This window comes from Acipenser ruthenus, chromosome 38, assembly GCF_902713425.1.
Source record: "Acipenser ruthenus chromosome 38, fAciRut3.2 maternal haplotype, whole genome shotgun sequence".
NCBI lineage: Eukaryota > Metazoa > Chordata > Actinopteri > Acipenseriformes > Acipenseridae > Acipenser > Acipenser ruthenus.
Window position 1 is genome coordinate 10,226,225 of NC_081226.1, and position 72,089 is coordinate 10,298,313.

The following is a 72,089-nucleotide window of genomic DNA, read 5'->3' on the forward strand; positions in this document are numbered from 1 at the left end:
CTGTGCAACACTATTATGCTTCCCCACCTCACTTCATTACAATCAGCCTTGAGGAGACTTTTCAGGAAGCATTTTGCTGGAATAGTTAGTAAGCACGGCAGATAATGCTCTTATTTGAAACAACGGAGAATCACACAGAACACACACACAACAGGATATTAAACAAGTACAATGAAATATCAGAATAATGTATATCATTAAAGATTACTACATAGCATTTTCTTCTATAGTATTTTGGTGTATTACTCCTATAGTAAAGCTCTGGGTTCTGTGGAGACAGTGGTTCTCAGACTGGGGGTTGGGAACCCTGGGGGTTCACAGGAAGGTTTCAAGCGACCACATCACAAGCAGACCTACCATCCGCAATGGCTGCAGTGCATTGCAGCAGCTCTTTATAGAGAGCAGACATGGCATTGCAAACTCTGTCACATACAAGACTTCGATTTCCTTTATTATTCACACATTGCTTACATAATATCATTCAGATTTAGATACTTCTATAAATTTATTTGTAAATGTTTTTTTTTTTTTTCAGACTAAAATAACTTTAAAAGGGGGTCCCGACTAGAGATAGTTTTAGAACCACTGCTGTACACCCTTTTAGGGGTGTTGTTGATCTTTGAAACAGATAAAGGAGAGCTTTTCATAACAGCACAGATCATTCCACTCAGCCCTCCCATCCTCCCTCAGCACCATCTCCCCACAGTGCTCATAGTAAGGATTGTTGGGCTCCCCAGGGGCCCAGTTAGTGTAGTTTAGGAGCCCCTTCTTATCCTTACCAGCAACCCAGTACCAGTTATCATACACAACGGTTCTGTGCAGGCCGGTCCAGAATCGCGACGCAGTGCTGTTCCTGACGAGCTCCGACACTCTGTTCTGTGCAGCCAGGCTTGTGAGGCTCACTAGGTCAGTGTAGTGATTCTTGCAGTACTGCCAAGCCTCCGGCCAGACCATACTGTCAGAGATCAGGTGGAGATCCACAGGGACTGGAGTGCCTGCTAATAATAATAATAATAATAATAATAATCATCATCATCATTTCATTAACTGTGATCTGGTTTTGTACGTGTGCTATTCATGTGCCGGTCATGAGTGTTGGGTTGGTGTTTACAGTAATATTTAAATTGTACTTCTACAGCTGCCATCAGCCTGCATTTCTTTATGACAGCAGTGTGGTTCAGATTATCAGGGCAATATTATCACTGATGTGATTTCTCACCTCTATTGCAGCTGGTAATATGATTTATCAAATAATCAGCTGGCTTCACAGACCCCAACCAGCACTAATCTTGCAGTACCTAATGTTACCTCAGGTCAGGTAGTCCAAGCATAGTGCTAATCAGGGTCTGTGAAAGCAGATGATAATTTATATATATTCCCAGTAGAGGAGGAGTTACTCTACTCAGGCAAGCTGTTTCACTGCACCCTATGGCACGGTGCCCACCTGTTCCTGCAGTGTGACATTGTCAGGCAGTAGATTTTGCTTAGAAAGACAGATTCTTTGTACTGTACAATATAATGTAGCTGTATAGAATAGGATTCCAAGCCTAAAGACAACATTCTGTCTTCTAGAATTGTTGCTGAATAGTTGCACACAGCTCTCCCACAGCTTATACAGGTCTAGTGGATCACATGACAAAGGAGGTGGGCTGTCAATCACACTGAACACACTGCACTCTACAAACTGCACAGACCTTGAGAGACTGGAGTGGAAGGGAGGCTCGAGGGTTCTGCATCTGTAAAAAGATAAAGAGAAAAAAGAAAGTTTATAACAAAGTTCAGATTCCTGCTGTGGGTTATGAATCACACTGAACTGATTACACCCCATACCTTGAGAGACCGGAGCGAATTGATAATGAATAAATAATAATAAATAAAATAATTCAGTAATTTATTACAGTCACATTTCTGCTGTGGACTTTCAATCAAACTGAAGTGATTACACTCCATACCTTCAGAGAGCCGTGTTGAAGGAGGGTCTGAGGGGGTTGCATCTGTAGAAACAAATGAATCAATAATGAATAAATTATAATAAATAAAATAATTCAGTAATTTATTACAGTCACATTTCAGCTGTGGGCTTTCAATCAAACTGAAGTGATTACACGCCATACCTTCAGAGAGCTGTGTTGAAGGAGGGTCTGAGGGGGTTAGATCTGTAGAAACAGATGAATCAATAATGAATAAATTATAATAAATAAAATAATTCAGTAATTTATTACAGTCACATTTCTGCTGTGGGCTTTCAATCAAACTGAATTGATTACACTCCATACCTTCAGAGAGCGTTGTTGAAGGAGGGTCTGAGGGGATTGCATCTGTAGAAGCAAATGAATCAATAATGAATAAATTATAATAAATAAAATAAATTCATCTGAATGCAGGATCTAACTCCATACCTTCAGAGAGCCGTGTTGAAGGAGGGTCTGAGGGGGTTGCATCTGTAGAAACAAATGAATCAATAATGAATAAATTACAATAAATACAATAATTAAGTAATTTATTACAGTCACATTTCTGCTGTAGGGTTTTAATCAATCTGAAGTGATTACACTCCATACCTTCAGAGAGCCGTGTTGAAGGAGGGTCTGAGGGGGTTGTCAAGATAAAAGATGTCTAATTTATTTTTCTAAGTGTAATTTAACTGTGTGTATGCTGTTGTCAGGGCAATGCTCACAATGACATCCTGAAGGGATCAATGTTTTTAAATCAATACAATAAATACCCAATCAGAATGTATTTTACAGCACATGTCTCTCCTGTGTGTAACAATGAGGGGTAGCTGCTCCCTGCTCACACACTCTTAATGATGGGGCTGGTTTCTGGTTCTTCAGATCTCTAGGCTACACCCTGCCCTGCTCTGGGGGTCAGACAGCTACTGTAGGATCAGATGGACTGGGCCTCTGAGTCCCTGCTCACAGACTGGGGTACAAACACTGAGCTGAACAAGAACACAGACTGAGCCGGGATCCTTACCATCATAGCAGAAGAAAGGGAACTGAGAGATGCAGCCACAGTCATTCCATTCACCGCTCTTCATGATCTCCACACAGTTCTCATTGCCTCCCCAATTGTCTGGTTGCTCATTGCTCCAGTAGTGAAATGTGTAGTTATCCCCCTGGTGTGACCACTTCCAGGGCTCATTAAACAGGCCTATCCAGAAGGGCTTGCCCTGCGCTTTCTTCACAAGGTCTGCATTTTCACTGGTGTTCTTTATACTGACGAGGTCGGTGTGGTGTTCTCTACAGTACTGCTGAGCTTCAGTCCAGTTTTTCAGTTCTTCAATCAGGGTGTATCTCTCAGTGATGGTGCTGGTCTCTGTAAACACAAATAGAAGATGAGAGGCTAGGATCTGTGGTGGCTCTGAACCCAAAACACACCCTCAAAATTAGTCATTTAATATAAGCTGTCTCTTGTCCACAGTCAAGAACATTTTGTGTTAATTTAAAATCAAGGGCAAAATTATTTTAATTCTTTATTACTATGATTTATTTGGCAGACTCCTTTATCCAAAGTGACTTAAAGGTATTACAGGGCAATACAGGAGAGCGGGTGATAGTTCTGGGCAGAGGAAGGGTCAAGAGAAGGTTTAGAATGGGGGTGACACGAGCAGTTTTGAAGGCTGAGGGAAAGGAGTCAGAGAGCAGGGAGGTGTTGATGAGAGAGACGAGATAAAAAGAAGAAGAGCGGAGCAATGGATTGGAAGAAGCGAGTAGGAAGAGGAGACAGCGCCCGTAATCCAAGAGTTAAGAGCAAAGGTCAAAGGTGTGAAAGTTGAGAGGGGGGGCAGCAGTGTGGGACTCAGACCACATCATCTTTTCACTTCTACCCTCTCTCCAATCCACTACCCCCGTTCTCCTTGCACCGCAATCTCTGCTCCCTTTCCTCAACCACCTTTACTTCCTCCGCTCTCTCCCTATCTACCCCCTATTGACTCCCAGCTTTCAGTAGACTCTGCCAATATGACACTTTTTTCTTCTTCCAATGCAACTCTTGACTCCTTCTGTCCTGTCGTCTCCCGCCCTGCTCGCTCCTCTCCTCCCCTCCCCAGCCCTGGCTAGCCTCTACACTCTGCTCATCCTGTAAACGAGCTGCACACTGCTGAACGGCGATGGAAGAGATCCAAGCTACCCTCTGATTTAGACCACTACCGCTCTCAGAAGCTATTCTCCAGTCCATCTTCTCCTTTCCCCTCCCCACCTGAACAAAAGTTACATCTTTACCGTTGTAGCACATGAAAGCGTTCTTCTCAAAGCAGACTCTGTCCTCCCACCGTCCCACTGAATTGATTGAAGCACAGAAGAGCTTTGCTGTCCAGTTATAGATGACATCTTCACTGTTAGACCACTGCCAGTTCTGTGTGCCATCACGATACAGCCCGATCCAGGCCTCAGTAATGAGAGAAGCTCCTGCAATATTTAAGAGCTGCTGTGTTTCTTCCTGGCTGCGCACAGTGGCCAGGTCTGTGTGCTTCTCTCTACAGTACGACTGAGCTTCAGACCAGCTCTTCAGAGTATTCACAAACACGTGTTTTCTAATCTGATTGTCAGCGGGCACACAAAACCCTAATAAAAAAAAAAAAACATTTTTGAAAATACGGCTAGCTAGCGGAGTGAAAGATTAAACTGACTGAGACAGGATAACATCTTATAAAGCTTATTCGCAGAAACGTTCTGTCCCAACAGAGGAAGTAAAGACTTTTAAAACAAAATACAATTTATTTGTATTTAATTATATTCCAAAAACACATTGACATGTGACAGTGTAGCTGATAGTCAGACAGGTCAAACACAAGAGGAATAAGAACCTCTCTAGATAAATAATGTGTAACACAGACAGAGAGACGGCCTCAATATACCCCAGATTCTGATAATAACTCTGGACACACAGGCAGCCTCTGTAGGTTCATCCCACATTAAGGTATCTTGAAAAGCTGTAGAATAACCTTTGCTAAACTACACTTAGGAATGAAACCAGATTCTGATACTCCTAATAGCTAAAAAAAATAAGTGTGACAACAGGCAGCCTCCGTATACCTCCCACATTACTGATCAGTACCTTGTGCTGAGCTGAGCAGATACAACAGCAACAAGGTCTGCTCTGTAGAAGTGGAGCAGTGCAGTGAACACACACCCAGGAATCACACGTTAGTTTAGATTGAACGTGATTGAGGGACACTGCAGCTTTAAGAACCGCATGATCTTCTCTGAGAGGGAATGTGGACAATATCAAAGCAAACAGAGAGAAAAGCAGAAATAAAGGAAACTCACCTGCAAGCAGAAGGATGAGCAGCCCTCTCTCCCCCATCACAGCAGACTCTGCATTAGAAACAGAAGACTTTCTGTGAATCACCTCAATGCAGGTTAAGCTTCGAGTGGCTCCGGACTGGCTTTTCTGTACAATAGCTTGTGTGTTATAACAAGCAACACGTGCACTTAATCATTACAAACAGGACAGTTCAGACATCTCACTTTCCCCATGTGTTCACATGACTGTGACGTTGTGCTCTAGCTGTTATTTATTTGTGAATTCTTTGCCCCTGTAGTACTTTTAAACATCCTTATAGGTGATGCAAAATAAGAGGTATTTAACTGATGCCTCACTTTTAATCACATTCATTAGAACCTTCAATAGGATGTGTTTGTAAAATTGGAAGTGGTCAGATAAGGTAAAGGATAGGTGTATTTTCACATTTTAAAATTTAGCAAAAGGAAAATATTCAGTAACAATGCAAACAACCCACGTCCTAAAACACAGAAAACACTGTGGGTCACCGAAATGAGAAGCTCTTAATTGCGAGCTTGCATCGTCATGCCTGAGCACGATGCTGCAGTGTAGAAAATAGAAACAGCACATTACAGAACTACACTCACTTCTCAGAATGCAAGGATAAGAGTTCAAATATGCGTAGCCTATATGCAAATGTAAAGCATCCTGGCATTGCAGTATTATATAGTACCTACACGCTGCTGACAGGGGTTTATAAAACTGTAATGACAGACGTGTCCACTAGATGTCAGTGTTTGAATAAAGCATGTGGGTTTAACAAGGTCACAGTCTTGAATTAGAGGTAATGGTGTGCGATTGTTCAGTTGGAATTCGTTCATTAACTGATTACCCAGCGCTATAAATAGGTCTGTTTGGGGACTGTAAGGAGAGGTGAACTGGCAGTGGAAATCTGCGTGCTACAAATAGTCACAGTACTTGTGTTTGTCAGGAAACACGCTTACCTGTCCTGACCAGAGTTTGGGTTCGGTCTGTCTTTGGGTTTCTGTTCAAAAGTTTATTAAATAAACGCAGCTGTGTTCGTGGAACGACAAACAAGTCTCTGAAGTGGTTACTGCGCATGCGCACACGACCCGTACACTACAATAGCTGTAAATACACCTCAACACGATTGCATGCTTAAAATAAAAAAAGGATTTGAATGACGTGAAACATGAAAACGTCATATTAATAAATATAAAAATTAAATCAGTAAATTACTATAATTTGAAAAAAAAAAAAAAAAAAAAGGTTCCCTAAAAATGCATCAGTTAGGGTTTATATTAATGACTGAAGTAGAGAAATGCGATGTTTGGGTTTTTAATCTTAACACTGCATCCCCTCCCACCTCCTTACAAGCAGTGAAAGGGACAAGGCAACACAAGCAACCACAGACAGCCATCATTAAGATGGACAGCTCTGCAGAGGAGAGACCCATCTGCACTGCATAAGGATGGATATTTACAGAACGCATGTGTGTGCTATCTGCCAACATAGTCAGCAGTGTAGAGTAGTGGTTAGGGCTCTGGAGGGTTGTGGGTTCAATCCCAGGTGGTGGACACTGCTGCTGTGCCCTTGAGCAAGGTACTTTACCTAGATTGCTCCAGTATAGACCCAACTGTATAAAACAGTAATTGTATGTAAAAAAATATGTGATTAATGTATAATGTGATATTTGTAATAACAGTTGTAAGTTGCCCTCGACAAGGACATTTCGGGTTTCAGTGTTTTGGCTGTCAAGGGGTTTGGCTAGCCAGTAATCGAGATTCTAATTTCTATTATTATTATTATTTATTTCTTAGCTGACGCTCTTACCCACGGCGACTTATAATTGTTACAAGTAGAAAAGGCACGACAGCGTCTGTCACTTTTCTAAGCCCCGCCCCTTTTATGACCATAAGCCCCGCCCCTTTAACGCCTTTTGATTGATTTATGACCCTAAACCCCGCCCCTATTGATTGATTTATGGCCATACTGTCCTTACACCCCCCACCACAGAGTGTTTGTATGATAACATTCTCATTGTGTTGTTGCGTCCCTGGTACAGAGACAAAATAAACAAGTCTAAACAAGTTTAAACTACTTTAATTAAATACATAAATGTAATTACAATTGGGTAGTTTTATATTTATGAGGCTGTTTCTAATGATGAAGTTTGGGGGTAGTGATTGCTGTGTGCGTATGTGTGTGTGTGTGTTTGGCCTGTTAATATAAAGTTTATGAAGGAGGGGATAGTGATAGTGTTAACAGGGGTGTTTTGTAACCTATAAGAACGGAATTACACTGTAAATAAATGTACAATAAAAATGGCTAAAACAGATACAGCACAGATTATAACAGAAGTAAAAATAATGACTGAAATGTAATTTCTTGTGTAACTTATTTTTAAACAAAAAAAAGCTGTCATGCATCTAAAATTACTATTTAAAGAAATACACTGTAGTCAACTAATATTTTCATGAATTAAAAAAATAAATAAGTGGTGTTACTTTTAACAGTAAGCTTTCTGTTTTATAACAGCTATGTTACTGTTTATTTAAGTGCTCTTACTGTAGTTACGTTTTTCCTACAAACATCAAAATATGTTCCATTAGTTTGAATTTGAACTGGATGGTGTGCAGAATAGCGATGAGAAACATGATAATGCTATAAATAATGTTAAATAAGAGTTATATTGTGTACTGGCTGTGAAAGTTTTTCAGAGCTTCTCTGAATTTACTATTCATAGTCATAGTGAACTATTTCTGTTCTGTACTGGTGATACTTTATTAATACATTTGATAAACTCCTCAGCCTTAAATGAAATGGTAATAGAAAAATGAACGTGAAGGCTAACGTTCATGGAACTGTCCCTGTTAAATCTGTTTTGACCAAGTAAGTTAGATGCAGTTCTGTACTTGGCCCCGATGTGCTCCTGCATACAAGCTTACTGCATAGAGTTTGCAAGCATCATCTATTACATGCACATAAAACAACGTGTATTTTAATAATGAAAAAAGTGATTAAGGGGAACAGTGATACTCGTGGGTGGCCAAATGTAATCCTACCCTAGCGGTGTTACCTGAATCCTGCATACTCTGTAACAACCTCTTCTAAAATATCACCATTACATAGAACCATGTGTAAGGACACAGTTACCTACCACGGCCTGAAAATCCCACAGAAATGTAGTTTTCACTTTCAAACATGCTTTTTTACTATATTTATTTTGAAAATAATTAGAAACCGATGCTAGTATATTAAAATGAGCTACAGACAGGAGTCTGCGGTATGGCTGTTCCTCCAGCATTTATACAGTTTAACAGAAAAGACGATTCTTAGTCCTAAACACGTCGTGTATGGTCTTAAAATAACCACATTAAGACAAAGAACGTAGTGGTAACAAATACCTTTAAATCGTTTTTTAGAGTATGTTACACATTTCCAGGTCATAGCCACTGCAATATTAAATTCAACCAGCAGATGGCAGTAGGCGGCATGCTTAATACAGCAGCATTGATACATTTTTTTTTAACAGAAAAAATATTATTCTTATACTTAACCACGTCGTGTATGGTTTTAAAATAACCACATTAAGTCAAATACAATTGTGGTAACATCTATCAATGTCTAAAATACATTTTAAATCGTTTTTTAGAGTATGTTACACATAACCAGGTCGTAGCCACTGCAATATTAAATTCAACCAGCAGATGGCAGTAGGCGGCATGCTTAATACAGCAGCATTGATTAAAAAAAAATGTTAACAGAAAAAATATTATTCTTATACATAACCACGTCGTGTATGGTTTTAAAATAACCACATTAAGACAAAGAATGTATTAGTAACATCTATCAACGTCTAAAATAACAGTTTTTTTATTTTTTAAATACTGTTAACTGAAGGAGGCATTAAACCCCTTACAGTGATTGATTCTTTCAAAGAGATGTCTACCACATTTGCATACAGTACCACAGAACGATAAATTAGACATGGCCTTGTTACACAGCGTCTTTTTTTACAGCCTGCGGATGTAGGAGAGTTGAAACTATCAATAAGACTTTTATTCATATCAAAACATTAGTTATCGCTTTCAAACACGCTTTTTATAAAATATTTATTTTGAAAATAATTAGAAACCGATGCTAGTATTTTAAAAACGAGCTACATACAGGAGTCTGCTGCATGCTTAATCCTGCAGCATTGATACAGTTTTTTTAACAGAAAAAATATTATTCTTTTACCTAATCACGTCTTGTATGGTCTTAAAACAAGCACAATAAGACAAAGAACGTAGTGGTAACATCTATCAATGTCTAAAATACCTTTTAAATCGTATTTTAGAGTTCTCTGTAATGTTAATAGAAACCAGTATGCAAATCCGGGGCATTATGGGTAGGCTCCTAAAATACCCTAAATCCTTTACAATGCAGCCTGTGCTAACCTTTATTGTATTCAAATACAACTTTAAATCGTTTTTTAGAACACGTTGTAATATTAAAATCAACCATTAGATGGATACATGTTTATTATGGACTTGACACAGCTACCTACCATGGTCTGGAAATCCAACCGAATTGTAGGGCCCGGCGCATTTGAGATGTGCTATTATGGGTTAATTTTCAGTGTCATATGTGTATAATATACTGATTATGAGATTATTTTCTATGTTTATGGACTCGCTGTATGGTAATAACTCCTGGTTATTGTTATGGAGAGTCTCAAACATAGTCAAAAAACAATGCATTACAATATAACTTTCTTTCTTTCTTTCTTTCTTTTCTTTGTAATAGTCTTTAAAACATGGGTACAACAGCTGCCATTTTTAGGGAAGGCTATTTTTGACAGATGTCCGGTAAAAAGGGAAGGGTCATAAATCACTCAAAACCGTTGAAAAAAGGGGGTGAGGCTTTAGAGCCATAAATCACTCAAAGTGTGGGAAAGGGGGAGGGGCTTAAGGGTCATAAATCACTCAGGGGTGGGGCTTAAGGTCAGAAATCAACCAATAGGGGTGGGGTTTAGGGTCATAAATCAATCAGAAGATGTGAAAGGGGTGGGGCTTGTGGGCAAAAATCAATCAAAAGGGGCGGGGCTTAGAAAAGTGACAGACGCTGTCGTGCTTTTACTACTGTTACAAGATATCACTTTATCTATACAATTAACAGTTCTCATTAGTACTTGTTGTATTGTAGTGACTATATCTCCAACTGTATACAGAATATGTTTTCAGTGATTAAAAATATCTGACGTTATTATTACAACAGCAGAAACCACTGTTAATTAGAATTAGAGTGACGTTTTTACTCTAAATAACAGTAACACAACAAACCCCACTGCAAACACACAGCTGTGACACAGACAACTAATATTGCAGTGAAACAATCTGAAGTATTATCTTCATAGTGAATAAACACAGCAGCTGAAGTTATTTAAAAACACAAACAGAAGGCAAGAATACTTCACTAAATAAACTTACTGTTATTAACACTTTATTTGGTTTCTGCCAAGATTTTTAAATACACTTCAAGTAAAAATAATGTACCTCAATAAAATAACTTTTCATAAAAGATAAACTTGAACAAATATTACAGTGCTTATTTGGTACCAATTGCAGTTACAATTTATTTTCGGGTATTATTGTACCAATAAATGAAAATAAAAAGTGGATTCCTTTTCTAAACTTTTCTAGAATTAGGTTCTTATCATATTGAATGTATAGCACCTTGTACAATACCGTCATAGCATCAAAGGGTATGCATACCTTTGAATTAGCATTTTTGGAGTTTTGCAAAAATAAATAATTGTAGACATCTATTTCTTTTAACTTTTTTTTCCCTCATCCACAAAAGCAAAACTTTTACTGCAAAAGATTGTTCCTAAAGTTCTTTATTTTCCAAAAATTTCTAGAAATTATAAATTTCCATTGGGGTATGTCAACTTTTGACTACAACTGTGTGTGTGTGTGTGTATATATATATAAAACACAATCGAGAAACACTAAAAGAAACTGTAATGAAAAGATAATAATTGGAGGTCACTCAGGCAAAACGTGGTTATGTGACCTAGACGTCATTCTCTGCCCAGCCTTGCCCAGTCTTAGCAGAACGTGAGAATTGATTCCTTTCCTTTCCACCGAAGCAAACCACAACCGCGTCCTAGTCTCGTGCAGCGTTCAATCCCGTTTGCTAGAAATAGCTCATTTATATAATTGTATAATAAATTGGCAACAATTAAACAATTGGGTAGAAGGAGTAAAAGGATTCCCCTGGGTCCTGCTATCCTGCTGCTGTTGCACCTGTAACATACACTTCCTGTATTTGCATCAAGACCCAGCAATGAAGTGCTTACCCAGGCTGGCGGGGTGCAGTGTTGAAAGCATCTCATTTGTTTGAGGGGGTATTAAAGCAATGTGAATGTTTACTTAGCTACACCGAGCAGGGGTTGCAGCAGGAGTTATGCAAAGTAGGGCGGTTCACCTGCGTTCAAACTAAAGCCTTTTGTGCTTTTAATTGAACAGAGTTGTATAGATGTCTTTTTAAAATAATACCTGCTCATATAATCACTTGCTGTTCAATGTATTTCCTAAACAAAGTGTGTATCGATGAGAGAATAATAAATACATGAACATCAAATTCCATTTAACCCCAAAATCAAGCTTTGAAAAGGTCTTAAAGTTAAACTTTGAGAATAAGACAGCGTGAGATATATACAGCAGCATTATCACAATCAGCAATAACAGTAGAAATACAAAATAAGAATAATAAACCAAAACATCTTAGTAGCAATACTAATAATAATTGAAAATATAATAATAATCATCATCATCATATATGTTATCAATGTTTACATATTAAAACTAAATCAAGGATAAATTGAAAATATTCCAGAATATCTCTTATGTATTTCATATACAGCAATGTCAGAAAAAATGCATTGGAATTTAATTAAATAGTGTATAAACAAGTACATCTAGATCGTGTTTTAGGAAAGTCTTACCTTACACTCAAAGCAGTGCCAAAGTGTTCTCCTCCCCGGCTGGAAACGCGCTGACAAGATGACGCTCAGTTTAGACATGATATGATATACTGAGTATGATGGGTGGAGACAAACAGCACAGCCAATGACTTCATACTTTACACAGTGACTGTCACTCCCATTTTAAAAAACAATATGTATATGATATTATATATAGAGGTATGTGCCGTGTGTTTCAATATTCATAGTTTATTATATTACACAGTGTCACAACATGGTTTAGACAGTTTTTATATATAGTATTGCTGGTTTGGGTGCTTGGGGGTGTCACTGTTCCCCTTGCTAGTTGCCATGGTGACTGTCAGACAGGAATCACACTGACTGCTGTACCAGTCCTGGCAGGCTCGATGACCTCTTCAGGGACTCTGAGATATTTAGTGACGGGGTTGGAGGATTGGGCTCTCTTTGGACCCCATTTCAATATTGATTATTCTGGAGGTACCAACACGCACAGCCGATGACCTGCCACTGGAACCCTGTTGCCATGGAGACATTCAAATCTCTCTAGTTTGTATCTACAATAACAACAGGTGTGCGCTGCAGCCCTCGCAAACAAATCAGATGTTTTAACTACTGCAACGTGAGCAGCTCAGTTAAAGACCTAAAAAAACAAACCAGTGCAAAGTATATTTCAGGCTTGCTTATACAAACACAGCATGATTGGTGCAGTTCATATATTTTCTTTATTTTGAATCACCTCTGAAGATACAACTCCATCCAGCTCCCCTCTACACCATGCTGGTCTGCAGGTATGAGAGTCACTCAGGGCTCTCTGTGCCTCTCCCCCATGCTGGGCTGCAGGTATGAGAGTCACTCAGGTCTCTCTGTGCCTCTCCCCCATGCTGGTCTGCAGGTATGAGAGTCACTCAGGGCTCTCTGTGCCTCTCCCCCATGCTGGTCTGCAGGTATGAGAGTCACTCAGTGCTCTCTGTGCCTCTCCCCCATGCTGGTCTGCAGGTATGAGAGTCACTCGGGGCTCTCTGTGCCTCTCCCCCATGCTGGTCTGCAGGTATGAGAGTCACTCAGGCTCTCTGTGCCTCTCCCCCATGCTGGTCTGCAGGTATGAGAGTCACTCAGGGCTCTCTGTGCCTCTCCCCCATGCTGGTCTGCAGGTATGAGAGTCACTCAGGGCTCTCTATGCCTCTCCCCCATGCTGGTCTGCAGGTATGAGAGTCACTCAGGGCTCTCTGTGCCTCTCCCCCATGCTGGTCTGCAGGTATGAGAGTCACTCAGGGCTCTCTGTGCCTCTCCCCCATGCTGGTCTGCAGGTTTGAGAGTCACTCAGGGCTCTCTGTGCCTCTCCCCCATGCTGGTCTGCAGGTATGAGAGTCACTCGGTTCTCTGTGCCTCTCCCCCATGCTGGTCTGCAGGTATGAGAGTCACTCAGTGCTCTCTGTGCCTCTCCCCCATGCTGGTCTGCAGGTATGAGAGTCACTCAGGGCTCTCTGTGCCTCTCCCCCATGCTGGTCTGCAGGTATGAGAGTCACTCAGGGCTCTCTGCGCCTCTCCCCCATGCTGGTCTGCAGGTATGAGAGTCACTCAGGGCTCTCTGTGTCACTGGAGACTGTGTGGTGCAGAGGTTAAAGAAAAGGGCTTGTAACCAGAAGGTCCCCTGTTCAAATCCCACTTAATAATAATAATAATAATTTTATTCCTGGCTGTCTTTCTGCAGTATTTTACAATCGGTGACATTTTGTATCTACAATAACAACAGGTGTGCGCTGCAGCCCTCGCAAACAAATCAGATGTTTTAACTACTGCAACGTGAGGAGCTCAGTTAAAGACCTAAAAAAACAAACCAGTGCAAAGTATATTTCAGGCTTGCTTATACAAACACAGCATGATTGGTGCAGTTCATATATTTTCTTTATTTTGAATCACCTCTGAAGATACAACTCCATCCAGCTCCCCTCTACACCATGCTGGTCTGCAGGTATGAGAGTCACTCAGGGCTCTCTGTGCCTCTCCCCCATGCTGGTCTGCAGGTATGAGAGTCACTCAGGGCTCTCTATGCCTCTCCCCCATGCTGTTCTGCAGGTATGAGAGTCACTCAGGGCTCTCTGTGCCTCTCCCCCATGCTGGTCTGCAGGTATGAGAGTCACTCAGGGCTCTCTGTGCCTCTCCCCCATGCTGGTCTGCAGGTATGAGAGTCACTCAGTGCTCTCTGTGCCTCTCCCCCATGCTGGTCTGCAGGTATGAGAGTCACTCAGGGCTCTCTGTGCCTCTCCCCCATGCTGGTCTGCAGGTGTGAGAGTCACTCAGGGCTCTCTATGCCTCTCCCCCATGCTGGTCTGCAGGTATGAGAGTCACTCAGGGCTCTCTGTGCCTCTCCCCCATGCTGGTCAGGAGGTATGAGAGTCACTCAGGGCTCTCTGTGCCTCTCCCCCATGCTGGTCTGCAGGTATGAGAGTCACTCAGATCTCTCTGTGCCTCTCCCCCATGCTGGTCTGCAGGTATGAGAGTCACTCAGTGCTCTCTGCGCCTCTCCCCCATGCTGGTCTGCAGGTATGAGAGTCACTCAGTGCTCTCTGTGCCTCTCCCCCATGCTGGTCTGCAGGTATGAGAGTCACTCAGGGCTCTCTGTGCCTCTCCCCCATGCTGGTCAGGAGGTATGAGAGTCACTCAGGGCTCTCTGCGCCTCTCCCCCATGCTGGGCTGCAGGTATGAGAGTCACTCAGTGCTCTCTGTGTCACTGGAGACTGTGTGGTGCAGAGGTTAAAGAAAAGGGCTTGTAACCAGAAGGTCCCCGGTTCAAATCCCACTTAATTATAATAATAATAATAATTTTATTCCTGTCTGTCTTTCTGCAGTATTTTACAATCGGTGACATCTTGCCCAGTACGGGTTCGAAATAAAATTCATCCCAATCAGTAGTCTTGAAATATGTGAGTTTAATGAAGTTTAAACAAGTCATTTATACCAAATAAACGAGTGCATTGCAACCAACTAAACGAACATTGACAACATGTGTGTAATGCGAGTTCTTGTAAACGAGACTTGCCAGTTGCCTACAATGAAACCGTATGCGCACTGACTAACCATTTAATAATACACAACAGTGTCAAACAATGCATAGACCTCAGCTCATGACAGTGCTCTATTTAGCTACACGTATATTTTAAAGCGTGCTGTATTCATGTTTCAGTGCTTGTGCTCAGCCTCTCTGAGTAGTTATAGCATTGCTGCCTGCTGGCTCTCAATGCTGGAGCCTGCGTGTCGTGACGTAGCACCCGGGCTGACTGCAGCCACAGGATAGGGGGGAGGGGCTGGGGAAGTGGATTTTTTTTTGGCAGTGCAAACTGAAGGAAAAGAAGTTATGTGACAACTAACCTAATCATGACGTTTTTTAAAATGATACCAATGTAGCCAACAAGGGGGAAAAAAGTTGTAGTTTCTTTGACATTAATGGCGGTCTTTAGGACCTTTGTTACTGGCTTTTGTAAAAAAAGGGAGACAAAATCGAACCAGGTAAATGTATAATACTTGTCATTGCTCTGTAATTGAAATGTGTTCTCATTGTTGCCAGACGCAAAAATAGGAATGGCAAACATTGTTGCAGCAGCAAAGGTCATTCAAAATGATCTATTGTTATTTATTTCTTAGCAAATGCCCTTATCCAGGGCAGCTTACAATTGTTACAAAATATCACATTATTTTTTACATACAATTACATTATATTTTATACATTATTTTTATATACAATTACTTATTTATACAGCTAGGTTTTTACTGGAGCAATCTAGGTAAAGTACCTTGCTCAAGAGTACAGCAGCAGTGTCCCCCACCTGGGATTGAACCCACGACCCGCCGGTCAAGAGTCCAAAGCCCTAACCACTACGCCACACGCTGCCCTATTTTGAATGCTGATCTGTTCTGAATGCTGATCTAGACAACATTCAGAACTGGGCAGACACATGGCAAATTACATTTAAAATAGAAATAAAAATGTGCATTATACATAACGTATGGGAGATACTGAAATTGAAGAAGGAATCTATGAAAAAGACCTAGGAGTTTTTGTTGACTCAGAAATGTCTACATCTAGACAATGAGGGGGAACTAAAAAAAGGCCAACAAAATGCTCAGATATATTGTGAAAAGTGTAGAATTTAAATACCAGGGGACTTTTTCAAATTGAAAAAAGAAACAAGGACCAGGGGTCACAAATGGAGATTAGATAAAGGGGCATTCAGAACAGAACCTTGTAACCTTTCTTATATTCTTGTAATATGAAATATCGCTGGATCCGCTCATCTCTTCCCATGGCTTCTTGTATAATTTATATGCTTTTGATGCCCAGATCTTCCTCTCCTATCCCCACTCTGACTTCGACATTTCCTCCTGGATGTGCTCGCATCATCACAAAAACATCCTCTCCAAATCAGACCTCCTTTCCTTCCCCCCTCTTCCTCCCCCATCGCTGATCTCTCTATCTCTATTCCTCTTGAATCCCCCACCCTCTCTCCCTCCTCATCCACCAAGAACCTCGGTGTCACCCTCAACCCCTCCCGATCCAACTCTCAGCACATCTCTACTCTGGCACACTCCTGTCACAGAATTCACCCCTTCCTCACGATTACTGCACACAGCTCCTAGTTCAGGCCCTGGTACTGTCCCGCCTTGATTACCGCAACTCCCTCATGGCTGGCCTCCCTGCCTCTGCCATCTGTCCACTCCTGCTCATCCAAAAGTCTGCTGCTCGTCTTGTCTTTTCCCTTCCTCGTTTCTCCCACGCTACACCGCTGCTCTGCTCTCTGCACTGGCTCCCTATCGCTGCTCGCATCCAATTCAAATCTCGCCTATCACTGCCTTGACCTTTCTGCTCCCTCCTATCTCCAGACTATCATTTCTCCCTACACCCCCCCCCCCTCCGCTCCTCCACCACTGGGCAGATTATCTGTACCCCACTCCGCTCCCCCTCTTCCAGAGCCCATATTTAGAGAAATTTCTCACCCTGTTGGCTGTCCAGTTTGTTTGCATTCCCCAGAGGCAGGTAGTTTAGTCTGCAGGCACACAAGCTTCCTCCCTCCTTGAAGCTTTCTGGTCTCTCTTTGTGTCACTCTAGTGTGCACTAAACAGGCACGCTGCTGAGACTACCTGCAGCAGCAGGGGGGTATGAACGACCGCTCTGCTGCAGCTCAGGGAAGCAACACAGGAGTGCAAACAAGGGACAGAAAAGAGTTTCTTTTCTTTTCCAAGTGGAGTGTTTGTGATACTAGTGCTGATGACATCACACAGGCCTGACTACAGACACACTTTCTTAAATACAGAAAAAACTACTTAAATATTTAAAACATTTTCATTTTTAAAAGAAAAAAAGCTTAAAAAGTAGTTATAATGAGAATATCAAGTTATCCCATTCCCCCCGCTGTGCTTCTCCCCTTATCAATGTATTCTGTATTAAAGGACTGCTAACCAAGGGTTAAAATCCATTTTCTTAAAGCTTACTAACCCCAGCAATATTATCACTGGCCCCTTTGTTTTGCTTGTGTTTTATACTTCAATTTGGAAAGTAGATATTTCATAGTCAACGTTATAGATACTAATGATTTAAACCAAGCTGCTGCTGCGTCCTCAATCAGACCAAGTGACCTACAGCAAAGGTACCAGGATGCAGCAGTTTATCTACACGCTGCATTTTAAACAGCTAAGGATCCTGAACTAAAAAAACAAGTGAAGCAGCTTCTGAAAAGACTCCTCAAGGCTGACTGTGAGGAAGTGAGGTGGGGAAGCATGTTAGCGTTGCACTGGGCACTGAAGCCCTTAGGAGAAGCACTGAAGACTGTGCAACACTATTATGCTTCCCCACCTCACTTCATTACAATCAGCCTTGAGGAGACTTTTCAGGAAGCATTTTGCTGGAATAGTTAGTAAGCACGGCAGATAATGCTCTTATTTGAAACAACGGAGAATCACACAGAACACACACACAACAGGATATTAAACAAGTACAATGAAATATCAGAATAATGTATATCATTAAAGATTGCTACATAGCATTTTCTTCTATAGTATTTTGGTGTATTACTCCTATAGTAAAGCTCTGGGTTCTGTGGAGACAGTGGTTCTCAGACTGGGGGTTGGGAACCCTGGGGGTTCACAGGAAGGTTTCAAGCGACCACATCACAAGCAGACCTACCATCCGCAATGGCTGCAGTGCATTGCAGCAGCTCTTTATAGAGAGCAGACATGGCATTGCAAACTCTGTCACATACAAGACTTCGATTTCCTTTATTATTCACACATTGCTTACATAATATCATTCAGATTTAGATACTTCTATAAATTTATTTGTAAATGTTTTTTTTTTTTTTCAGACTAAAATAACTTTAAAAGGGGGTCCCGACTAGAGATAGTTTTAGAACCACTGCTGTACACCCTTTTAGGGGTGTTGTTGATCTTTGAAACAGATAAAGGAGAGCTTTTCATAACAGCACAGATCATTCCACTCAGCCCTCCCATCCTCCCTCAGCACCATCTCCCCACAGTGCTCATAGTAAGGATTGTTGGGCTCCCCAGGGGCCCAGTTAGTGTAGTTTAGGAGCCCCTTCTTATCCTTACCAGCAACCCAGTACCAGTTATCATACACAACGGTTCTGTGCAGGCCGGTCCAGAATCGCGACGCAGTGCTGTTCCTGACGAGCTCCGACACTCTGTTCTGTGCAGCCAGGCTTGTGAGGCTCACTAGGTCAGTGTAGTGATTCTTGCAGTACTGCCAAGCCTCCGGCCAGACCATACTGTCAGAGATCAGGTGGAGATCCACAGGGACTGGAGTGCCTGCTAATAATAATAATAATAATAATAATAATAATAATAATAATAATAATAATAATAATAATCATCATCATCATTTCATTAACTGTGATCTGGTTTTGTACGTGTGCTATTCATGTGCCGGTCATGAGTGTTGGGTTGGTGTTTACAGTAATATTTAAATTGTGCTTCTACAGCTGCCATCAGCCTGCATTTCTTTATGACAGCAGTGTGGTTCAGATTATCAGGGCAATATTATCACTGATGTGATTTCTCACCTCTATTGCAGCTGGTAATATGATTTATCAAATAATCAGCTGGCTTCACAGACCCCAACCAGCACTAATCTTGCAGTACCTAATGTTACCTCAGGTCAGGTAGTCCAAGCATAGTGCTAATCAGGGTCTGTGAAAGCAGATGATAATTTATATATATTCCCAGTAGAGGAGGAGTTACTCTGCTCAGGCAAGCTGTTTCACTGCACCCTATGGCACGGTGCCCACCTGTTCCTGCAGTGTGACATTGTCAGGCAGTAGATTTTGCTTAGAAAGACAGATTCTTTGTACTGTACAATATAATGTAGCTGTATAGAATAGGATTCCAAGCCTAAAGACAACATTCTGTCTTCTAGAATTGTTGCTGAATAGTTGCACACAGCTCTCCCACAGCTTATACAGGTCTAGTGGATCACATGACGCAGGAGGTGGGCTGTCAATCACACTGAACACACTGCACTCTACAAACTGCACAGACCTTGAGAGACTGGAGTGGAAGGGAGGCTCGAGGGTTCTGCATCTGTAAAAAGATAAAGAGAAAAAAGAAAGTTTATAACAAAGTTCAGATTCCTGCTGTGGGTTATGAATCACACTGAACTGATTACACCCCATACCTTGAGAGACCGGAGCGAATTGATAATGAATAAATAATAATAAATAAAATAATTCAGTAATTTATTACAGTCACATTTCTGCTGTGGACTTTCAATCAAACTGAAGTGATTACACTCCATACCTTCAGAGAGCCGTGTTGAAGGAGGGTCTGAGGGGGTTGCATCTGTAGAAACAAATGAATCAATAATGAATAAATTATAATAAATAAAATAATTCAGTAATTTATTACAGTCACATTTCAGCTGTGGGCTTTCAATCAAACTGAAGTGATTACACGCCATACCTTCAGAGAGCTGTGTTGAAGGAGGGTCTGAGGGGGTTAGATCTGTAGAAACAGATGAATCAATAATGAATAAATTATAATAAATAAAATAATTCAGTAATTTATTACAGTCACATTTCTGCTGTGGGCTTTCAATCAAACTGAATTGATTACACTCCATACCTTCAGAGAGCGTTGTTGAAGGAGGGTCTGAGGGGATTGCATCTGTAGAAGCAAATGAATCAATAATGAATAAATTATGATAAATAAAATAAATTCAACTGAATGCAGGATCTAACTCCATACCTTCAGAGAGCTGTGTTGAAGGAGGGTCTGAGGGGGTTGCATCTGTAGAAACAAATGAATCAATAATGAATCAATAATAATAAATAAAATAATTCAGTAATTTATTGCAGTCACATTTCTCCTGTAGGGTTTTAATCAATCTGAAGTGATTACACTCCATACCTTCAGAGAGCCGTGTTGAAGGAGGGTCTGTCAAGATAAAAGATGTCTAATTTATTTTTCTAAGTGTAATTTAACTGTGTGTATGCTGTTGTCAGGGCAATGCTCACAATGACATCCTGAAGGAATCAATACAATAAATACCCAATCAGAATGTATTTTACAGCACGTGTCTCTCCTGTGTGTAACAATGAGGGGAAGCTGTTCCCTCCTCACACACTCTTAATGATGGGGCTGGTTTCTGGTTCTTCAGATCTCTAGGCTACACCCTGCCCTGCTCTGGGGGTCAGACAGCTACTGTAGGATCAGATGGACTGGGCCTCTGAGTCCCTGCTACTGCAGGATCAGATGGACTGGGCCTCTGAGTCCCTGCTCACAGACTGGGATACAAACACTGAGCTGAACAAGAACACAGACTGAGCCGGGATCCACATTTCTCATTGATTCTGAGCAGGGATCCACATTTCTCATTGATTCTGAGCAGGGATCCACATTTCTCATTGATTCTGAGCAGGGATCCACATTTCTCATTGATTCTGAGCAGGGATCCACATTTCTCATTGATTCTGAGCAGGGATCCACATTTCTCATTGATTCTGAGCAGGGATCCACATTTCTCATTGATTCTGAGCAGGGATCCACATTTCTCATTGATTCTGAAACGGGATCCACATTTCTCATTGATTCTGAGCAGGGATCCACATTTCTCATTGATTCTGAGCAGGGATCCACATTTCTCATTGATTCTGAGCAGGGATCCACATTTCTCATTGATTCTGTGCAGGGATCCACATTTCTCATTGATTCTGAAACGGGATCCACATTTCTCATTGATTCTGAGCCGGGATCCACATTTCTCATTGATTCTGTGCCGGGATCCTTACTATCATAGCAGAAGAAGGGGCGCTTTGAGCTGCAATCCACATCACTCCATTCAGCTCTGGAGAGACACTGACCATCCCTTACAAGTATCTCAACACATTTATCTCCAACTGTCCAGTTCCCCATTGACCCAATTGTCAACCACCCCCAGCCACACAAAGTGGGGTGAAACACTGAACTAAATGAGAACACAGACTGAGCCGGGATCCTTACCATCACAGCAGAAGGAAGGGCGCAGAGTGCTGCAGGCAGTATCACACCATCCACCAGTCTTACCCATCACCACACAGTTCTCATTGCCTCCCCAATTGTCTGGTTGCCCAGTGTTCCAGTAGTGAAATGTGTAGTTATCCCCCTGGTGTGACCACTTCCAGGGCTCATTGAACAGGCCTATCCAGAAGGGCGTGCCCTGCGCTTTCTTCACTAGGTCTGCATTTTCACTGGCGTCCTTTATACTGACGAGGTCGGTGTGGTGTTCTCTACAGTACTGCTGAGCTTCAGTCCAGGTTTTCAGAACTTCAATCAGGGTGTATCTCTCAGTGATGATGCTGGTCTCTGTGAACACAAACAGCAGATCAAAATCAATGTCAGTGGTGGAGGTACAATGGCTCTCCTGTTGTACAGTGATTGAACCCGAGTCACATCCAGCTCAGCTATCAAGGTCATGAAAAGCAACATCTCTAACAGTGCCTGGGAGTCTCTTCAGTTTATTAATGTCTGAAAAGTTTTACAGCAGGATGGGGGTCTGCTTTAATGATTTAAAAGTAATATCCCCCTATTTAAAAATTGAATATCAATATATTCTTTAAGAGCAAAATCAATATGACAAAAGCAATATCATGAACACCTTTCCCATGTGCTTTCATGAACACCTTCCCCATGTGCTTTCATGAACACCTTTCCCATGTGCTTTCATGAACACCTTCCCCATGTGCTTTCATGAACACCTTTCTCATGTGCTTTCATGAACACCTTCCCCATGTGCTTTCATGAACACCTTTCCCCATGTGCTTTCATGAACACCTTTCCCCATGTGCTTTCATGTCTTTTCTGGACTGGCTGGTATTTGTCCGTTTCAAACGAAGCCTCTGTTCCAATGACAGTTTCAACATTCTAAAGCTCTGAGGGCGTTGACCGAATGATAATGAGCACCCCCCCCCCCCCTAAGGCTGGTTCCGGGTGAAGTTGCATTTTTTGCAACCCCATGACACCAACTCTGGTACCCCTGCCCCTTTTCTTCAAAAATGGTTTCCAAGCCATTAGTGATGTACCATGTTCTTCAAATTGCTCCTCGAAGGAACCCAGTCTTGCTGCCTTAATAAGATGATAATTATAAAATGGAAACTTCATATATATATATATATATATATATATATATATATATATATTAGATACACTTACTAGATATACACATCATCTTACCCCTACACTGCTTAGTCCAAGTGGCTGTTAATACAGGCTGTACTGTACAGCATTACACTACGAACTGATCTGTCACAGACCTGGGCAGTATCCAGGGGACCTGGCTTCAACCCCCAGTCCAGTCAGCTGTTTCATTAACAAAGGAATTGAATCTCAACTCACCATTGTAGCAGATGAAAGCTTTCTTCTCACTGCAGACTGAATCCTCCCACTCTCCATCAGAATTGACTGAAGCACAGAAGAGGTATGGATCCCAGTTAGAGTAGATGATGTCATCTCCATTGGACCACTGCCAGTTCTCTTTGTCATGATACAGCCCAATCCAGAAATTATTCTCTCTAGTTTTAGGTATAATACCTATAAGCTTATTAACCCCGTACTTGTCTTGTATGGTGGGCAGGTCTCTGCCTTGGTTTCTGCAGTAGCTCTGAGCATCCTGCCATGTCTTCTTAGTTCCTACATAGAAACACTGACCAGAGGAGCCGCCTGGGGAGAGGGGACAGCACAATAAAGATCAGTGAAAACGTGTTCTTCAGTGACAAGATTTGCACTGTAAATGTAAGCAGAAATGAAACAGATTATTGGTCTTGTAAGAAAGTAGGCTGCTACTATAACTGTGTGGTAAAATAAATATACTAAAAATATGCTTGTGGTTTGTACTATAACAAAAGTAACATTCTGACATGAGTAACAAAAGTCATGGCAACAGCAGGTAGCCTTAGAAATCCATGTGCGAAAAACTCAATTCTCTGCTCAATCCATGTTAATGTTCTTTTAGAATTTCTTGTTATTATACAGTTTTGCACAGTACATCACAGTACAATACCTTACAAACCTTATAAATATACCTGGTGTTTTGTTTACCCCTTCACCCAGACTGTGTGATTGAATGCCCCAAGAGGAAACTGTTAGATTTGTCACTACTATAGGGCAGCAGTGTGGAGTACTGGTTAGGGCGCTGGACTCTTGACTGAAGGGTTGTGGGTTCAATCCCAGATGGGGGACACTGCTGCTGTACCCTTGAGCAAGGTACTTTACCTAGATTGCTCCAGTAAAAACCCAACTGTATAAAATGGGGAATTGTATGTAAATAAATAATGTGTAAAAAAAATAATGTGAAATCTTGTAACAATTGTAAGTCGCCCTGGATAAGGGCATCTGCTAAGAAATAAATATTAATAAATAAATAGTACCAAATGAAGTGATCTAATTGTGTTCTTTCAATCTGAAGGTTTATCTCTTGCGATTTCTAAAGCTCTACAGGAAACTGCCCCCACACTCTAGACAGCAGAACTGCTCCATTGGGCTGTAAAACAGCTGGTCCTGTACAAAATCTTTGCTCTATAAACTGTAACGCACATTCTGTGATTTTAATAAACATTAAAACCTTTTTGTTTTCCAGTGATCACACGGTTACATTCCTGAAGTTTTAAATACAGCAGGCTTGGTTTTGTAAACTTACAAGACAGTTGTGGAATCCAATCTTCAACACAAATTTCAATTACAGGGAGTGAATGGGTCCACTCTCCTGCACAGATAAGCTGTCACCCCCCTCCACACACACATAAACTGGGGTGAAACACTGAACTAAATGAGAACACAGACTGAGCCAGGATCCTTACCCACACAGCAGAAGGAAGGGTGCGGAGTGCTGCAGGCAGTATCATACCATCCACCAGTCTTACCCATCACCACACAGTTCTCATTGCCTCCTCGGTTGTCTGGTTGCCCAGTGTTCCAGTAGTGAAATGTGTAGCTATCCCCCTGGTGTGACCACTTCCAGGGCTCATTGAACAGGCCTATCCAGAAGGTATTGCCCTGCGCTTTCTTCACTAGGTCTTCATTTTCACTGGCGTCCTTTATACTGACGAGGTCGGTGTGGTATTCTCTACAGTACTGCTGAGCTTCAGTCCAGGTTTTCAGAACTTCAATCAGGGTGTATCTCTCAGTGATGTTGCTGGTCTCTGTAAACACAAACAGCAGAGGAGAGGCTGGGAGCTGTGGAGATGTGGTGGCTCTGAACCCAAAACAAACTGTGCGTTCTCCTCAATCAGACATTTATCATAAGCTGTGTCTTGTCTACACTGAAGACATTTTTTGTGTTGATTTAAAATCAAGGGGCAAAATTCTTTGAATGTCATTAATCTTATTTATTTGTATGTATTTATTTGGCAGGCACCTTTATCCGAGGCGACTTACAGGTGTTACAGGGCAGTAAGGGTTACAATGCAAGCTTCATATTTAGTACAGTATATGAGCACGGTAGAGCGTTTATTATTTGTAGTGGTATAATTGTTAAATGCAGTTTTATTTGTGATGTTTTCTATATGCTTTGTAGATGTGTTTTGTGGTTTATTTTGCACTATTTTGTTTTTCCTGTAATTATTGATTCAGAATTTGATTTATATTGACGGATGGAATGCTGACAGCCAATTATTTTAGGAACGAGGCGTCATGTTAACTGGGCAGAGAAATCAACAACACCTGCATTTAATGATAGCTGGGGTTTAACACTGGAACTGCCAGTGGTTTGAAACACGCTTAACAAATGAATATCTCAAAAGCATTGGTTTAAAACACTGGTTCAAAAGTCAGGACAAACAGAGATAAGAGAGAGGGCTCCAGTACAAACAGAGAAGCTTACAAGCATATAGTAATGATATTATTTGATTTAACAAGGAAGCTGCCACATCTTTTTTGGGTGCTGAAGCTGACTACCCCCAGGTTAAACTGCATACTCCAGCTGGGTTTGACGGATGTGCCAACTGTTGCATTGACAAAGGATTGAATTAGCGCGACAGTGCTTGTGAGTGGATTTCTTTGGACACACTACTCTGGCTGAATACGGGACTCACTGAAGTGGTTGCCGAATCCGAACAGACTGAGAGAAGGGGGAAGTTCCAGTTACGTATCTACCCGGCTAAGTATTTAGAACCAATTGCTGCTGTTTTATTTCTTTTGATCAAAAGGTTTCATCATTTTAGATTCCAATACATTTCTCCTGATTGCCTGCTTTTAGTAAATTATTTGATCATTTTAAAGGACTGGGTTTTCAGAGGGGCCTCTTGTTATTGTACATGTCAGTAATGTATTGTTTAACGGTTTATTTTAACTGGGGTTAACATTATTAGGTGCTGCTGATTATAAACTCGATTGTGTGGTAGGTGTCTTGGGGTGAGTGCTTTGTGCAGCTGCTTGTAGGAGAGGAGGGTTGTGTCATGCATGAGCGCACTCTATAGTCAGAGTATGCACATTCAACTGGGAATTTAAAATACATAGGCTAAAAGTATAGTCAAGGATTGGCGCCACCTACTGTAAAAGGGAACGGGCGATGTCTTGGGTTGGCTGTTTAGGGTCAGTACTGACCTGGTGCATTAAGATTTCCCCCTGGGTCATCAACATTCTTAAGATTTGTAAGCACCATCATTTTTTGATTAGTTTTATTGCCTCTTTTATTTTATTGCTTTTATTCTGTATCAATAAAGACTGTCATTAATTGACCACAGTGTGTTTTGCCTTCTTTTGGGGTGATGTAAGTACAACCTCCTCAACCAATCCTTCCAAATCCAAAGAACCTGGGTGTGGTCAGGTTAAACTGATTGCTCACTTAGTTGTTCCAGCTTGAATGGGACTGGTGTAGTCGGACTATAATTGTATTATTTATATTTTTAAAAGAATCCCTTTTCCTGCCCCGCCTTCTGATTAACTCACCCCGTCACATGCTGCATCTAGTTTACAGTAAGTGCAATAGTATGAATAAGATACAATATGAACTAGGATGCAACAAGATAGGATAACAACAAGTTATATCTACAATGACATAATAGCATTGCAAGGATAGTGCATTAAGTGAGGGTCCAGAACATGGTGCTTAGGTCACGCAAGTCCAGTGCATGGTAGGAAAGGGTAGGTAAAGAGATCTACAAGTGCAGTCTAAACAGGTGGGTCCTGAGGAGGTGGCAGAAGGTGGTGAGAGACGGAGGAGTCCTGAAGTTCTGTGGTAGCTGATTCCATGACAGAGGGGCTACAGAAGAGAAGGAGCTGGCATGGGAGGATGAAGAGTGGAGGAAATGCAGGACCAGTTGGCCAGGAGGAGCAGAGAAGGCGAGAGGGGGTGTAGGGAGACAAGGGATTGGTGGTAGGAGGGGGCAGTGTGGTGAAGAGAGCAGTTGGCAAGAACAAGGGTCTTGTGGACGAGCAGCGGAATTTTGAATGAGGTGGATAGCACGGAGAATTATAATGGAGGAGAGGGAGGCAAACTAATAGTAAACTAATAATGAAAGTGCAATGTAGCAACAGTTACATCTTTACCTTGGTAGCAAATGAAAGCTCTCTGAAGGTGGCAGGGTAAATCAATCCACTTTCCCTCTGAATTGACTGAAGCACAGAATACGTCTGCCCTCCAGTTGGAGTAGATGACATCATCGCCGTTAGACCACTGCCAGTTCTGTGTGTCATCACGATACATCCCGATCCAGGCATAAGCAACGAGAGAAGTTCCTGCAATATTTAAGAGCTGCTTTGCTTCTTCCTGGCTGTGCACAGTGGCCAGCTCTATGTGATTCATTCTACAGTAGCTCTGAGCTGTAGACCAGCTCTTCACAGTTTTCACAAACATGTGTTTAATGATCTGGTTGGATGTGGGCACACAAAACCCTAGGAAAACAAACAAAAAACAATTATTAAAATACTACTAGTTAGTGGAGTGAAAGTGAAATAGACTTAAACAGGATAACATCCTATACCAACTCATTCTCAGAAATGTTCTGTTCCGGCACAGGAAGTAAAGACTTTTACAACAAAATACATTTTGTTTTTATTGAGATATATTACAGAAACATATTGACATATATTTTAACATAAATACACACATATATAAATACACATATATATATATATGCCTGTACTTCTCAGCATTGAGGAGACCATTAATTCTGACCAAATCCCCAACTCCATTTGCAGAAATGCAGCCCCAAACTTGCAAGGAACCTCCACCATGCTTCACTGTTGCCTGCAGACACTCATTCGTGTACCGCTCTCCAGCCCTTCGGCGAACAAACTGCCTTCTGCTACAGCCAAATATTTCAAATTTTGACTCATCAGTCGAAAGCACCTGCTGCCATTTTTCTGCACCCCAGTTCCTGTGTTTTCGTGCATAGTTGAGTCGCTTGGCCTTGTTTCCACGTCAGAGGTATGGCTTTTTGGCCACAAGTCTTCCATGAAGGCCACTTCTGACCAGACTTCTCCGGACAGTAGATGGGTGTACCAGGGTCCCACTGTTTTCTGCCAATTCTGAACTGATGGCACTGCTGGACATCTTCCGATTGCGAAGGGAAGTAAGCATGATGTGTCTTTCATCTGCTGCAGTAAGTGTTCTTGGCCGACCACTGCGTCTACGGTCCTCAATGTTGCCCGTTTCTTTGTGCTTCTTCAAAAGAGCTTGGACAACACATCTGGAAACCCCTGTCTGCCTTGAAATTTCTGCCTGGGAGAGACCTTGCTGATGCACCTTGTGTCTTGTTGCTGTGCTCAGTCTTGCCATGGTGTATGACTTTTGACAGTAAACTGTCTTCAGCAACCTCACCTTGTTAGCTGAGTTTGGCTGTTCCTCACCCAGTTTTATTCCTCCTACACAGCTGTTTCTGTTTCAGTTAATGATTGTGTTTCAACCTACATATTGAATTGATGATCATTAGCACGTGTTTGGTATAATTGTTTAATCATACACCTGACTATATGCCTACAAAATCCCTGACTTTGTGCAAGTGTACCTAGAAGAATTGATGCTGTTTTGAAGGCAAAGGGTGGTCACACCAAATATGGATTTGATTTAGATTTTTCTTCTGTTCACTCACTTTGCATTTAGTTAATTGATAAATATAATCTATTAACATGTCTATTTTTGAAAGCATTCTTACTTTACAGCATTTTTTCACACCTGCCTAAAACTTTTGCACAGTACTGTATATATATATATATATACATACAGTGGCTCTCAAAAGTATTCACCCCCCTTGGACTTTTCCACATTTTATTGTGTTACAACATGGAATCAAAATGGATTTAATTAGGTGTTTTTGCCACTGATCAACACAAAAAAATCCATAATGTCAAAGTGAAAAATAAAATCTAAAAATGGTTCTAAATTAATTACAAATATAAAACAGAAAATAATTGATTGCATAAGTATTCACCCCCTTTGCTATGACACACCTAAATAAGCTCTGGTGCAACCAATTGTCTTTAGAAGTCACATAATTAGTTGAATGGAGTCCACCTGTGTACAATTAAGGTGTTTCACATGATTTCAGGTTAAATACATCTGTCTCTGGGAGGTCCCACAGTTGGTTAGTACATTTCCTAACAAAAACTACATCATGAAGATGAAGGAACATTCAAAGCAAATCCGGAATAAGGTTCTTCAAAAGCACCAATCAGGGGTAGAATATAAGAACATTTCCAAGGCATTTAATATTCCCTGGAGCACAGTAAAGTCCATTATTAAGAAATTGAGAGAATATGGCACAACTGTGAATCTGTCTAGAACAGGCTGTCCTCAAAAACTATCCGGGAGAGAAGGGCACTAGTCAGGGAGGCCACAAAGAGGCCTATGGCAACTCTAAAGGAGTTACAGTCTTCCACAGCTGAGCTGGGAGACACTGTGCATACAGCAACAATAGCCCGGGTGCTTCACAAAACTGACCTTTATGGGAGAGTGGCAAAAAGAAAGCCATTGTTGAAAAAAACTTGGCTACAGTTTGCAAGAAGGCATGTATGAGACTCTGAGACCAAGTAAAGAAGATTCTATGGTCTGATGAGACCAAAATAGAGCTTTTTGGCCTCAACGCTAAGCACTATGTTTTTGGCGCAAGCCTAACACCGCACAACATTCTGAGAACACCATCCCTACCGTGAAGCATGGTGGTGGCAGCATCATGCTATGGGGATGCTTCTCTGTGTCAGGTCCTGGAAAGCTCATGAAGATACAGGGCAAAATGGATGCAGCAAAGTACAGAGAAATCGTGGAGGAAAACCTGCTGAAGTCTGCAAGAGACCTGGGACTTGGGAGAAGATTCATCTTCCAGCAGGACAATGACCCCAAACATACAGCCAAAGCCACACTGGAGTGGCTTAAAAACAAAAATGTCAATGTCCTGGAGTGGTCCAGTCAAAGCCCGGACCTCAAGCCAATTGAGAATATGTGGAAAGAGTTGAAAATTGCTGTTCACCAAAGGTCCCCATCCAACCTGACAGAGCTTGAGCAATTTTGCAAAGAAGAATGGGCAAAAATTGCAGTGTCCAGATGTGCAAAGCTGGTAGAGACTTATCCAAATAGACTCATGGCTGTAATTGCTGCCAAAGGTGCCTCTACCAAATATTGACTCAAGGGGGTGAATACTTTTGAGAGCCACTATATATATGGGATTTATGTCCGGTGTTACCCTATGACAGGGTAGCTGATAGTCAGACACAGGAGGAACTAGATAAATAATGTGTAACATACAGACAGAGAGATTTCCTCAATATACCCCCAGATTCTGATAATAACTCTGGACAGACAGGTAGCCTCCGTAGGGACCATTACCTTGTGCTGAGCTGAGCAGATACAACAGCAACAAGGTCTGCTCTGTAGAAGTGGAGCAGTGCAGTGAACACACACCCAGGAATCACACGTTAGTTTAGATTGAACGTGATTGAGGGACACTGCAGCTTTAAGAACCGCATGATCTTCTCTGAGAGGGAATGTGGACAATATCAAAGCAAACAGTGAGAAAAGCAGAAATAAAGGAAACTCACCTGCAAGCAGAAGGATGAGCAGCCCTCTCTCCCCCATCACAGCAGACTCTGCATTAGAAACAGAAGACTTTCTGTGAATCACCTCAATGCAGGTTAAGCTTCGAGTGGCTCCGGACTGGCTTTTCTGTACAATAGCTTGTGTGTTATAACAAGCAACACGTGCACTTAATCATTACAAACAGGACAGTTCAGACATCTCACCTTCCCCATGTGTTCACATGACTGTGACGTTGTGCTCTAGCTGTTATATATTGGAATCCTTTACCCCTACAGTAATTTTAAATATACAGATAGGCTATTCACAATACAAATGGAAAGGGTAGGGGTTAATAAATCAGTCCATCCATACGCAGTGTGTGCTGGAAAGCCTTGTCAGAACATGGGTCAGGTAAGGGCTCAGCACTCCCCTCTAACAATCATAGCAATATACAGGGTAATACTTATACGAACACATACCATATTTTCTAATATCTGCTTAAAACAGACACATTTAATAAGTTTAGCCTATTAATTGTATTTCGTCAATGTGATTAGTTGTTATATCTGAACTCGCGTAAAACGTGTGTGTATGTATTAATACTACTTATATAAATGTGTCTAAACGACACTAAATATGAATGTCATTCTGTATTTGACTAAAGGTGAAGAGCAAATACTATTTAGCTGACTAAACTATACATAAGACTGCAATTCTGCCTCCGGTTTATATTAATTTGCAGCATCACGTACAGAGAGTTTCAACACGATGGGTAGACCTGTTGGAAAAAAGAGAGCCCAACTTTCAAGCAATATTCAGCTATTTATCAAACGGGAAATACCCAGATACACCTAAAGGGAACAGTGCGGGAAGGATCATTTTCGGAGACAGTGCCAGCGTGTTTTCATTACAGCTGGCAGACTGAAGTACAACGAAAAATCAACAAAGATGAGCCACAAAATAGACACGCTGTGTCAGTATGTACAGGAGATAGACTTTAGTATGTTAATAACAAGCGGTATTTGTTCTAATATTGGTTATATAAATTCATTTTAAAAAGTTTTGTTTGACAAGGTAACCTATTCAAAACATGCCGCAAAACAATGTGTAATCCCTCGAGAATGATTGTTGTTTTGGAGCAAAATAACTTAAACCAGGATGCCTAAAAGGACATCAGTGAGCCAACAATTCAAATTAACTGTATTCGTGTGTGTGTCGGTGTGTGTGTGTGTCGGTGTATGTGCGTGTGTGTGTGTCGGTGTGTGTGTGTGTGTGTCGGTGTGTGTGCGTGTGTGTGTGTCGGTGTGTGTGTGTGTGTCTCGGTGTGTGTGCGTGTGTGTGTCGGTGTGTGTGTGTCGGTGTGTTTGTGCGTGCCTGTGTATCGGTGTGTGTGTGTGTGTGTGTCGGTGTGTGTGCGTGTGTGAGTGTGTGTGTGTCGGTGTGTGTGTGTGTGTCTCGGTGTGTGTGCGTGTGTGTGTCGGTGTGTGTGTGTCGGTGTGTGTGCGTGCCTGTGTATGTGTGTGTGTCGGTGTGTGTGTGTGTGCATGTGTGTGTGTGTGTGTATGTGTGTGTGTGTGTGTGTGTGCGCGGGCGTTTCCATGCAATAGACAATATATTAAAGATACGGAGTCCTTTTCAGCTGATTCTCTGTCACTCGGAATAGATGCTTCAATCAAACACTGTGGTAACCCTTTTATCAGAGTAATTAAATAATGAGGTGATTGAGTCGCGCTCCCTGTGTTTGCATGAAGACCCTGTAATGAACCCGTGTGTTGCACAGCACCTGATTTGTTTGAAAGGAGAGAGATTTGAATTTTTCCTCTGCAAGTCTGAGCAGGGTTAGCAGCATGGCTATGCAAAGAAGGGCAGATCTGCTTTCAAAGAGTGATTGTGCTTCTACACATTTAATTTAATTCCAAGTGTATCTCTTTCAACAACAGCAAAGCGAGACTCGTACAGTTCAGTAACTCTAACAAGTTAACAAAACTCTAACAAGTTAAAAAATAAAAATAAAAATCGATTTACTAAATAAAAACCTACTGATTTCCTTTTTCTATGTATGCCATCCTTGCTCTTTATTTAAACAGATTTCTATTTTCTTAGAATGTCTTCACTCAGCGGAAAGGTACCCGTCGAATCAATACAAGTTCAAAGTAAATCTAGGTTTTAAGGTTTTTTCTTGTTCTGAAATCAATGGCAGTTTCTAATAGCGGTCGTGCCCTCTCGATGATGGCTCTACAGTGTGTTAGTGGACCTTGTCTTTCGTTAGCGACCTCGCCTTCGGCTCGGGACGCGTAATTCCCGTCGCGGTCAGCTATCGCACGGTAGAGCCGTCATCGACGGACACGATCGCTTAAATAGAACATTGTTTGTAAAGCTGGAAAGTGCCTCAAAGTCTCTTTAAAAGTGAATGTGTGCGCAGCGGCGCGCTCACTCATTCAGTCTGATAGCTAGACTCTACTGCTAGGGCTGAGACCGGGCTCCGCTTCAGGTACTGTACGCCGTCTGTGCAAAAAACAAAACAGAAAACCTGACGAGTATTTTATCGGTTTTGAAAGGAAACCAACAAATCAACATTCCGATACAAAACGATGCATGTGAGTCAATACACACACTTTGCCTCGAGAAAAGACGACTTGCTCCTCTGCAAGCACCGGTTTTCTTTCCACTACAGAACGGTAAAGCAACATTGCGCCAGTAGACAGTGCTATTAGTGTGTGTTAATATGAATGCCTCCCTGACCAACCGCACGTCTAGTTACACAAGATTGTACCAATCTGATTAATAATATCAGCAGGATTGCACAGCCACTACCGGGTTTAATATTTTTCTATGTTTTTTACTGTGTTCTTTCACATACTGACAGTAATATTGCACCGATTCTGACATTAAAACTCAATGAATCATAGTGAGACGAATCCTTCTGTTTAAAATCATAGATGTGTTTATTCATGTATTAAATTAATCCTCTTTTCAATTATTATTATTTTTATTATTATTATTATTATTATTATTATTATTATTATTATTATTATTATTATTATTATTATTATTGTGCTATTGTGTCTGCATACAGCTAGAGGGCGTTAATGTGCTACAGATGCTATACCTCCTTGATCTGTGACGTTCCAGTCTGGCAGAGTTATGGGTTGTTGCTAGGTAACTAATTCAAACAAATATATTAGCCTGTCACTGCATACAGATATGATTGAAAATGATCACAGGCACGCCGTCTCTTTGCTGTAGTAATTGATTTATTGGAGCGGCTCTATAATACAGGACAAGCTGTTTGCATCTCGGTGGACCAACCTCGGAAACTTTGATACAAATACAGGTCTTAGAAAACACATGCTGAGTTCAAAGTAACTCAATTGCAGTCATGCAGCCGGTACTGTGATAATCAAGCACTTTACAGATCAGTCACTCATTTCATGAACGCGGACAATTTTAAAACACTTTTGCATCAACAGACATTCATATATAGATGCTTTAATCAAACACTGTGGTAAGCCTTTTATCAGAGTAATTAAATAATGAGGTGATTGAGTTGCGCTCCCTGTGTTTGCATGAAGACCCTGTAATGAACTCGTGTGTTGCGCAGCATCTGATTTGTTTGAAAGGAGAGCTGAGAGATTTGAATTGGTCCTTTACCAGTCTGAGCAGGGTCAGCAGCATGGCTATGCAAAGAAGGGCAGATCTGCTTTCAAACTTAAGAGTGATTGTGCTTCTACACATTTAATTTAATTCCATGTGTTTTAGCACCACACCTGTGCATTTCTTTCTATACTGAACATCCATCTGAGAATAACACATGTGTATCGCTGCTTTAGTTTGTTCCTATATTGTGTATATATCTAAATGCCTATGCGTTTATTGCAGGCGTACATGATGGCTTTTCTGTACAATAGCTTGTGTGTTATAACAAGCAACACGTGCACTTAATCATTACAAACAGGACAGTTCAGACATCTCACCTTCCCCATGTGTTCACATGACTGTGACGTTGTGCTCTAGCTGTTATATATTGGAATTATTTACTCCTACAGTAATTTTAAATATACATATAGGCTATTCACAATACAAATGGAAAGGGTAGGGGTTAATAAATCAGTCCATCCATACGCAGTGTGTGCTGGAAAGCCTTGTCAGAACATGGGTCAGGTAAGGGCTCAGCACTCCCCTCTAACAATCATAGCAATATACAGGGTAATACTTATACGAACACATACCATATTTTCTAATATCTGCTTAAAACAGACACATTTAATAAGTTTAGCCTATTAATTGTATTTTGTCAATGTGATTAGTTGTTATATCTGAACTCGCGTAAAACGTGTGTGTATGTATTAATACTGCTTATATAAATGTGTCTAAACGACACTAAATATGAATGTCATTCTGTATTTGACTAAAGGTGTAGAGCAAATACTATTTAGCTGACTAAACTATACATAAAAGCCTACAATTCTGCCTCCGGTTTATATTAATTTGCAGCATCACGTACAGAGAGTTTCAACACGATGGGTAGACCTGTTTGAGAGCCAAACTTTCAAGCAATATTCAGCTATTTATCAAACGGGAAATACCCAGATACACCTAAAGGGAACAGTGCGGGAAGGATCATTTTTGGAGACAGTGCCAGCGTGTTTTCATTACAGCTGGCAGACTGAAGTACAACGAAAAATCAACAAAGATGAGCCACAAAATAGACATGCTGTACCAGTATGTACAGGAGATAGACTTTAGTATGTTAATAACAAGCGGTATTTGTTCTAATATTGGTTATATAAATTCATTTTAAAAAGTTTTGTTTGACAAGGTAACCTATTCAAAACATGCCGCAAAACAATGTGTAATCCCTCGAGAATGATTGTTGTTTTGGAGCAAAAGAACTTAAACCAGGATGCCTAAAAGGACATCAGTGAGCCAAAAATTCAAATTAACTGTATTCGTGTGTGTGTGTGCGTGCATGTGTGCGTGCATGCGTGTTTGTGTGTGTCGGTGTGTGTGTGTGCGTGTGTGTGTGTGCGTGCGTGTTTGTGTGTGTCGGTGTGTGTGTGTGTGTGTGTGTGTGTGCGTGTGGGTGTGTCGGTGTGTGTGTGCGTGTGCGTGTGCGAGTGTGTGTGTCGGTGTGTGCGTGTGTGTGCCTGTGTTTGTGTGTGTCTGTCGGTGTGAGTGTGTGTGCGTCCGTGTCTGTGCGTGCGTGCGTGCGTGCGTGCGTGCGTGTTTGGATGTACTATTGTTTTTTCTTTCTTTAATGTGTATATAGTTAATTTTATTAATTGTTGTTGTTGGGTTTGAATTTGAACTCTCCGTATGTGCAGTTACAGTTTCTATTAGTGAATTGTTATATTGGTTAATTCAGTTAGCGTTAGCTTAGAAACGTTTGGGGATAAATATGACTTAACTGCAAACATCTACGTGAATGCTTTGAACTTAATGTAGTGTAAAGTGTTGTGCGCATGAGAGTGCTTTGAAAGTAATACATGCAATGAAGAAAATGTACAGCGTGTGCGTGAGAGTGCGTGACAGCACGTAGCGTGGTGCTTGGAACGTAGAGGTAGAGTGTAATCAACGTGACCCGAGTGATTTGAAAGTGGCTAGTAGAGTGTTTTGAACGTACACTAAAAACACTCTCCAGAGTATTGTTTGTGCGTAAGTGCTCTGCGCGTACTACACCTGTACTGTCACAATCAAGCACTTTACTGACCAGTCACTAACTAGACAACAACTACACTTAAAAAAAACAAACAAAAACACGTTTCTATTAAAGATACGGAGTCCTTTAAAGGTGATTCGTTGTCACTCGGAATACATGCTTTTGTCAAACACTGTGCTAACCCTTTTATCAGAGTAATTAAATAATGAGGTGATTGAGTTGCGCTCTCTGTGTTTGCATGAAGACCCTGTAATGAACTCGTGTGTTGCGCAGCACCTGATTTGTTTGAAAGGAGAGCTGAGAGATTTGAATTTTTCCTTTACCAGTCTGAGCAGGGTGAGCATCATGGCTATGCAAAGAAGGGCAGATCTACTTTCAAACTAAAGAGTGTTTGTGCTTCTACACATTTAATTTAATTCCATGTGTTTTAGCACCACACCTGTGCATTTCTTTCTATACTGAACGTTTATCTGAGAATAACACATGTGTATCGCTGCTTTAGTTTGCTCCCATATTGTGTATATATCTAAATGCCTATGCGTTTATTGCAGGCGTACATGACGTCATCTATTAGTGGTGTGAATGCAAGAGTTCTTTATGTGAAATAATTTCATGGATATCAGACTGGATTTAATATATATAAACAGACTTTAAAGTACCCGTTAAAGCTTTGTGAATAGAACTGGATAAGATCACACATCTGTGATGTAAAACATTACATTGGAATTCAATCAAATAGATTGACAAATCAACCTAAAACAGTACTTAAACCTGCACCTGTATGTATATTTATAGAGGGGTTTCTTATAGATAGTTGCATTTGTACAAATAGAAAATAGATTAGAGTGTATAAACAAATACATCTAGATCGTGTTTTAGGAAAGTCTTACCTTACACTCAAAGCAGTGTCAAAGTGTTCTCCTCCCCGGCTGGAAACGCGCTGACAAGATGACGCTCAGTTTAGACATGATATGATATACTGAGTATGATGGGTGGAGACAAACAGCACAGCCAATGACTTCATACTTTACACAGTGACTGTCACTCCCATTTAAAAAAGCAATAGTTACATGCTATGATATAGAGAGGTATGTGCCCTGTGTTTCAATATTCATGGATTATTATATTACACAGTGACACCAATTATGATTTAGACATTTTTTATTTAAAGTATTGCTGGTTTGGGGCGCTTGGGGGCGTCACTGTTCCCCTTGCTAGTTGCCATGGTGACTGTGAAGACAGGAATCACACTGAATCTGTGCCCTAGGGCAGTAGTTCTCAGTCCTGGTCCTCGGGGACCCCTGTGTCTTTTCATTCCAACTGAGCTCTCAGTTACTTAACTAAACCCTTAATTCAACTAACAAGCAGCTTAATTAGGCCTTTTTAATTGTTCTCGGCTTAACAAGTTGTAGATTTCAAGTAACTTTTAACATTTTATAGTTGATCTGAAATCTCCAACTGTTTAAGAACAGAACACAATTAAAAAGGCCTAATTAAGCACATTGTTAGTTCAGGTAAGGGTTTAGTTAAGTAATTGAGAGATCAGTTGGAATAAAAATCAGAAGACTCAGGAGATGTGTGTTCAGCTGTGATTTTGAGGGGGCGGAATGAGGTGCCGCTGGGCTGGAATGGGTGCTCATGTTTTTGCCGTATCTCTGATTAAGGAGTAATTTCGTGGGACCGAACCGATCTGGACAATCTGATTGGGTGAAACCGTTCCACCTTCCTGCTGTATGTTGTTACTCTAACATTATTCAATTCGTTACATCTACAGGGTGATGCAAGACCTTTGACACACCTGTGCTGCTGATTCTCTGCATTCTAATGTTAGATAAATGACATCTGTACCTGCAATACTGTAAAGTCTCAAGACTTATCCTGATACTGTATAACAAGCTGGGATAGAGCTAACAGACAACACAAGCTAAACAGTCATGCAGCCGGTACTGTGACAATCAAGCGCTTTACAGATCAGTCACTCATTACATGAACACTGAACGTTTTAAAACACGTTTGCATTCAATATTGAATATACAGAGTCAGTTTCAGGTAAATCACCATCACTCGGAATAGATGCTTTAATCAAACACTGTGCTAACCCTTTTATCAGAGTAATTAAATAATGAGGTGATTGAGTTGCGCTCCCTGTGTTTGCATGAAGACCCTGTAATGAACTCGTGTGTTGCGCAGCATCTGATTTGTTTGAAAGGAGAGCTGAGAGATTTGAATTTTTCCTTTGCAAGTCTGAGCAGGGTCAGCAGCATGGCTATGCAAAGAAGGGCAGATCTGCTTTCAAAGAGTGCTTGTGCTTCTACACATTTAATTTAATTCCAGCTTGTGCACTTTTATTAATTCTCTGAAAAACAAAAACAGGAGCAAAACTAAACAAAACCCTCTTAAATAGGGCAGCAGTGTGGAGTAGTGGTTAGGGCTCTGGACTCTTGACCGGAGGGTTGTGGGTTCAATCCCCAGTGGGGGACACTGCTGTTGTACCCTTGAGCAAGGTACTTTACCTAGATTGCTCCAGTAAAAACCCAACTGTATTAATGGGTAATTGTATGTAAAAATAATGTGATATCTGTATAATGTAAAATAATTTATAATGTGATATCTTGTAACAATTGTAAGTCGCCTTGGAAAAGGGCGTCTGCTAAGAAATAAATAATAATAATAATAATACTTCATAAACACACCCACGTTTTGTCTATCACATTTTATTCTTTACTCACAGTTACTGTTCAGGATTAGCAATCACCTTTACTGGACCAGCTCGTCTTCCTTTAAAAGGTGTAATCAATCAATCAATTACCTGTTCGCCACATTCCACACTTTCAATTAAACAATTAAACATGACCAAACTAATTTACATTGTGTGCTGTGCAAAAGGTGGCCATCTTGACCCCACGCTGTTCCTCCACACCTGAGACAAGATGACTGCCAGCCTCAAAAACAAACACTCTCTCTCTCTCTCTCTCTCTCTCTCACACACACAATCTCACTCTCACATACAAACAACTGCACTCACACGCACTCTCTCTCACTCTCTCTCTTACACACACACACGCACACTCTCTCCACATACACTCTCACTCACACACACACACATACACTCGCACACTCTGCCATTGTGAATAGGACTGTATAGGAACTGCATATGCAGCACTCCAGATAAGCTGCTGGCAGGGCAGATCCCTGCCTGTATATAATGTGTGTGTTTTGGTGGTGGTTGGAAGGGATGCGGTAAATACATGTGAGAGTGTGGCTGCTCTCAAACAAGGTATTTGGTGCAAAGTGGGACCAGCCACATGAAATAAAAAGAGAGCTTGAAGCTCCATCAGGAGGACCACCAGGGAGCTGAGAAGAGAGAAGGGCTGCCTGTGAAGAAAGAAAACCAGGGAAGGCTTTTGCCAAGTCTGGTTACATTTTTTTTTTAAGTGGTTTTGTTGGGAAAATGGATTAGCCGTCCCAACCCTTTAGTTACAGTTTTTCACAACCATTTACACACATTTCCTGAAATTATACTCCATTTACTCAAAACTATAAACACCAAACAAAAAACCCACACCGTACTGGCCAAACCTCAGAAATCTCAGACAAAATGAGACACTCTATTCTAAAACATGTTATCTTCCATCTAAATGTAACTTTGCCTTCAAATGGCACACAAAAGCCATCAAATAAATAGATTCTACTGAATACTCATTACACAGAAGTGAGATCAATGAAAAGCACAATTATAAAATATGCTTTCTCAGTATTACTTCTATAAATCTGCACTTTGCAACAGCATGCTACTGTAATCTGTGGCAGGACTCCAAAGCTATGTCCCCACAAGCCTCCCTATAGCCTGGAGAAGGTTTTCAAGCTCATAGGGACTGCGGTCGTAGACCTTCCACCGCCATGCTGAGAACTCCTCTATTGGGTTAAGGAATGGCGAGTAGGGTGGAATAAACAGATTAGAGAATGTTGGGTTGTCATGGAACCAGTTGCAGACCAGAGCAGTGCGGTGGAAACTGACATTGTCCCAAATGACAACGTAACAGGGCTGCTCTGGCCGCACTGGCTGCCTTTACTCCTGTTGGAACAGAGCATCCCGTAGACCATCAAGGAATGTGAGCAGATGGCCTGTGTTATGGGCCAAGGGGGGCATGGTGGTGGAGGACACCATGGGGGCTGATGACTGCACAAAGAGTGATGTTGCCTCCACGCTGGCCAGGGACATCCACAATGGCACGGTGGCCAATACTGTTCCTTCCTCTTCTTCTCCACTTGGTCAGGCTAAACCCTGCCTCGTCTACAAAGACGTGTTCTTGTGCGGTCTCACTGGCATCAAGCGCGAAAATTCTCAAAAAAAACCCAATGTGATATCAGAAATAAATCACTGCAGTCAATACAGTATTGTAAAGCACAGCAAAACATAGCAGCAAAAGTAGGTCATCATGTAACCTACTCTACACAGTGCTGAAATACAATGCTCTAAATGATTGTGTGAAAACGTACTTGCACACATTGGAAGTGCAGTTCTTTCACTCTTTCAGAGTTCCTCTCGAATGGAACACGGTACACTTGCTTCATTCGCACTCGGTTGAAGGATGCGGTCGATAGTTGACACGCTTACCCGCTCAATACCTTGAAGAATGCCATTATCCTCAATTATTCGGTTTTGTATTTCTCGCAGCCGAATGGCATTGTCCGCAAGAACCATGTTTACAATGGCAGTTTCTTGACCTTCTGAGAACATGCGTGGTCCTCCGCCATCAGCTGGTCTTCTCTCAATTCTGCAAAAATAGAAGAACTGTTTGGCTGCCGTGATCCATTTGTACAAAATATGGATACAACTCCCAAGCTCATGTGATATTGTAATGTACTTGTACTGTCCCACTTACACTAATGCACACAGTTCCACAATACAGTAGAGCAAAGAACAGGTTAGAGAGCAGAGTACAGTACTCCAGTGTTAGATAGCTGTAACGTACCTGTTTTCATTTCTGAATGTCCGGATTACAGATGCAGCTGTGAGGCGGCTCAAATCTGGTTGTACTCTCTGCCCAGCTTCCCTCATTGTCATACCATGGACGAGAAGGCTGTGTGGTCCAGTGGTTAAAGTAAAGGGCTTGTAACCAAGAGGTCCCCGGTTCAAATCCCACCTCAGCCACTAACTCATTGTGTGACCCTGAGCAAGTCACTTAACCTCCTTGTGCTCCGTCTTTCGGGTGAGACGTAATTGCAGCTGATGCATAGCGCACACACCCTAGTCTCTGTAAGTCACCTTGGATAAAGGTGTCTGCTAAACAAACAAGAACATGGTTGACCAAAGTCGCACAAATCTCATCAGAGATAATTGTTCTTCTTGCTCTTGTTCCTCCTCTTCCTCATCCATCTCCTCTCATTCACATCCTTCCTCTTCTCTCTTCTCTCTTCTCTCTTCTCTCTCTCTCTCGGCATCCACTGTTCCAAAACACAGGTGAGCTCACCTGTGGCCCTTTTATTCCTGCCAAGGTTCTGATCGCTCGTTGAGCAATTAAGCTTAACAGTGTTTGCGCCTTGAGGACTGTGTGTTAATAGTGTTGAGTGTTAATGATGGTATAATGGTATATTGAATGGCAGTGCTTTCTACATGAAAACATGAGGTTTCATTGATGAAGGTTGTGCTTTATGAAGAGAATTGTGTGTAGGATTTAGCAAAAAAGGTTTAATGAGTCTGCAATTTGTGTGAAAACAGGTGAATAATGCTTATAGTTTTGTTGAAATAATCTTTCTTTTGGTACCTGAACTAATGGTTTGGGATATTTTGTTCATAGAACCAGTTTCAGTGTGTAAATGATTGTGAAAAACTGTAAATGCACCCGGTACACATTATCATTTAACACCTTATCCTATTACTAGAAATAGTAATCTAGCAATCAATGCATTCAATTCACATTCAGGATACTTAACAATCTGCTATATATTGTAGTGGCAGTGTATCTGAACCGCAGCAGAAAGAAATGGAGACAGCACAGTGAAAACTGCTATCTTTAATGAAGTGTTGGAACAGCAGGCAAATGGACGCTCTTTATGAAATGGTTTTGCTTAGACACACAGCTCCATGAAAACCATAACACGACCTCGAACTGCACGCAGGCAGCCCTCTCCCTCCCGCCCTATTGGCTCACACACACACAGGGCTACATTTACATACTCACGGTCCAATCACTCAGACCTTCGGTCCTGCGCAAACAGCTGGTTGGCGGAACCGAACACAAACCAGTGCAGCCAACACAGCCCTCATCTACATACAGCTGCACTGGGTACGTGACACCCCAGGCAGCGTGCCAGCACTGCCTTCACACAAAACGCGCTTCTGCTCACAGACTCAAGACAGGACAGTGCGCTCACGCACACACGCACACACAGAGCAATATACTAACACTAACACTAAATCCCGCTGCACACAGCCCGACTCATCTCATCTCAACTGGCCGTACAGAGTCTGGATGAATCGTATCAGTGTGCGTGCACTTACAACCAAGATTATGCAGCTTTCAGTCGGGATGTCTTCAGATTTGAAAATTGAACATGCTGAATCTTTTTCAGATGCAGTTTTGGGCAGATGTGATCAGTCTGTCTGTGTGCGGCGATTGCCGACCAAGAGTGACTGAGACCGATTAGTCATAAGGGTGTCAACCAGTGCTGAAGCAGGTTTAAGTGACGTAGCTTGTCATGTGTCTTGTCATTACAAGATGGTGGAATATTAACAGCTTGTGTTCCACAGGTAAAAATACATTAGTGTTGAATTGCTCCGAGTGTCCCGAATTAAAAAAAAATACCAGATATGTGCACATTTGAATCGTTTTTTAGGCGTTTACAAATCAAAGGTAAATTATCAATTTACCTTTTTATTATCAATCTACTGACATCCTATATTTTGACAGAAGTGACCGGTGCGTCGATCTCCAATAGGTCACAAATCACAAGCCCCTAGATCCACACGTTGGATTTTATTTACCACAGGCTAAAGTGTAGTAGACAAACTATACAAAAAGTCAAACGCTGCCTGAAACGTTTGCACGGTGTAAATGGTCAATAGCTAAATTAATAGGCTAAGCGCATGTTTTGGTTGCCTCGTGGCGCTGTCTCCGCTGTACAGTTCAGTTTTTCCCGACTGGGTGTCGCACACTGCTGAGACTGAATTACTGACCACAACTAGATCCTGGTGATTACGATGTATGCAGATTTAATTAATACTGCCCTGTACACATAGCCCAACATAGCGACCCTCATATTATGCATGACATCGTATGCTGATTAGACGGCGGAGACAGCGCCACGAGGCTCTCAGTTCAGTTCGGCTATTAATAGGTGTAATACGGAACTACTGAAGACATTAGGGAAACATTTCTCTAATTGACTTATTATTTTATTATTTACATAGACATATTTTTTGTATTTAATGTACCATGCCCTGTATTTCAATGTATTTCATGTACTATGCATTGTTCCTCACTATCTTGTAAAGTGCTTTGTGATGGTGGTCCACTATGAAAGGCGCTATATAAAATAAAGATTGATTGATTGATATAAAAATGATCATATACAGGTAGTGGACAAAAAATGGAAACACCTGGATAAATGAGGGACACCAAGTATATTGACAGCAAGGGCTTCCACACAGGTGTGTCTCATGCGTTAATTAAGCAAATAACATCCCAGCATGCTTAGGGTCATGTATAAAAATGCTGGACAGGCCTGGTTGCCTATAATTATGGCTAGCATGGCTGCAAGAGGAGACCTCAGTGATTTTGAAAGAGAGGCGATTGTCAGGGTGCGTTTGGCAGGAGCTTCAGTGACCAAGACAGCTCAACTTACTGATGTTTCACGAGCAACGGTGTCTAAGGTGATGTTGGCATCGAACTCAGATGGAAAGACATCATCAGCAAAGGGCAACAGTGGGTGGAAGTGCATACTCCAGGATCGTGATATCCATGCATTAATTCAAAGAGCAAGGAAAAACAGACGAGCAACTGCAGATCAATTGACTGCATATTTCAACCTGGGAAGCGAGCAGCCAGTTTCAACAAAAACGGTCTGGCGAGAACTCCACAGAGCGGGATACCATAGTGGAACAACACCCTATTAAGTGACTTTACATTGGGGTTTCCATTTTTTTGTCCACTACCTGTACATGCTGTATGTTATATTAGAAAACGATTCAGTACCATCAGCCAATCAGCTTCCAGCTCTAGCGGGGTCTAATAGACGGTAGATCCTGATAATAGACGCTGGAACATTATTTATTTATTTATTTATTTATTTATTTATTTATTTATTTAACATCCTGAGCACCAACTGTGAAACACATTTAAAATCAACCCGAGCAAGCGCTGGCCTTTTCTTTTTCACTTGCTGTATTTTTCAGGGTAGTTCACATCTATTGGACAGTAAATACCAAACAAAGACACAAATTGTCCAAATACATTTTATTATCCACCAAAACCAACCAATCAATACTTTGCATCGACGAAAGCAACCAATCCTGTATCTGCAACTGCCGAGAGCCAATCACAGACTGTCAGCTCGACTGGAGCACGGACACAGCGTCTTTCAACAGCAAAGCGAGACGCGGACAGTTCAGTAATATTGCTCCTTTCATATATAGATTCAGGAGAGAAAGGCTTTGTCTGAAGGTAGGAACATGGTGAGTTACGAGGCATTTTAGAGTGGTATTTAATGAGAGATTGTATTGGTAGTTCAGACTCCATCGCACACAGACTGTTCAGTAATTGCTCTGTTCATTCCTCAGGCAATGTCCCGATTATAAATAGGGGTTTAAAACTCTAACAAGTTAATACACAATAATAATCGATCTACTAATTAAAAACTCTTTATTTAAAACATGTCTGGGACTATTTTCTACAGCGTCTTTACTCAGCGGAAAGGTACCCGACGAATCAGTACAAGTTCAAGGTTTTAAGGTGTTTTTTTTTTTTTTTTTTTTAAAGAAAACAATTACAAAAAAAATCATTTTCAAATAGCGATAGTGCCCTCTCGATGATGGCTCTGAGCTGTCACAAGGTAGAGCCCTCATCGACCGCCATGGTGGCTTAATTCTAAAACAAAAAAAATTAACAAAACAAAATATACAATCAGAATCATTGTTCATAACGAAGTTATGTGCATTTTACCCCAATCCTCCGACCCCTTCACTGAATATCTCAGGGTCCCTGAATAGGTCATCGAGCTGCCAGGACTGGTACAGCAGTCAGTGTGATTCCTGTCTGACAGTCACCATGGCAACTAGCAAGGGGAACAGTGACACCCCCAAGCACCCAAACCAGCAATACTATATATAAAAACTGTCTAAACCATGTTGTGTCACTGTGTAATATAATACACTATGAATATTGAAACACACGGCACATACCTCTATATATCATAGCATGTAACTATTGCTTTTTTAAAATGGGAGTGACAGTCACTGTGTAAAGTATGAAGTCATTGGCTGTGCTGTTTGTCTCCACCCATCATACTCAGTATATCATATCATGTCTAAACTGAGCGTCATCTTGTCAGCGCGTTTCCAGCCGGGGAGGAGAACACTTTGGCACTGCTTTGAGTGTAAGGTAAGACTTTCCTAAAACATGATCTAGATGTATTTGTTTATACACAATCTATTTTTTTATATGTACAAATGCAACTATCTATAAGAAACCCGTCTATAAATATACATACAGGTGCCGTTTTAAGTACTGTTTTAGGTTGATTTGTCAATCTATTTGATTGAATTCCAATGTAATGTTTTACATCAGAGATGTGTGATCTTATCCAGTTCTATTCACAAAGCTTTAACGGGTACTTTAAAGTCTGTTTATATATATTAAATCCAGTCTGATATCCATGAAATTATTTCACATAAAGAACTCCTGCATTCACACCACTAATAGATGACGTCATGTACGCCGGAATATTGATTTGTTGGTTTCCTTTCAAAACCGATAAGATACTCGTCAGGTTTTCTGTTTTGTTTTTTGCACAGACGGCGTACAGTACCTGAAGCGGAGTCCAGTCTCAGCCCTAGCAGTAGAGTCTAGCTATGAGACTGAATGAGTGAGCGCGCCGCTGCGCACACATTCACTTTTAAAGAGACTTTGAGGCACTTTCCAGCTTTACAAACAATGTTCTATTTAAGCGATAGTGTCCGTCGATGACGGCTCTACCGTGCGATAGCTGACCGCGACGGGAATTACGCGTCCCGAGCCGAAGGCGAGGTCGCTAACGAAAGACAAGGTCCACTAACACACTGTAGAGCCATCATCGAGAGGGCACGACCGCTATTAGAAACGGCCATTGATTTCATAACAAGAAAAAACCTTAAAACCTAGATTTACTTTGAACTTGTATTGATTCGACGGGTACCTTTCCGCTGAGTGAAGACGTTCTAAGAAAATAGAAATGTGTTTAAATAAAGAGCAAGGATGGCATACATAGAAAAAGGAAATCAGTAGGTTTTTATTTAGTAAATCGATTTTTATTTTTATTTTTTAACTTGTTAGAGTTTTGTTAACGTGTTAGAGTTACTGAACTGTCCGCGTCTCGCTTTGCTGTTGTTGAAAGAGATACACTTTCTGTGCAGAAAAACATTAAAATGCACAGGTGTGGCGCTAAAACACATGGAATTAAATTAAAAGTGTAGAAGCACAATCACTCTTTGAAAGCAGATCTGCCCTTCTTTGCATAGCCATGCTGCTAACCCTGCTCAGACTGGTAAAGGAAAAATTCAAATCTCTCTCCTTTCAAACAAATCAGGTGCTGCGCAACACACGAGTTCATTACAGGGTCTTCATGCAAACACAGGGAGCGCGACTCAGTCACCTCATTATTTAATTACTCTGATAAAAGGGTTAGCACAGTGTTTGATTAAAGCATCTATTCCGAGTGACAGCGAATCAGCTGAAAAGAACTTTAATATATCTTTAATATATTGTCTATTGCATGGAAACGCACACACACGCACGCACGCACACACACACACACACATGCACGCACACACACACGCACGTACACAAATCGACACACACACACACACCGACACACACATGCACACACACACACCGACACACACAAACACACGAACACACACACGCACACACACACACAGACACACACACACACATGCACGCACACACACGCACACACACACACACACCAACACACACACGCACACCAACACACACGCACACATGCACGCACACACACGCACACACACCGACACACGCAGATACACACACCTACACGCACACACACACACGCACACACACACACACACCGACACACACACACCGACACACACACATGCACACACACACCGACACACGCACACACGCACACACACACACACACACACACCCCGACACGCACACACACACACACCGACATACACACACGCACACACACACTCCGACACACACACACACATGCACGCACACACACACACCGACACACACGAACACACCAACACACACGCACACACACACACTGACACACACACACCCCGACACATGCACACACACACCGACACACACACACGCACACACACGCACATATGCACGCACACACACCGACATACACACACGTACACACACACAGACACACACACCGACACACGCACACCGACACACACAAACACACACACATACCGACACACACACACCGACACGCACACGCACGCACACATGCATGCACACACACACACTGACACACACACGCACACACATCGATACACACACACACACAACGACACACGCACACACCATCACACACACACGCACACACACACCGACACACACACACGCACACACACACACCGACACACACACACACATGCACACACACACTGACACACACAAACACGCACACACGCACACACACACACACACACCCTGACACGCACGCACACACACGCACATACACACACGCACACACACACGGACACACACAAACATGCACGCACACACACACACACGCACGCATGCACACACACACGCACACACACCCCGACACGCACACACACATGCACGCACACACACGCACACACACACACACACACACTGACATACACACACGCACACACACACACACACACCGACACACAGAAACACGCACGCACGCACAAACACACGCACACACCGACACACACAAACACGCACGCATGCACACACATGCACACACACACACATGCACGCACACACACGCACACACACACACCGACATACACGCACACACACTCCGACACACACACATGCACGCACACACACACACCGACACACAAACACACCGACACACACACGCACACATACACACCGACACACACGAACACACCAACACACACACGCACACACACCGACACACACACACGCACACACACGCACACATGCACGCACACACACCGACATACACACACGTACACACACACACACGCACGCACACGCACACCGACACACACAAACACACACACACGCAAGCACACATGCACGCACACACACACACTGACACACACACGCACACACATCGATGCACACACACACACAACGACACACTCACACACCAACACACACACACCGACACACACACACGCGCACACACACACCGACACACACACACCGACACACACATGCACACGCGCACACACACACACGCACACACACACACCAACACACACACACCAACACAGGCACGCACACACACACGCACACACCGACACACACACTCGTACACGCACACACACACCGACACACACACACCGACACACGCACACACACACCGACACACACAGACACGCACGCACGCACACACACACGCACACACACACCCTGACACGCACACACACATGCTCGCACACACACACCGACATACGCACACACACACGCAGACACACACATGCACGCACACACACACGCACGCACACACAAACACCAACACACACGAACACACCAACACACACACGCACACACACACATACCGACACACACACACCCCGACACATGCACACACACACCGACACACACACGCACACACACGCACACATGCACGCACACACACGCACACACACACACACACACACCGACACACACACACCGACACACACGCACACACACACCGACACACACAAACACACACACACCGACACACACACACCGACATGCACACACGCACGCACACACACACGCACACATGCACGCACACACACTCACTGACACACACACGCACACACATCGATACACACACACATACACAGGCACGCACACACACACGCACACACACCGACACACACACACTGACACACACACGTACACACACCGACACACACACACCGACACACACACACTGACACACACACGCACACACACCGACACACACACACACCGACAGACACACACACACGCACACTCACACACACGCACAAGCACACACACACACACGCACACACACACACCGACACACACACATACACAGGCACACACACACACACGCACACACCGACACACGCACACGCACATACACCGACACACACACACTCCGACACACACACACACCAACACACACACACACACGAACACAGTTAATTTGAATTTTTGGCTCACTGATGTCCTTTTAGGCATCCTGGTTTAAGTTATTTTGCTGCAAAACAACAATCATTCTCGAGGGATTACACATTGTTTTGCGGCATGTTTTGAATATGTTACCTTGTCAAACAAAACTTTTTAAAATGAATTTTTAAATATATATATATATATATATATATATATATAACCAATATTAGAACAAATACCGCTTGTTATTAACATACTAAAGTGTATCTCCTGTACATACTGGTACAGCATGTCTATTTTGTGGCTCATCTTTGTTGATTTTTCGTTGTACTTCAGTCTGCCAGCTGTAATGAAAACACGCTGGCACTGTCTCCGAAAAGGGTCCTTCCCGCACTGTTCCCTTTAGGTGTATCTGGGTATTTCCCGTTTGATAAATAGCTGAATATTGCTTGAAAGCTGGGCTCTCTTTTTTCCAACAGGTCTACCCATCGTGTTGAAACTCTCTGTACGTGATGCTGCAAATTAATATAAACCGGAGGCAGAATTGCAGTCTTATGTATAGTTTAGTCAGCTAAATAGTATTTGCTCTACACCTTTAGTCAAATACAGAATGACATTCATATTTAGTGTCGTTTAGACACATTTATATAAGCAGTATAAATACATACACACACGTTTTACTCGAGTTCAGATATAACAACTAATCACATTGACGAAATACAATTAATAGGCTAAACTTATTAAATGTGTCTGTTTTTAAGCAGATATTAGAAAATATGGTATGTGTTCGTATAAGTATTACCCTGTATATTGCTATGATTGTTAGAGGGGAGTGCTGAGCCCTTACCTGACCCATGTTCTGACAAGGCTTTCCAGCACACACTGCGTATGGATGGACTGATTTATTAACCCCTACCCTTTCCATTTGTATTGTGAATAGCCTATATGTATATTTAAAATTACTGTAGGAGTAAAGGATTCCAATATATAACAGCTAGAGCACAACGTCACAGTCATGTGAACACATGGGGAAGGTGAGATGTCTGAACTGTCCTGTTTGTAATGATTAAGTGCACGTGTTGCTTGTTATAACACACAAGCTATTGTACAGAAAAGCCAGTCCGGAGCCACTCGAAGCTTAACCTGCATTGAGGTGATTCACAGAAAGTCTTCTGTTTCTAATGCAGAGTCTGCTGTGATGGGGGAGAGAGGGCTGCTCATCCTTCTGCTTGCAGGTGAGTTTCCTTTATTTCTGTTTTTCTCTCTGTTTGCTTTGATATTGTCCACATTCCCTCTCAGAGAAGATCATGCGGTTCTTAAAGCTGCAGTGTCCCTCAATCACGTTCAATCTAAACTAACGTGTGATTCCTGGGTGTGTGTTCACTGCACTGCTCCACTTCTACAGAGCAGACCTTGTTGCTGTTGTATCTGCTCAGCTCAGCACAAGGTACTGATCAGTAATGTGGGAGGTATACGGAGGCTGTCTGTTGTCACACTTATTTTTTTTAGCTATTAGGAGTATCAGAATCTGGTTTCATTCCTAAGTGTAGTTTAGCAAAGGTTATTCTACAGCTTTTCAAGATACCTTAATGTGGGATGAACCTACAGAGGCTGCCTGTCTGTCCAGAGTTATTATCAGAATCTGGGGTATATTGAGGCCGTCTCTCTGTCTGTGTTACACATTATTTATCTAGAGAGGTTCTTATTCCTCTTGTGTTTGACCTGTCTGACTATCAGCTACCCAAAATAAAGCAGAATATATTTCAAAATATCTTCATGTGTGGTGGAGTATATATTGTGGAATGTATTGTGGAACATATTACAATTATATATATATATAATGTTCAAATATATGTCAGCATGTTTCTGGCATATAATTAAATACAAATAAAAATGTATTTTGTTTTAAATGTCTTCAATTCCTCTGCGAATAAGCTTTATAAGATGTTATTCTGTCTCAGTCTGTTTAATCTTTCACTCCGCTAGCTAGCCGTATTTTAATAATATATATATTTTTTTTTCCTAGGGTTTTGTGTGCCCGCATCCAACCAGATCATTAAACACGTGTTTGTGAATACTCTGAAGAGCTGGTCTGAAGCTCAGAGCTACTGTAGTGAGAATCACACAGAGCTGGCCACTGTGCACAGCCAGGAAGAAGCACAGCAGCTCTTAGATATTGCAGGAGCTTCTCTGAGTGATTCTGCCTGGATAGGGCTGTATCGTGATGGCACACAGAACTGGCAGTGGTCTAACAGCGATGATGTCATCTACTCTAACTGGAGGGCAGACCTCTTCTGTGCTTCAGTCAATTCAGAGGGAAAGTGGATTGATTTACCCTGCCACCTTCAGAACGCTTTCATGTGCTACCAAGGTAAAGATGTGATTGTTTTACATTGCACTTTCATTATTAGTTTACTACAGTTACTATTTCTAAGCATCCCTGTGAAGGGAGCTTTAATGAGTTTGCAAATCTGCCACCGCCACTCCTACAGCTGCTGATATCTCAGACTATTTCTGCTGTGAAATATTTTCAGTCAAAATCCTGTATCCAAGTTGCCCTTGAATGGATACAGAAACATATGGCACTGCTGGCATAACGACTTTAAATTGCTTTTAAATTGGTTCAGGTGGAATTGGATCCTGTTTGATTGCAACTGTGACCAGGACCCTATTTAATCTTCTTCAACAAAACAGCTGTGCTGTTTTAGTCATCCCCAAAAAGCAGGCTCTTTCCTACCTATACTCTCTACCCTCTTTGCTTTGTGTACTGTCTAGACTGCTGTCTCTGTCAGTTTGTTCACTCTGTCCACTGTGACTTTCTCTGCTACCCCCATCCTTTTCTTCTTTTGCACTAGCAAAATCTCTCACCAGCACTTCTCTAACCCTTCCAACCTGATCTCATAACCTCTGCCTCCATCATTTGCAACAAGGCTGACTTCATCTCTGCCTACACCTCTCATCTCTCTCTCTTGACTTTCTCGACCTTACAGAAACATGGATCACCCTGAGAACACTGCTGCCCCAGCTGCTCTCTCCTTTCTCTGTGTCCTCTCTCGCTCTCCCCGCTCCTCAGGACGAGGTGGGGAACTAGATTCCTACTTTTTCCATCCTGGAACTTCTTGTTCCCTTCTACTCTCTCTTCCATCTCTAAGCAGCTTTTGAGTTTCATGGCGTTGAATTGCACTCCCCTTGTCATCTGCTCCTTATTGTTCTCTATCAGCCCCGTCCCCCTGCTCACTTCCTTGACAAGCTTGTCTTCCTCCTCTCTTCCATCGCCGCCTCTATTCCTACCATTTTGTTAGGTGATTTTAACATTCATCTCTCTAGCTCGACTCATTCTGCTGGCTTCCTCCCTCTTCATCCTTTCTCTCTCCACCTCTCCCCCTCACTCACTCACAAAGCTGGCTGCCAACAGGACCTGATTTTCTCCAGAAACTCTGCTCCCTTTCCCCAACCACCTTTACCTCCTTTGCCCTTGTAATGAATTAGGCATGCAATTTATTTCAATGTAAATTTGTCTTTAGTCGCCCTGTTTAAGAACATCAAAATGTAATAAATGAGACATACCATATTTAAGTTTGGGATCATGTAGAACTCGGATTCCCTTAGCCAATAACCGACATTCACACAACGTGTCAGAAATATAAAACAATAGTTTATTTAAAGAATAAAAAGGGTTGCACAACCAATCTAATATTACAGAAAGGAAAAGCTATTGGTTAGAGATATGCGTGAATAGTATACAGTTCATTGATTTCATAGTGAAACGATTACAATGATCATAACATCATTAGAATACATGGTTATACAAATATTAAAATATGGCTTATCACACAAACTGTCTACTTTGCATTAGTATTTTCAATAAGTGTTTCTCGTTGCAATCGATCATGTCAGTATGCACGAGAATTAATTCAACTTCCCATTCAGAACGGAATCCAACATTCCAGTACCTAATTAAGCAAATTAGTTTTACCGCGTTAATTTAGTTTAAACGCGATGTACCAAACTAATAATATGTTATCAGCCTCAATTGATTCAAATTAACTCAGAAATGGGTCTGTGACAGGATGGCTGAGCGGTGACATCAGACCAGAATGCAGGAAGATAAACAAACTCAAAAATACTGCAGTGCAAAAAGACGCTGCGGCGCCGTTTACTGTAACACAAAAATAAATAAAGTATTTAAACAACAAAAAAAACACAGAGCAAAATAAAATGATAAACAAAAACAAAATCTCAAACACAAAACAGCCAATACGGGTCAGGCTGGGCAAATGCTGTCACTGATCCTGTATATTTTTTAAACGTTCTTTTCTCCGTTCTCCTCTCGCTCACCCGTACTCTCCACTGTACACCCACCCTGAGTGCAGAGAGCTGCCGGCTTTTATGGAGGTTACCATCTCCCGATTAGCAACAAATTAATCACTTAATTAAGCTCGGAGGATGGTCACCTTCTGCACAAGGTTTTTAAATTATTCCTGGCAGAGGACGAGCACCAATCTCGCCTCTGCCAGAACACATTTTAAAAATAAAAACCAAACAAACATAAATACAAAAACAAATAAATACAAAACAATAACTTGCTCAGGGGCGGAGGGGGAGAACCCGTTCTCACAGTAAACAAATCATAACTGTACAGGGCTCCTTGCCCTGTTACAGTCAGATTGAGGACAACACACAGTTTTGGGTTCAGAGCCACCAAACATCCACAGCTCCCAGCCTCTCATCTACTGTTTGTGTTTACAGAGACCAGCAACATCACTGAGAGATACACCCTGATTGAAGTTCTGAAAACCTGGACTGAAGCTCAGCAGTACTGTAGAGAACACCACACTGACCTCGTCAGTATAAAGGACGCCAGTGAAAATGAAGACCTAGTGAAGAAAGCGCAGGGCACGCCCTTCTGGATAGGCCTGTTCAATGAGCCCTGGAAGTGGTCACACCAGGGGGATAACTACACATTTCACTACTGGAACACTGGGGAACCAAACAATTTGGGAGGCAATCAGAAATGTGTGAGGATGTACAAGAGTGGCACATGGGATGACAAAGACTGCAACTCTCAGTACCCCTTCTTCTGCTGTGTGGGTAAGGATCCCGGCTCAGTCTGTGTTCTCATTTAGTTCAGTGTTTCACCCCAGTTTGTGTTTGTGTGGAGGGGGGTGACAGCTTATCTGTGCAGGAGAGTGGACCCATTCACTCCCTGTAATTGAAATTCCTTCTTGTTGGAAACTGGATTCCACAACAGTCTTGTAGGTTTTCCAAACCAAGCCTGCTGTATTTAAAACTTCAGGAATGAAACAGTGTGATCACTGGAAAACAAAAAGGTTTTACTGTTTATTAAAATCACAGAATGTGCATTACATTTTATAGAGCAAAGATTTTGTATTGGCAGCTTGTACAGGACCAGCTGTTTTACAGCCCTATGGAGCAGTTCTGCTGTCTAGAGTGTGGGGGCAGTTTCTGCAAATCTTGTCACTGAAGAACACGTTTTCACTGATCTTTATTGTGCTGTCCCCTCTCCCCAGGCGGCTCCTCTGGTCAGTGTTTGTATGAAGGAACTAAGAAGACATGGCAGGATGCTCAGAGCTACTGCAGAAACCAAGGCAAAGACCTGCCCACCATACAAGACCAGGACGGGGTTAATACGCTTATGGGTCTTATACCTACAACTAAAGAGAATAATTTCTGGATCGGGCTGTACCATGACAAAGATAACTGGCAGTGGTCCAATGGAGATGACGTCATCTACTCCAACTGGAGAGCAGACCTCTTCTATGCTTCAGTCAATTCTGATGGAGAGTGGGAGGATTCAGTCTGCAGCGAGAAGAAAGCTTTCATGTGCTACAGTGGTGAGTTGAGATTCAATTCCTTTGTTAATGAAACAGCTGACTGGACTGGGGGTTGAAGCCAGGTCCCCTGGATACTGCCCAGGTCTGTGACAGCTCAGCTCGTAGTGTAATGCTGTACAGTAAAGCCTGTATTAACAGCCACTTGGACTAAGCAGTGTAGGGGTAAGATGATGTGTATATATAGTATATACATTTAATGTATTTGCATTGTTTTTTACTGTTGGTATTTAATGTACTATGCCCTGTATTTGATATATTATGCATTGTTCCTCACTATCTTGTAAAGCGCTTTGTGATCGTTGTCTACTATGAAAGGCACTATTATATATATATATATATATATATATATATATATATATATATATATATATATATATATATATATATATATATATACAGTGCCTTGCATAAGTATTCACCCCCCCTTGGACTTTTCCACATTTTGTAGTGTTACAACCTGGAATTAAAATGGATTTAATTAGGATTTTTTGTCACTGATCTACACAAAATAGTCCATAATGTCGAAGTGGGGAAAAAAATCTACATATTTTTCAAAATTATTTACAAATAAAAAACTGAAAAGTCTTGATTGCATAAGTATTCACCCCCTTTGCTGTGACACCAAACCAATTGCCTTCAGAAGTCACATAATTAGTTGAATGGAGTCCACCTGTGTGCAATTAAAGTGTCACATGATCTCAGATTAAATACACCTGTTTCTGGAAGGCCCCAGAGTTTGTTAGAGAGCATATCTAAACAAACAGCATCATGAAGACCAAGGCGCTATCAAAACAAGTCTGGGATAAAGTTCTGGAGAAGCACCAATCAGGGTTGGGTTATAAAAAAAATATCCCAAACTTTGAACATCCCCCTGGAGCACCGTTAAATCCATTATTAAAAAATGGAAAGAATATGGCACAACCGCGACTCTGTCTAGAGAAGACCGTCCACTAAAACTCAGTGACCAGGTAAGGAGGGCATTAGTCAGAGAAGCAACCAAGAGGCCAATGGTAACTCTGAAGGAGCTGGAGAGATCAACAGCTGAGATAGAAGAAACAATCCATGGGACAACTATAACCCGGACGCTCCACAAAGCTGGACTTTATGGATGAGTGGCGAGAAGAAAGCCATTGTTGAAAAAACGCCATATCAAATCCCGTTTGGATTTTGCCAAAAGGCATGTGGGAGACACAGCAAACATGTTCTCTGGTCTGATGAGACCAAAATTGAACTTTTTGGCCTTAGCGCAAAACTCTATGTTTGGCGCAAAGCCAACACTGCTCATCACCCTGAGAACACCATCCCCACGGTGAAGCATGGTGGTGGCAGCATCATGTTATGGGGATGCTTTTCATCGGCAGGGACTGGGAAACTGGTCAGGATTGAGGGCAAGATGGATGGAGCCAAATACAGGGAAATTCTAGAGGAAAACCTGCTTCAGTCTGCAAGAGACCTGGGACTGGAGCGGAGGTTCACCTTCCAGCAGGACAATGACCCTAAACACACAGCCAAAGCTACACTGGAGTGGTTTAAAAACAAGAACCTGAATGTCTTAGAATGGCCCAGTCAAAGCCCAGACCTCAATCCGATTGAGAATCTGTGGCAAGACTTGAAAATTGCTGTTCACCAATGGTCCCCATCCAACTTGACAGAGCTTGAGCAATTTTGCCAAGAAGAATGGGCAATAATTGCAGGATCTAGATGTGCAAAGCTGGTAGAGACTTACCCAAAAAGACTCACAGCTGTAATTGCTGCCAAAGGTGCTTCTACCAAGTATTGACTCAGGGGGTGAATATTTATGCAACCCACAAATGTCTTTTTTTTTGTTTAATTAACGTTTGTGTCACAATAAAAAATACTTTGCACCTTCAAAGTGGTAAGTATGTTGTGTAAATCAAATGGTAAAAATCCCAGTTAAATCCATTTTAATTCCAGGTTGTAACACTACAAAATGTGGAAAGTCTAAGGGCGGTGAATACTTATGCAAGGCACTGTGTATGTGTATATATATATATATATATATATATATATATATATATATATATATATATATATATATATATATATATAATTGTAGCTTTTCAGGGGAACAAACCAGAGCCAGACCACTGCAGCAAGATCTCATTCAGATGTTTATTGATTCAACATCAGGACACCACAACACAGCCCCGAGCTGTTCGCAGCCAGCTCCTAAATAGAGATCCCCCCGAGCCATACTGGCTCACATACACAAGAGCACATTTACATACACACTGACCAATCGCTCAGACCCTGGGTCCTGCGCAAGCAGCTCTCTGGCAGAACCAAACACAAATCACAGTGCAGCAATGTGAAAAGTAGGTAGCAGTGCACAGTGAAAGGGTGATGCAGGTGATCCAGACAATGATGCAACACAAAGTTCATGGTTCAAGTTCTTTTTATTTTCTGTTTCCACTCTCCTTGACTGTATAAATAATAAATGCTGGCTCTACCCAACTGTGGGTATTGTCAGCGTATAAACCAAGGGGTTTCAGTCCCGAAATAATACACAAACACAAGGCATGGGATATGCATTGAACTTGGCAATAGCGTTCACCTTGCGGAAATCAACACAGAAGCGGTTGGTGCTGTGATGTTGAGGCGTTGGAGGATGGCCCGCTTGACTAGGTCGTATTGGCTAGCCTCCTCGTCAGCCATGTCTTGATATGCTGCCTGAACCTCCCCGCTTGCCAGCTGTGGCAGGATAGCCACAGAGGGAAGAGTCCGAGTCAGAAAATGCAGTGAAACAAAATACTTTAATTGACCAAAAAATACAAAATAAACAGGCACGAGGGCCAAACAAAAGGTACAAACACAAAACAAAGGCTTTCAACAAAACACTGGAACAAAATCAATCAAATTGAACAGGTATTTATACACATTTTTACAGACAACACTTACTGTGTGTCTCTCTAAACCAAACCACTCCACCAGACAAAGGATTTCACCCAGCATGTATTTTGCAGGGAGGAATTTAATTCCCTCCCTGCCGATCCAAAACAAACAATAATTATTAAATCATAATGAAAACAGTAATAATAATAATAATACACAAATTATAGAGGCGAGCTGGCACCCTATCACACCAGCATTTAAAGCACGATACTTATTTGTTTATTTGTTTGGTCAACGTGTCTTTTTGTTTAGTGGTTTGTGTTTGTTCAAATCTTTTGTTTTGTTATTATTTAATAAAATAGCGCTCAGGTTCACCACCGCCCTTCTTTGTTTATGTGTCGCTCCTTCCTGGTCCGTGATGTCATCACTGCAGCCACTCTGCACAGTGACCTGCGACCCTTACGGTCTAATGAGTAATGCGTTCATGAACGACCTCATCGATACAATTTCAAAACATTTACGCATTCAATTTATTAACAACTTTTGTTTTGAAATCACTTGCTACTAAAGCTAATGTTACCATACCACGAGTTCGATATAATAACATCCTGCCCCTGTTATCTAATCACATACACACATAGATTTACTCTATATTATAGTGCACCTCTCTTCTAAAGTAACCCTAATAATCATTAACATTATGTGATACTAATGAAGTTTCCGTGTTATAGTTAGCATCTTCTTATTAAAGAATTGATTGATGTTAATTTTAAATAGGGGGGAATACTTTTAAATCATTAAAGCAGACCCCCCATCCTGCTGTAAAACTTTTCAGACATTAATAAACTGAAGAGACTCCCAGGCACTGTTAGAGATGTTGTTTTTCATGACCTTGATAGCTGAGCTGGATGTGACTCAGGTTCAATCACTGTACAACAGGAGAGCACTGACACTGACTTTGATCTGCTGTTTGTGTTTACAAGAGACCAGCACCATCACTGAGAGATACACCCTCATTCAAGAACTGAAAACCTGGACTGAAGCTCAGCAGTACTGTAGAGAAAACCACGCCGACCTCGTCAGTATAAAGAACGCCAGTGAAAATGAAGACCTAGTGAAGAAAGCGCAGGGCACGCCCTTCTGGATAGGCCTGTTCAATGAGCCCTGGAAGTGGTCACACCAGGGGGATAACTACACATTTCACTACTGGAACACTGGGCAACCAGACAATGCGGGAGGCAATCAGAAATGTGTGAGGATGTACAAGAGTGGCACATGGGATGACAAAGACTGCAACTCTCAGTACCCCTTCTTCTGCTATGATGGTAAGGATCCCGGCTCAGTCTGTGTTCTTGTTCAGTTCAGTGTATGTACCCCAGTCTGTGAGCAGGGACTCAGAGGCCCAGTCCATCTGATCCTACAGTAGCTGTCTGACCTCCAGAGCAGGGCAGGGTGTAGCCTAGAGATCTGAAGAACCAGAATCCAGCCCCATCATTAAGAGTGTGTGAGCAGGGAGCAGCTACCCCTCATTGTTACACACAGGAGAGACACGTGCTGTAAAATACATTCTGATTGGGTATTTATTGTATTGATTTAAAAACATTGATCCCTTCAGGATGAGTGAGATAGCATGTCATTGTGAGCATTGCACTGACAGGACAACACATACAGTTTCATTACACTTAGAAAAATAAATCAGACTTCTATTATCTTTACAACCCCCTCAGACCCTCCTTCAACACGGCTCTCTGAAGGTATGGAGTGTAATCACTTCAGTTTGATTAAAACCCTACAGCAGAAATGTGACTGTAATAAATTACTGAATTATTGTATTTATTATTATTTATTAATTATTGATTCATTTGTTTCTACAGATGCAACCCCCTCAGACCCTCCTTCAACAACGCTCTCTGAAGGTATGGAGTGTAATCACTTCAGTTTGAGTAAAAGCCTACAGCAGAAATGTGACTGTAATAAATTACTGAATTATTGTATTTATTATTATTTATTAATTATTGATTCATTTGTTTCTACAGATCCAACCCCCTCAGACCCTCCTTCAACACGGCTCTCTGAAGGTATGGAGTGTAATCACTTCAGTTTGATTGAAAGCCCACAGCAGAAATGTGACTGTAATAAATTACTGAATTATTTTATTTATTATTATTTATTCATTATCAATTCGCTCCGGTCTCTCAAGGTATGGGGTGTAATCAGTTCAGTGTGATTCATAACCCACAGCAGGAATCTGGCTTTGTTATAAACTTTCTTTTTTCTCTTTATCTTTTATTTACAGATGCAGAACCCTCGAGCCCCCCTTCCACTCCGGTCTCTCAAGGTCTGTGCAGTTTGTAGAGTGCAGTGTGTTCAGTGTGATTGACAGCCCACCTCCTGTGTCATGTGATCCACTAGAGCTGTATAAGCTGTGGGAGAGCTGTGTGCGACTATTCAGCAACAATGCTAGAAGACAGAATGTTGTCTTTAGGCTTGGAATCCTATTCTATACAGCTACATTATATTGTACAGTACAAAGAATCTGTCTTTCTAAGCAAAATCTACTGCCTGACAATGTCACACTGCAGGAACAGGTGGGCACCGTGCCATAGGGTGCAGTGAAACGGCTTGCCTGAGCAGAGTAACTCCTCCTCTACTGGGAATATATATAAATTATCATCTGCTTTCACAGACCCTGATTAGCACTATGCTTGGACTGCCAGACCTGAGGTAACATTAGGTACTGCAAGATTAGTGCTGATTGGGGTCTGTGAAGCCAGCTGATTATTTGATAAATCATGTTACCAGCTGCAATAGAGATGAGAAATCACATCAGTGATGATATTGCCCTGATCATCTGAACCACACTGCTGTCATAAAGAAATGCAGGCTGATGGCAGCTGTAGAAGCACAATTTAAATATTACTGCAAACACCAACCCAACACTCATGACCGTCACATGAATAGCACACGTACAAAACCAGATCACAGTTAATGAAATGATGATGATGATGATGATGATTATTATTATTATTATTATTATTATTATTATTATTATTATTATTATTATTTATTATTATTAAATATTATTATTATTACACCGTGTAACACATTTTTTTTTTTTTTTTGGTTCCTGGGTAGTAAGTGTTATTTCCTAATTGCTTATGCCTCAAAAGTATAGAAAATAGGATGTCCCTCAAAGTCCATATCCTTGATGCTCATCTTGATAAATTCAAGGAGAACATGGGAGCGTACTCGGAGGAGCAAGGCGAGCGCTTCCACCAGGAAATACTGGACTTTGAACGCCGCTACCAAGGACAGTATAACGAGAACATGATGGGAGACTACATTTGGGGGCTGATTCGTGAAAGTGATTTACAGTATAATCGTAAATCTCGAAAAACTACTCACTTCTAAATCTTATGTAGTCATTTTTGTATTACTTTAGTATAAATACATGTTAATTTGGATTCATATGTTGTTTTTTTCTGACTTTATGTGAACGAAAAGACACAAATTTGCCCGTTTTCTCATTGGAAATAGGTAAATTTCAAAATATCACTGTCCTGGTCACAAAAGCAAAGTTTGTGGGGAATAATAGCCATTTTCTATACTTTTGAGGCATAAGCAATTAGGAAATAACACTTACTACCCAGGAACAAAAATTGTATTACATAGTGTTATTGTTATTATTATAATTATTATTATTATTATTATTATTATTATTATTATTATTATTATTATTATTATCACCAGGCACTCCAGTCCCTGAGGGTCTCCACCTGATCTCTGACAGTATGGTCTGGCCGGAGGCTTGGCAGTACTGCAAGGATCACTACACTGACCTAGTGAGCCTCACAAGCCTGGCTGCACAGAACAGAGTGTCGGAGCTCGTCAGGAACAGCACTGCGTCGCGATTCTGGGTCGGCCTGCACAGAACCGTTGTGTATAATAACTGGTACTGGGTTGCTGGTAAGGATAAGAAGGGGCTCCTAAACTACACTAACTGGGCCCCTGGGGAGCCCAACAATCCTTACTATGAGCACTGTGGGGAGATGGTGCTGAGGGAGGATGGGGGGGCTGAGTGGAATGATCTGTGCTGTTATGAAAAGCTCTCCTTTATCTGTTTCAAAGATTAACAACACCCCTAAAAGGGTGTACAGCAGTGGTTCTAAATCTGTAGTCGGGACCCCTTTTAAGGTCACTTTAGTCTGAAAAAAACCTATTTACTAATAAATTATAGAAATATCTAAATCTGAATGATATTGTGTAAGCAATGTGTGAGTAATAAAGGAAATCGAAGTCTTGTATGTGACAGAGTTTGCAATGCCATGTCTGCTCTCTATAAAGAGCTGCTGCAATGCACTGCAGCCATTGCGGATGGTAGGTCTGCTTGTGATGTGGTCGCTTGAAACCTTCCTGTGAACCCCCAGGGGTCCCAACCCCCAGTCTGAGAACCACTGTCTCCACAGAACCCAGAGCTTTACTATAGGAGTAATACATCAAAATACTATAGAAGATAATGCTATGTAGCAATCTTTAATGATATACATTATTCTGATATTTCATTGTTCTTGTTTAATATCCTATTGTGTGTGTGTTCTGTGTGATTCTCTGTTGTTTCAACTAAGAGCATCATCTGCCGTGCTTACTAACTATTCCAGTAAAATGCCTCCTGAAAAGACTCCTCAAGGCTGATTGTAATGAAGTGAGGTGGGGAAGCATAATAGTGTTGCACAGTCTTCAGTGCTTCTCCTAAAGGCCTCAGTACACAGTGCAACGCTAACATGCTTCCCCACCTCACTTCCTCACAGTCAGCCTTGAGGAGTCTTTTCAGAAGCTGCTTCACTTGTTTTTTTAGTTCAGGATCCTCAGCTGTTTAAAATGCAGCGTGTAGATAAACAGCTGCATCCTGGTACCTTTGCTGTAGGTCACTTGGTCTGATTGAGGACGCAGCAGCAGCTTGGTTTAAATCATTAGTATCTATAACGTTGACTATGAAATATCTACTTTCCAAATTGAAGTATAAAACACAAGCAAAACAAAGGGGCCAGTGATAATATTGCAGGGGTTACAACAACAACATCATTTCATTTTATATAGTGCCTTTCATAACAAGTATCCCAGGGCACTTCACAGAGGAAAAAAAAGAGAGTTATACAAAAGCCAAATCAAATAAGAACGCCTTAAGACGAGTTTTAAAAATCACTGAAGTGTCTGAATTTCTTATAATATTTGGGAGGGAATTCCAAAGTTTGGGAGCACAGACACTGAAAGCCCTGTCCCCTTGAGTGCGCAGCCGAGATTTCGGAACAACCAACAAACCAACCCTGAAGAACGTAGATTTCAGGAGGAGACGTAGGAGACAATCAAGTCAACAGCGTATGCAGGTGCCATGCCATGTAAGGCTTTATAAGTTAAAAGAGCAATTTTAAAATCTATTCTAAACTTTTAGTAAGCTTTAAGAAAATGGATTTTAACCCTTGCTTAGCAGTCCTTTAATACAGAATACATTGATAAGAGGAGAAGCACAGCGGGGGGGAATGGGTTAACTTGCCATGTTTATTATTCCTACTTTTTAAGCTTTTTTTCTTTTAAAAATAAAAATGTTTTAAATATTTAAGTAGTTTTTATGTATTTAAGAAAGTGTGTCTGTAGTCGGGCCTGTGTGATGTCATCAGCACTAGTATCACAAACACTCCACTTGGAAAAGAAAAGAAACTCTTTTCTGTCCCTTGTTTGCACTCCTGTGTTGCTTCCCTGAGCTGCAGCAGAGCGGTCGTTCATACCCCCCTGCTGCTGCAGGTAGTCTCAGCAGCGTGCCTGTTTAGTGCACACTAGAGTGACACAAAGAGAGACCAGAAAGCTTCAAGGAGGGAGGACGCTTGTGTGCCTGCAGACTAAACTACCTGCCTCTGGGGAATGCAAACAAACTGGACAGCCAACAGGGCCTGGTTTCTGATGAAGCAGATTGCAGCTCATGCTAATCTGATGAGGAATGTAGTAAAGAGACACACTGTAATTCTATTTTAATATGATGCTACATCTTTCAATATATTGAATAAGTCCTGCCTCACTCTTTATATTCTACATTTCTGAGTGTATCTGCCATTATAAAATGAATAAAGAGTTGAACTTCAGTTTGAACCCTCAGTCTTTTGTTGCTTGATTTCTCTAAATATAACACATACCACTAACACCTTCACAAAACCTTTTCATCCAGAAATACAATTGAATCCACTGTTAAACAGAAGCCAGCCAAAGCACAAGCATTTCAGAATTATTCTGCCACCTACTGTTTCCAAAGAGGTATTGCAGATAGGGAAGCGATATAGCAACTATATTTTCAGCTAATCTAAAGGGTTACAACTCTGTGGTATTTCACATTGGGGTTCTGGGACACACTGGGTGGGATCTTTGTGATGTCAGCAGACTTGAAATGACTCAAACCTGATATAACGTGTTCTGTGTATATGGGTTTGTGACAGAACAGAGGCTCTACCCATGGGGACACGGGTGTAAGAGAGAGTTTGCCGTCCGGCGGCCATCTTGGTGAAGGCAGCTGGAACCAAGATGGCCGCCCTTGCACAGCCACATGGCATTGTTTGATTATTTAATTAATTGAAGTGTGAATGGAAAAGTGTGGAGCCCAGTGGTGATTGGAGGATGGATGGAATCAATCAAGCCCCTGGCCACGTGCTATTAAAGGAACAAAGAAGAGGAGCCTTTAGAAGAATTGTTCCCATTTAATGACAATCTGCTTTTTTATTATTATTATTATTATTTATTTCTTAGCTGACGCCCTTATCCAGGGCGACTTACAATTGTTACAAGATATCACATTATTTTTACATACAATTACCCATTTATACAGTTGGGTTTTTACTGGAGCAATCTAGGTAAAGTACCTTGCTCAAGGGTACAGCAGCAGTGTCCCCACCGGGATTTGAACCCATGACCCTGTAGTCAAGAGTCCAGAGCCCTAACCACTACTCCACACTGCTACCCCTTTTGTATAGCTCTCTTCATGCAGAGCATCCAAGGGCGTTTTACAGTAAAATAATAAAAAGCTATTGGCCAATCAATCCCACTAAAAAAAAATAAGCTAATGAAAACAAATATGTTTTTAAAACTAATTTAAAAGATGAAACTGTGCCAGCACTTCGGGTATAAACTGGGGCAGAGCTCCAGAGGCACAGGGCATAACAACTAAAAGCCGCTGATTTTAAGAGACTTTTGGGACCCACCGATTGTTCAGCACGCTGCAGCGAGGAGCACAGGGCACCAAACGTTCCTGCAAATATTGAGGACCAAGGCCATGTACTGCCTTGTAAGTAGCGAGGAGAATTTTAAAATCAATCCTAAATTTAACAGGAAGCCAGTGCGGTGATTTAGGAATAGGAGTGGTATGTTGTGATCGGCTGGTTCGTGTAAGGGTTCTAGCTGCAGCATTGTGAACTAGCTGGAGCCAACGTATCTTAGAAATCAGGGAGGCCAGCAAACAGCATTACAATAATCCATCCGAGAAATCAAGGAGGCCAGCAAACAGCATTACAATAATCCATCTGAGAAATCAGGGAGGCCAGCAAACAGCATCACAATAATCCAGCCGAGAAATCAAGGAGGCCAGCAAACAGCATCACAATAATCCAGCCGAGAAATCAGGGAGGCCAGCAAACAGCATCACAATAATCCAGCCGAGAAATCAAGGAGGCCAGCAAACAGCATCACAATAATCCATCTGAGAAATCAGGGAGGCCAGCAAACAGCATTACAATAATCCATCTGAGAAATCAGGGAGGCCAGCAAACAGCATCACAATAATCCATCTGAGAAATCAGGGAGGCCAGCAAACAGCATCACAATAATCCAGCCGAGAAATCAAGGAGGCCAGCAAACAGCATCACAATAATCCAGCCGAGAAATCAGGGAGGCCAGCAAACAGCATCACAATAATCCAGCCGAGAAATCAAGGAGGCCAGCAAACAGCATCACAATAATCCATCTGAGAAATCAGGGAGGCCAGCAAACAGCATCACAATAATCCAGCCGAGAAATCAGGGAGGCCAGCAAACAGCATCACAATAATCCATCTGAGAAATCAGGGAGGCCAGCAAACAGCATCACAATAATCCATCTGAGAAATCAAGGAGGCCAGCAAACAGCATCACAATAATCCAGCCGAGAAATCAGGGAGGCCAGCAAACAGCATTACAATAATCCATCTGAGAAATCAGGGAGGCCAGCAAACAGCATTACAATAATCCATCTGAGAAATCAGGGAGGCCAGCAAACAGCATCACAATAATCCATCTGAGAAATCAGGGAGGCCAGCAAACAGCATTACAATAATCCATCTGAGAAATCAGGGAGGCCAGCAAACAGCATTACAATAATCCAGCCGAGAAATCAGGGAGGCCAGCAAACAGCATTACAATAATCCATCTGAGAAATCAGGGAGGCCAGCAAACAGCATTACAATAATCCAGCCGAGAAATCAGGGAGGCCAGCACACAGCATCACAATAATCCAGCCGAGAAATCAGGGAGGCCAGCAAACAGCATCACAATAATCCAGATGAGAAATCAGGGAGGCCAGCAAACAGCATCACAATAATCCAGATGAGAAATCAGGGAGGCCAGCAAACAGCATTACAATAATCCAGCCAAGAAAAAAGTAGTTTAGAAATTCCAATATAAATTTGCAATCTCTCCAGTAAGATTCCATGATATACAGTGTCAAAAGCAGCAGACAGATCCAGTAACACTAGAATAGACACTTCCCCAATGGTGACAATACGGAGGCGGTCATTACAGACCCTCAAAAGGGCATCTCAGTCCTGTGGCTTGAGCGACAACCTGACTGAAATTTTTCCAGTAGCCCATATTTACAAAAATGACAGTGAAGCTGAAGCTGGGCAGTTACTTTTTCAATAAACTAGAAAGGGAATATAGGAAATAGTCTTATAATTCGCAAGATCGTGTGGGGGAGTTCTGTCTTTTCGAAAAGGTTTTATTTCAGCCAGTTTTAAGTAGATGGAACCCTTCCAGATATCAAAGTGAAGTTAACAATATGAGTCAGAGTGGGACCCAGGATAGGAGAACACTCCCTAATAAGAGGAGTTAACAATATGAGTCAGAGTAGGACCCAGGATATGAGAACACTCCCTAATAAGAGGAGTTAACAATATGAGTCAGAGTGGGACCCAGGATAGGAGAACACTCCCTAATAAACCAGGTAGGCGAAGGATCTAAACCACAGGTCATCTGAGCGCCTTTATGTCAGCCTCAGTTATCGCTGTAAACTCATTATAAATAGCAGTCATAGCTGAATAACAATCTGAAGTGGAGGGGGCAGCAATACTAATGGCAGAGAGGCAGCTGGGTCCTAATCTCTTCAATTTTATCTGTAAAAAAATTGTAAAAGGTTTTCACAGGTGTCAGTTTGATCTCCGTGCACTGGGTTAATTGTTTTAGGATTTAAAAGTGTATCAACAGCATTAAACAAAGTGTACCCACAGTATTAAACAGTGGTTTGGGCCAGTGGAAATAACATTAGAGAAATAAGACGAGGCCAATTGATATTTTTTCATATGTGTCTTCCAGAGCTCATGGTCAACACAGAGCCCAGGTGCCCGCCATTGTTGTTCCAAACTGCCACCTTCAGTTTTTAAACCCTTGAGATCCTCAGTGTACCAGCGAGAAAAAGCATTTTAGACTGATAGTGCGGGTATGAAGTGGTTCTACCTGATCAATAATACTGGGTAGTGTTGAATTATACAGGGCAACTGCCTCGTCAGTTGGTAATAACAGTGCAGTACTTAACGTCGAATCAGCAACCAAGCTAGTTAACTTAACTGGATCTAAAAGTCGACGGGATCAAAATACAATAGTGTGTGGCACTACAGCAGGAAAGGTGAAGCAAAATCGACATCAAAATAAACTAGAAAATGGACAGAAGGAAAGCGAGTAAGATTACTAGACCTAATGTTATAACCACATCTAGAGCATGTCCCTTAGGTGCTGAGATATGCTGAGGTGCTGAGAAAAATGAGAGCCATACAGGGTTCAGGGACCGATTTTGAGGACCAGCCCTAGTTGGCTGCAATCCTTGATCAGGGAGGAGTTGGGTAGTACAAAGGGGACGCAGCTACGCAGGTACGGCCCCTTACGCTGACTATCGATGACGCGGCCGAAGGCTGGATTTGTTTCGTTGTTGCAGAGGGGTAAAGAGGAGAGTGGCGCTGTAGCCACGAAGCCGGCACGAACCCGACTTACCGTTTCACTGCACAGCACTGAACAGCACAGCCACGCACCATCCAGGGAAGAAGGACCACAAGAGCCCTGTTTTGTGCACTGAGGATTGGGACTGCAACCTGCCGTGTTGTGCTTCCGCTATACCATTGCTGGTATCAGGGGCGTCTTGCTTTATTTTTGAGCATTTCTTTTTGTTATATTAATAAACACAGAGTGTTTGGGGAGTTAAATCACTGTTGGATTATTACACACTTTGCACTTCCTGATCACAGGGGCCTTCCTTGTATTACTGGAACTAATGTTAAACAAACGCGATCAGCAATATTCATACAAACAAGATGTTCTGTATCTGGAATCTGCAACAGTGGCTTTCTTGTATTAACTGCACTGTTTCACGTGGCAAAAGGAGTCACTGCATTTTCTGCAGTGTGTGTATGTTTGCACAGTGATTAACCATTCTTCTTTCAAACTTTACAGTTGACTATGAATGCTTGCTAACATACTGGCAGCAGTGTGGAGTAGTGGTTAGGGCTCTGGACTCCTGACCAGAGGGTCGTGAGTTCAATCCCCGGTGAGGGATACTGCTGCTGTACCCTTGAGCAAGGTACTTTACCTAGATTGCTCCAGTAAAAACCCAACTGTTTAAATGGGTAATTGTATGTAAAAATAATGTGATATCTGTATAATGTGAAATAATGTATAATGTGATATCTTGTAACAATTGTAAATCGCCCTGGATAAGGGCGTCTGCTAAGAAATAAATAAATACTCATATGCTGAAAGCCAATTATGACACTAAAATGTTTAGGTACAATTGCAGATTCATTGTGAAAATTTAACAGTACTCAATGAAGTACATAAACAAGAGGTGGAGCACAGCATACATGGATCAACAGTATACCATACAGCACTAACTGTAATGGAAAGTGTTAACATACATGTAGGCTTTGACATATTGCACGTCCCATTCGTTTTCAGGTACTCCTTTCCAAAAACTCTTTTACTCATCACTACATACCTCAACATGAATTACACATGTCTGAGTACAAGGAATTCTGTTGTTCATTAAGCACATATTGACAGCAAACATTGTGGGAATGCTAATGCAGTTACCAATCACAAGGGCTACGATTTCCCAGTGTTATCTCCCTATGGCCAGTCTTCAGGGAGAATTTGTCATGTGCTTAGTGATGTCATTGATGATGTCAAGTGTGATGGGAAATATACACATAAGGGTGCAGAGTTAAGGGTGCATGGCTAACTTAACTTTCAATTTCCTAACTTTTGGAGTTTTGCAACCAAACTTTACATGGCCATCACTAGCTATGAGGACACCGAAGTCGTGTCCTCATCATCAATGCTGATGCTCATGTAAAAAGTCTGGAAAAGTACAAAAGACTCCTTCATTTTTTCTGTTGGTTTGTCATGTAACATACATTTGGAGGTGGAATAGTCAATACCGAGCAGTAATATAAATATTGCCTTGAAACCTCGGCTCTGGTTACAATGCTGAAACCTTAACGTTACTTTAACAATATTTTTTGCCATTGAATATATATATATATATATATATATATATAATGGTATGCAGTTAACTTAACAGAGGGGTGCACAAGCATAACGAAAGCTGAAAATGGTTGTGAGGAGAGAGGAGTTTGAAGTTTTGTTTTATTAAAAGCTATATTATTTTAGCACCAATATTACAGTATATGTTTATCTGTTACAAAACTATATTATAGTTGATATATTATTTTTTTTTCTCTTACAAACCAGGAGGTATACAAAATATTACAGCTGGAGTTAAACACTTGTGCTAAGCTTTGTACTTTCATCTAGAACGCATTTCATGTCAGCCTGCAGCTAGGGTACAACATGAACTTGAATTCGAGGTTATAATGCTCCACTCTTAAACAGTGCCCATACATATTGTATAGTCATATTCATTTTACAGCAACAGCCAACTTTGTGTTAGTTACCACAGTCTTATTGCTGACTCTTCATCCACTACTCCTCTGGGGTCAGACTCTTGTCTTGATAACTGTTTCTCAACTTCTCCTTTGTGCTCTCCTGTGTGCTTCGTTCAAGATAAATACTAATCAAATGTATGATGTAATTTATTCCATTGCATAAAGTCAGAAAATAAGAGGGTGAAATATTAATACTAAACCAATACTTATAATATGATTAATACTAATACAGATACTAAGACTCTATTGCATAGCAGTTTCACCCACTCCAGGTTTTATTAGGAGTGTGATTAGCCACAGTGTGTTTAGGTAACAAGCTCAGTTGTCTTTTATTAAACTCCTAGTAAAACCAGGAATGGATCAAACTGCTATGCAATGGGAGTCTTGGGAGAACTTGTGACCTGGGGAATGTGCTTAGCTGGCAGAACTGGCTAATTCACTGTATCTGCCGTGACAGCTGTACAGTCAAACACAGCATCAACACCAGCAGAAGCAGCATTAACACAATGGCTCCTACAGCAATTGGGTCTTCAGTGGACAGTATAGCCAATGCTGCCAAAGCACTCAAGCCCAATGCAGCCCCTGCTTTAGCAGTAATCCTGACTGGAAAAGCAGCCTCAGCAATCGCTGGAAGTTCACTGGTTTCCTTTTCCATGGTCCTCTTCCTTTCAGGGTCCAGCTCCACAGTCAAACTAAAAGAAAGGATTTCAGTTCATTCATTTTTAAGTGTACTGGTTAAAGTTAACATATTCATTAAATTACTTAAGTGGGAGAGTTAGTAGGCTCCTTAATAGTACTCTCATTTCCAAAGGGGCCAAGCATATATATATATATATATATATATATATATATATATATATATATATATATAGTGCTGAGAAAGTTTGTGAACCACTTAGGATTTTCATATATTTCACATATGTCAAACCTAAAATGTTATTAGATCTTAATCTAAGTCCTAATAATAGATAAAGATAACCTGATTAAACAAATGTCACAAAAACATGATACTTTTTCAACATTTATTCATCCACAAATGATTCAAACATTCAATATCCATGTGTGAAAAAGTATGTGAACCTTTAGATTCAGTAACTGGTGGCACCCCCTTGAGCAGCAATGACTTCAGCTAAGCGTTTCCTGTAACTGTTGGTCAGTCTCTCAAATCGGCTTTGAGGAATTTTGGCCCATTCATCCTTACAGAACTGC

The 72,089-nt window shown here is 41.6% G+C and overlaps 4 protein-coding genes across 9 annotated transcripts in view; 1 reads left to right on the forward strand and 3 right to left on the reverse strand.

The window, feature by feature from the left end:
- Positions 1-213: 213 nt before the first annotated feature.
- Positions 214-31,224, reverse strand: LOC117971655 (C-type mannose receptor 2-like). Of its 6 annotated transcripts, XM_059009040.1 has the most exons (13): positions 30,752-31,224; positions 27,266-27,610; positions 24,577-24,918; positions 23,117-23,440; positions 21,746-22,087; positions 20,492-20,533; positions 20,369-20,410; positions 20,207-20,248; positions 2,277-2,318; positions 2,115-2,156; positions 1,953-1,994; positions 1,695-1,736; positions 214-998 (listed from the first exon to the last, which is right to left on the reverse strand). In XM_059009040.1, exons 1-13 carry the CDS (start codon positions 30,786-30,788, stop codon positions 601-603), a joined length of 2,082 nt encoding a protein of 693 aa, XP_058865023.1. In that variant the 5' UTR covers positions 30,789-31,224; the 3' UTR covers positions 214-600. The 6 variants fall into 6 exon arrangements, with proteins under 6 accessions (XP_058865023.1, XP_058865024.1, XP_058865025.1 ...); XM_059009041.1 differs by lacking the exons at positions 214-998; positions 1,695-1,736; positions 1,953-1,994; positions 2,115-2,156; positions 2,277-2,318 and adding exons at positions 17,724-19,060; positions 19,787-19,828; positions 20,045-20,086 and having other exon boundaries at positions 30,752-31,222; XM_059009042.1 differs by lacking the exons at positions 214-998; positions 1,695-1,736; positions 1,953-1,994; positions 2,115-2,156; positions 2,277-2,318 and adding exons at positions 17,724-19,057; positions 19,787-19,828; positions 20,045-20,086 and having other exon boundaries at positions 30,752-31,060.
- LOC131707038 (L-selectin-like) lies at positions 2,829-5,447 on the reverse strand. Its single transcript, XM_059009088.1, has 3 exons — positions 5,271-5,447; positions 4,224-4,565; positions 2,829-3,318 (listed from the first exon to the last, which is right to left on the reverse strand). The coding sequence occupies exons 1-3, from the start codon at positions 5,305-5,307 to the stop codon at positions 2,876-2,878; spliced, it is 822 nt and encodes a 273-aa protein (XP_058865071.1). The 5' UTR covers positions 5,308-5,447; the 3' UTR covers positions 2,829-2,875.
- Positions 31,225-45,867: 14,643 nt separating the features above from the next.
- On the forward strand, positions 45,868-64,804 carry LOC131707023 (macrophage mannose receptor 1-like). The gene is made up of 9 exons (XM_059009049.1): positions 45,868-45,989; positions 51,143-51,190; positions 51,982-52,326; positions 54,705-55,046; positions 55,487-55,810; positions 59,647-59,988; positions 60,538-60,579; positions 60,960-61,001; positions 62,414-64,804. Exons 2-9 carry the CDS (start codon positions 51,154-51,156, stop codon positions 62,794-62,796), a joined length of 1,857 nt encoding a protein of 618 aa, XP_058865032.1. The 5' UTR covers positions 45,868-45,989; positions 51,143-51,153; the 3' UTR covers positions 62,797-64,804.
- A 5,757-nt stretch (positions 64,805-70,561) lies between these two features.
- LOC117434195 (apolipoprotein L3-like) overlaps positions 70,562-72,089 on the reverse strand; it is an 11,394-nt gene continuing 9,866 nt past the window's right edge. The window contains exon 5 of the mRNA XM_034056818.3: positions 70,562-71,572. Coding sequence (XP_033912709.3) covers positions 71,317-71,572 — 256 coding nt within the window. The 3' untranslated portion in view covers positions 70,562-71,316. The remainder of the gene's footprint in view (positions 71,573-72,089) is intronic.

What these genes read in the sequence shown, in the direction of transcription:
- LOC131707038 (XM_059009088.1), bottom strand. Translation starts at nt 5,307, where the DNA reads ATGGGGGAGAGAGGGCTGCTCATCCTTCTGCTTGCAG. An exon ending in GCTCATCCTTCTGCTTGCAG is followed by an intron (nt 4,566 to 5,270) that starts GTGAGTTTCCTT and finishes TTTTTTTATTAG; the next exon opens with GGTTTTGTGTGCCCGCTGAC. An exon ending in CGCTTTCATGTGCTACAACG is followed by an intron (nt 3,319 to 4,223) that starts GTAAAGATGTAA and finishes TTGTGTTTACAG; the next exon opens with AGACCAGCACCATCACTGAG.
- LOC117971655 (XM_059009040.1), bottom strand. Translation starts at nt 30,788, where the DNA reads ATGGGGGAGAGAGGGCTGCTCATCCTTCTGCTTGCAG. An exon ending in TTCAACACAGCTCTCTGAAG is followed by an intron (nt 2,319 to 20,206) that starts GTATGGCGTGTA and finishes TTGCTTCTACAG; the next exon opens with ATGCAATCCCCTCAGACCCT. An exon ending in TTCAACACGGCTCTCTGAAG is followed by an intron (nt 1,737 to 1,952) that starts GTATGGAGTGTA and finishes ATCTTTTTACAG; the next exon opens with ATGCAGAACCCTCGAGCCTC.
- LOC131707023 (XM_059009049.1), top strand. Translation starts at nt 51,154, where the DNA reads ATGGGGGAGAGAGGGCTGCTCATCCTTCTGCTTGCAG. An exon ending in CCCCTTCTTCTGCTGTGTGG is followed by an intron (nt 55,047 to 55,486) that starts GTAAGGATCCCG and finishes CCCTCTCCCCAG; the next exon opens with GCGGCTCCTCTGGTCAGTGT. An exon ending in AGCTTTCATGTGCTACAGTG is followed by an intron (nt 55,811 to 59,646) that starts GTGAGTTGAGAT and finishes TGTGTTTACAAG; the next exon opens with AGACCAGCACCATCACTGAG.